Source organism: Cricetulus griseus (assembly GCF_003668045.3).
Source record: "Cricetulus griseus strain 17A/GY chromosome 1 unlocalized genomic scaffold, alternate assembly CriGri-PICRH-1.0 chr1_1, whole genome shotgun sequence".
NCBI lineage: Eukaryota > Metazoa > Chordata > Mammalia > Rodentia > Cricetidae > Cricetulus > Cricetulus griseus.
Genome location: NW_023276807.1, coordinates 22,778,778 through 22,850,866, shown reverse-complemented (window position 1 = coordinate 22,850,866; position 72,089 = coordinate 22,778,778). Strand labels below are relative to the sequence as shown.

The 72,089-nt window shown below is 40.4% G+C and overlaps 1 protein-coding gene across 4 annotated transcripts; it reads right to left on the bottom strand.

Moving 5' to 3' along the window:
* Nucleotides 1-29,159: 29,159 nt before the first annotated feature.
* Nucleotides 29,160-47,839, bottom strand: Ogfrl1 (opioid growth factor receptor like 1). 4 transcript variants are annotated; one of them, XM_027392803.2, is made up of 8 exons: nt 47,429-47,839; nt 43,120-43,206; nt 42,881-42,962; nt 39,983-40,061; nt 39,817-39,883; nt 39,559-39,704; nt 33,975-34,626; nt 29,160-29,804 (listed from the first exon to the last, which is right to left on the bottom strand). In XM_027392803.2, exons 1-8 carry the CDS (start codon nt 47,666-47,668, stop codon nt 29,748-29,750), a joined length of 1,410 nt encoding a protein of 469 aa, XP_027248604.1. In that variant the 5' UTR covers nt 47,669-47,839; the 3' UTR covers nt 29,160-29,747. The 4 variants fall into 4 exon arrangements, with proteins under 4 accessions (XP_027248604.1, XP_027248605.1, XP_027248606.1 ...); XM_027392804.2 differs by having other exon boundaries at nt 42,881-42,959; XM_027392805.2 differs by lacking the exon at nt 29,160-29,804 and having other exon boundaries at nt 33,073-34,626.
* Between the last annotated feature and the right edge of the window lie 24,250 nt (nt 47,840-72,089).

The window sequence follows — 72,089 nt, the reverse complement described above, 5'->3', positions numbered from 1 at the left end:
TCATGATCTGTTCACAGACACAGAATGTCTTAAACCCTTTGTTTTTAAGTGTGTACTTAATCTGTGAATTTCTACGCAGATCTTAACCTTTCATTTCATTCCCTTCATCTGCTAAATAATCAACGACGGTGGCTAACATGTCAGTTAACATGGTAGCTCTCTAATGACAGTAATGTGAATCTGAACAAAATAACATATTTTACACAATAATAATCACGGCTCATTTCCCACCCCAAACTCAGTAAATGCTAGTCACCTTTAAAGCTCTGCAAAAGAAGTCTGTGGTGTAAAGATCAGTAATAATGGCAGGTGTCAAGAGAACCCATGCCCCAAGAGAAGGACTCGCTAATGTGAGCGAATTAAGTAAAGTAATGGAGAAATCAGTAGGTAAAACTTTCAGACTAGAGAAGATGCTTCCCTTTTCAGCCTGGACAGTGCACTGAGCTAACCCAAGGGATTTGGCCAGAAGGCACCTCCACCAGCTGTTCTCAAGGAGAAGGCCTATGTCAGCATCATTTATATCAAGAACACTTAGAACAGTTGTGTCAGCAGCATAACTGCTGGCATGTCAGCATCTCTATTTTACACCCCCTAAAATATGTACACTTTAATTAGACTAAAGCCTGGGAATGGTTTGTTGATAGCTCAACCTGGAAGTAATGGCTTCCTAAGGGAGACATCCCTGCCCTACCCTGGGGAATCATCTAATATTTGTCTTTGAAAAGCCAATCCCACATGGTGTGTTCCCTCTAGGAGACTATTCTCAAAAAGCAATAACTTTACCCCCTGAATCTAGTGGAATATTTATGGTGAACTGGGATCAATAATTTGTCTGGACACCTGCAGACTTCTGTGCTCTGCTAGTACCAACTTCAGCCACATGCTCTGTGTTATTATTCAAGCAGGTTGTCTCTGAGGGAACAAGTTTCTCTGAAGACAGAGATCAGTGAGCCTCCAAAAGCTCACAAACATTTTCGGAACTCTCTCCTCTCCCCTATAAAGTCTTGAGTCTGTTTGGACCATTCCTTACTTAAATTTTTTTTTCCCTCCACTATCTCTCTATCTCAGTGCCCAGTTAGGCTGAATGATGGTTTAAAGAAAGAACAGCCCAAGTTAATTCTTGAAAACTTCAACCGATTTTGCTCAGTAGGGGTGAGACAACACAGTGTATATGTGGAAGAATTATGTTCAGTTAGATTTGGAAAATAATCCTTTGAAGCCCTTCCTGTGGGGAGCAGGATGCTAGGAAGAAACATCCGAGGAGAGTTAAAACTTTGCTAAGACTTTTGAAGTAGAAACCAGGGATTTCTTTATGATGATGACAACCAGATACTAACTTCTAACAAAACAATTGACACCTCCATGAAGTTCCTCTCTGACCACTGAGTTCCTTACATCTCAGTATCTCCTGGAACCTCCTTTCAGGATCTTCTGACAGGAGCATTGGTGATACCATGAATCGAAATGCAGGTTCTGGAATGCATGCATAGATGTGCAGGTATACACACAACACACACAGCAGGGGGAGACAGAGAGACTTTTAGAGCACACATTTTCTTCTTTTGTCTTATTATATCCTGATACAGGATCTCAGTGTGTATCCCAAACTGGCCCTGTGGGGGTTCCTTCTTTCTTCATGGTCTGTTGGCTACCTGGACACAAGGGCAGAGAGGGCAGAAACGACAAGCCCGGCCTTGTCCTGCTGGTACTAGGAAGGAAATTGCCTTCAAGAACAGTGTTTCAGTGTTACAGCTCAAATTTATTCAACAGTAAGGGCAGATATATAGGGTGAGGGGCAGTGTCTGGGGCACAACCTAATTTGCATTAAACAACACGCTCCTATCATAAGGCTCCCAGTACAAGTCTTAGTTATCATATGTGGAAGCATAGGCCTATCATAAAGCTCCTGGCACAATGTCTAATTACCATATGGGCAGCAGGGGAAAGCTTCTGCAGGGAACTGTGTGAGGGGTCATACTTGAGATAAGCCAGGCATCTGGGCCTAGAGGCATTCCGAATAAAGAGCAGGAAGCCTCTGCTGTAGGGGAGCGAGTCCTCCATATTGCATCAAGTTCAGACAGAGCTGCCAGGCCACTGTAGACTGCAACCTCTGACCAGCAGAGCCTCCCAACAGCCCTACCTTGATATTCTTCTGCCTCAGCTTACCCAGAACCAGAATTACAGGTTTACACCAGGATGTCTTCTTGAAGCACTCTTGTTTGTTGCAGTAACTTTATGGTGTAGTGTACATGTGTAAAACAGTTACTATAATGATTTATGCCAAATAAGAGTTCTCAGCTGTTAACTGCAAAGTCTTCACACTAGGTTCTTGACAGAGACACGAAAAGAATAATGTAATGCTTCACATGAGACCAATATTCCCAACCAATAGCTCTCATAATCCCACTAGCTCTTACAAAAAGGATAAAAGATCTTTTCTTTAGTGCTACCAGTATTTCTTCCACATTTTAAAGAGACCCTTTCAGAGACAATTTTCTGGAACAGCCAGAGTTCTGGATAGGAGGACCTGGGCAGGATATATTGGGTGTCATGTGTTACTTTGTTAACACAGAAAAATAAATTGGACTTGAACTGCATCTTTTTGAAGGCTCACAAATTGCTTTACTGCTGTCAATGAGGAGCCACTCTTCAATCACTTTGAAGAATTATAAAGGACACACACAAAAAAATCTCTGAAGATGAAATAAGGAAAATGCTTCTTCTTCCTAATAAAAAGGAAAAAAGGAGTGTCGCAGGAAGTTATAGACTGCTGGTTGAATATGAGCTCCAGAGCAAAGGATCAAACAAGCCATTGCAATGCCTCATGAGCAATAGGGAGCATGCCTTTTTGGAGTGCATCGTATTAACTAGAATGATAAAGAGACTTTTTACACTTTGAAACAATTTTTAACGCCAATAGGGTTATAAATCCATTGCATTGAATAAGTGTCATGGTGCTATAGATGTGGGTCTAGCCTCTTCTCTTCCAGAAACTCTCCGTGCAATTCTGAGTAATCACACTTTCATTTGTTGCATTCTTAGACTTCTTACTACTTGTCAATGTCCCTTGAAATCTGAAAAACTCAAAACTGGGGTCCAAAATCCCAAGGATATTTGTACCTATATATATAGTCAATACCACTTAAGAGTAGCTGTTGATGAATATGAGTCCCTACCTGTTGTGATCTGTTCTTTAATGCAGGCTGTTGAAATGGAAATGCTTGTATCTATATCAAAAAATCCTATTCTCTTATCTTCCTTGTCCATTACAGATTACTATAGATCTATATAATTCATTCAAATTTAGTTGACCAAATTCTCTCCAGGGCAGCAAATGAAAAGATGGAAGGCTCTTCTCTGATTGTTGTGGCTTGAGCAGCCATGAACAGCAAAGTCTCTCATAACACCCTTACTACACAGTTCTGGAAGGCCTGCACAGGAACCAGAGCAAGTGCTGCAAGTTTCTGGAAATGGTGGCATTGCAGATCAGCCTGAAGAACTGTGATTAACAGAATAACAAACATTTCTGGAGTGCCATCAGGTTAAAGTACACTCCTTGCCCCAAGTTCTCTGTGTTCTGGGGACCACCAGCACTGTGATGAAGCCAAGGCTTCTCCCGACATGGACACTGATATGCTGAAGAAACTTAATAAGAACAACAATTTAGTCAAAAAGCTGGCAAAGAATTATGATGCCTTTTTGGCCTTTGAGTCTAGTCTTATTGCAACTTGTTACACTGCGTTTGACTGATATCCTTGGGAGGCCTGCTCTTTTCTGAAGGGAAACGGAGAAGAAATGGATCTGGGGGAGACAGAAGCTGGGGGAGGTAGGTCCTGGGAGGAGTGGAGAGAGGATAAACTATGATCAGTATTTAGTAATGCGAGAACAACAACAAAAGAATACTTCCTTCAATAAACTGCTACCTATACCTAAAAACAGGCAAATAAACATCAAAACCAGTATCAGAAAATGGCCGCAGCAACATCAATTCCTCATTCAACATTAAAGTTGTGTTACTTCAATGAGAGCTATAATGTCAAACTTGCAGGACGCAAGGCAAACACATCTATAACAAAAATGTCTCTTTGCAATTCCATTTTTGCTGTTTTAGGGATCCAAACACAAGACAGCAGAACTGGGCAGAATCAGAAACTCTCAGCTTGAAGTCATACTGAGGACAGGTGTGCCACATTTCTCAAGCCCAGCCAACCACATTGTCATGTTGGGCTCACCTCAGCTGTCTGAGTATAAATGATGCTGCATCTCAAAGTGTTACCTTCATATTTCACCATTTCTCCCTCATCTACAATTTTGCATTGGCTTTCTTATGTTGTTAGATGTGAATAAACAATAATTAGTCCTATAGTTTTAGAACTCAAACAAAGGCTGTCGCCCCATTAGGAAGAGCAAGATTAGTCAAGAAAAAAAAAAAAACTAAAACATTGCAAACAGATTTTATGTATGCAAGACTCGTGGACATGCCAAGTATATTTTCAAATCTTCTTTAATCCACTCCGTCAATCGTGTTAAATCAACACATTAGTCCTGTCAGTGCCTGCCTGGTCAAGCCCGAAGAATCAAACTCTGTGATTCAAACTAAAAGGAAAGTTTTCATGCTGGAAAAAGTGTCAACTATCTCATGATTTTTTTCTCCCAGTTTATGGGAGCTCATTAAAGCAGCATTCATTCCCTTTAAGCACCCACCTACAATTTACTGTCAAATATATCATCCTCAATTAAAGGTTATTCTTCCTAATACTGTTTCCCAACATACACTCCTTTTTTTTTCCTTTTAAAAGAGCGAAGTGACGAGCAACTGTGAGAAAATAAGCTTGTTCATCACATTTTATCACTTTCCCTGCTATTTTTTTTCTTGGAGACACCACAGTCTTTTTATGTCCATGCTGGCTGTGCATGTTTGTGACATCTATCACTGAGAGCCGTACCTGCCAGGACAAAAACACAGTGCAGAGGAGGGAGAGTCACTGCTGGCCAAATCCCTTTAGACTTTGTCAGAATGAGTGATGGTGGTGGGAGCTTGCAGAAAAACCCCAGAACCTGTGGGATTCTAAGACACTTTATCTAGATCAGAATTTGTGCAAATCTCCCATATTGGGTATTTTCTTTAAACAGTTTTCATATTTAACATAAGCCACAGTTCCATTTTTTAAAGGCTAAATCATTCAACATCCCAAGCTCCTCATCTAAGGACATTTTTTGGTGTTTTGTTATCTGGTTTGATGGGCAAACAATGATTTGGTGTTTACTTCTAAGGTCACTCGATGCCTTGAGACAGGAGAACAGCCTTGCATGAAAATAGTATAAAGAATAGAAAACTGAAAGCACTGTCTGGCCATTGCCAGTTGCTTTTCTAAGAAAGGAGAATTGTGGGGTTCTCAGTTATATTTATTTTAAAATTCTGTGAGGTCCTCTTGCATGATTTTTAAAAAACTTTCCACTGTTGTTGTTGTAGTTCTCTAAAAACACACACACACACACACACACACACACACACACACACACACACACACACACACCACACACAAGATAGGATTTTATCATCCATCCTGGTTACTGATGCTTTTCATCCATCCTAATGCATTCTATCCAGGTGCTTCTGAGTAGGGAGGCACATTTGGAGGAAAACCATTAGGCCACCATTTAGCATTTAGAACTACTTCAGTGTTGGGATGCTGGCATTCTCTCCAAACAATATGAACAAATAGAGTCACATAAATATTCTCACAGGGTATTCATCATTCATGCAATTTTCCATGAGCCCTATGGCTTTTGAAAATAAGGCCCTTGGTGGGCCTTATTTATAGCCCACCCAATAGCATTGGGTGTGTATGAATGGTTTTGATGTAAACATTTATAGAAATTTTCAAGAACTTTGTGTTATTTCCTCTGTCTTTAATAATCTGGAACCCTGGACAACTGGAAGCTGCTCAGGATCTGAAATATCCTTTTACCAGAACCTTCCACCCTTTGCTGTCCTAAGCATCAGCTCCAATTCAGCTTTCTCCTCTGCCCCTGTATCTTTACCAAAGCCCACCACACTGTGGGATAAGTTCTTACATGGGGAAGTCTGCTCTTCTCCTTGTTTGTTTTCTTATACAGCCTGGAGCCACCTGCCCAGAGATAGCAACATCCACAATGGCCTGAGTCTTCCCAAATCAACAATAAATTAAAAGAAAACACCACACAACCATGCCCACAGGCTGATCTGATGGAGGAAATTCCTGAACTGGGGTTCTTTCTTCTCATATGCCTCCAGTTTGTGTTAAGTTGACAAGAGCTAACCAACAAAGTCACTAAGATCAGTTTAAAGAGATCCCCCAAACCAAAGAAGGGAAGTGACTCATCTTGAAGCCAAAGAACTGATAAGAGCTAAGAGCTACCTATTGTCATGATTCACCAAATAAAAGACACTGAGTGGTGAAGACAAGATCTATGAATCTGGGTCTCTCAATGTCACTCCTAAGGCCAGGCACACAATTCCATTCTAGGGTTGACCACACCAACAGCTTTCTTTTTGCTTGAATACTTACAAGTTGAGTTTGTAACACATTTAACAAAAATATAAATATTTATATATACTGATATACTAAATTTTTTAACACCTCCTTGTGTTAGGCTCCAAGGACAGAAGAGTGTGAACAAAATGAAACCATAACCCACATCCTTGTAAACTTACAGCCTAGTTCCCCAGTGACTGGAAGGGACTGCAAATGGGAATTTTATATTTGCATCACAGTAACATTTGTATTATAATTCATTTATGATGCATTAGAATGTCTGACAGAACCAACATGGGCATCAAAGGTTAGAGTCCATCCAAACCATAATTGTTCAATGAAGTGCTAGAGAAAATATGCCCTCCAAGTGATACTCCTGTATCAGCATCAAAGTCAGAATTTGAGAGATGAAGTACTAGTCTCACTAAGCAAAGCCATTTCTTGTGATAGCTGCTGACTCATGCCAGGTGTTTACCTTGTAGGTCACAGTGCTTAGACATGTCTCACAAGTGGTGCACTCCCAATAATGACATAGTAACAGGTGAAAAGGATCTCTTTATTCATAAGCTAGACCAGAAGTTTGCTTTATCCCTAAAACCTGATGCTCATTTGCATTCCAGAATTCATTCTGAAGCAGGAGAAAACAGGGTGAATTTTTTTCCCTGCTAATGATTCAGGAACACAGTGCTCCCTGGGAAGCCCCTGGGAAAGGTCTTGGACAAATCAATATTGCCAGTCAAGTGTTTCTTTCACTGGGGATGTCAAGGCTGAAACTCATTGGGCAGGAAAATTCAGGACTGGACCCATGTATCTTTAGTTTTGTTGAAGGTTCTGTTTGAAATCATATACAATAGAAGGCAAGATGAATTCTTAATCTTTAAGCAAAAAAAAAGAGAAAAAATTTTAAAGATGTAGTTATTAAATGGCCCAGGAGAAATAAACTCATATCAAACGAAGCTGAGTCTGTTATTTCTGTAAAGCCTTTTCTTCCTCTGTTCCTAAAAGAGCAATTCCACTGATCTAGAGGGAATTTTATTTTTATCCTTTCTAGCTTAACTTCTGTTTATTGCAAAGGAGGTTAATATCGTCCCTAAACTTGGGTTTCGTAACTCGGCATTAGGACCTGCCAACTAAGATCTTATTGAAATACCTGGAATGAAACAAAACATCATTGGCTTGGCCTTGCTCCTACAAACCTCCGTTTTTCAAAAGCTTTCCATGTCAATTACCTTCCATAACAAAGCAGGGCACCCTGGCCTCCTGATGACGCTGAGAGGGTCATATCATCAGTTAAGGCCTTCCTTAGACTTCACAGTCGAATCTAATTTCTTGTAGTTACTCCTGAGAGTTAGGCTGCCTTAATCAATTGAATTCCTAAAGAAAATGAGGACCTCAGAAGTAAACCTGAATTTATTAAGAAAAAAAAAAAGACCTTGCAATCAAAATTTCAGGGAGCTATGGGATTTGCTAATGCAATTCACTCAATACATGCTACTCAGCAGTTTTAAGGATGTATTTTCTAGACTATACTGAAGTCTCTTCCCGTTAAGGGAAAAATATTGAATGGAATGCAATTCATACAATATTAATCCCTTGCTCTACTTTACAGCTTAGTCATAAAGTGATTTATGCTGCCAGAGGCATTTCATGACATTAATGGTGGGAAGATAGCATTAGACAGGTGGACCAAGTCTGTGATAGTGATGAAGGGCAGAATAACAGCATCTCTCTGCAAGGCTACATAACAGGACCATGGCCAAGAGGAATGACCCTAGAATAAATTCTTTATATGACACACGGAAGAATAATTGATGTCTAAATCAATCTCTGTCCATCTTCTGGAACAAATGAATAGCAGAAATTGTCAATTAGATGAACATAGTCTAGATGTAGGTCAACTAGCTGCCAATCACAAATATATCTCTTTCCTAGATCAAATATGGCCTTTCAGATCTAATTATGTATTCTGTATCTAACTCTCCACATATTAGTACAAGCTATACTATGTTTATTCACATGGACATGTTTTTATCTGATTATGCAATTTTATAACCCTTTATCTCTTCTATTTTTATTTTTTCCTACATCCAATACCAACTAGAATACAGTAATGCCATCTTGCCCAGGGTTCCGCTGTCTCCCACAGCACTTGCAGCAATGATAAACATGAGACAGACACACACAAAATATCTGTAAATAAAGGAATACAGAGCGAACATTTTGCCTGATAGAAGGTTATAATACTGTCATTTTCCATGATCAGATTTGGACTGTTCAAAAAGAAGGAACTCATACCATAAATAATTCAGAACAGAAGACCTGAAAGTCATTTATATTTTCCTTTGAAATGCATTAAGGCTGGCTGCATCTTTATAGAATGGTGCAAATATAAAAACAGTCAACGAACAATGAGCGTGTGCTGTGGTAAGCGAAAAGATGAAAAGGGCACAAGAGCATTTGTGGCTGTGTCTGCTCAGTTTTCATCCCAGTCCTTATAGCCTCTTAATGTCTTCCAGTGTAATTTTCTTCCCTATCTGGTGCATTCCAATGGGAAAGCAAGCCCAGACATTACTCCAGGTGCCTCTGATTGATTTCTCTGTTACTGCCTGACACCAAAAGGCTGACACCTCAATACCTCTTAGATGACCTGCCCCCTTTCCTGCAGCTTTGAATTTCATTCCATGTTATGAAAAAAAAAATAAAAGACAGAAACAGAACATTGCAGAGTTGGTACACACATAGTATGCTCCTAAGAATTTTTAGATACCCACATTCTCTGATCATGAAATATGTGTCTTGTGGGCTACCGATAGTTTCTAATCAATTCACTTATAATAGTTACCTAATTTTTCTGTTGTGCCCTAGCTACTGATAGAGATGACCCAAAAGTGTGAATGCTTTGTTCAGTTGTCATGGAACTGAGTGGAAATGTCCAGCCCTACTTCTCAAAAACAGCCCACTGTATATTTTTCCTGGAATTGTATTACTTTACTAAGCTTACTAAACCAGTGGTTCTCAACCTATAAGTCTTGACCCCTTTGGGGTTTGAAATGATGCTTTTACAGAGATTGCTTAAGACCATCAGAAAATATAGATATTTACATTATGATTCATAACAGTAGCAAAATTACAGTTATGAAGTATCAACAAAATGTAGTTTGAGGTCACCACAATGTTAGGAGCTATATTAAAGAGTCACGCCATTAGGAAAGATGAGAACCATTGCTGGAAACTCTCTAAGAGTCTTCAAAATCAGGTCCAACGGCTTCCATAAACATCTCAGTCTACTCCTTATTTTAATTTTCATACCTCTAAACCTGAGAGTCATAATCTAATCGATATCTCACAGGATTCTGATGAAGTTGTATTATAACAATCCTATCATAGCACTCAGCAGAATGTCATTGGAACATAAATCTCGTCTGCCTCCTTGGATTGCCTCAACCTCTCTTACCTCCCAGACAGCCCTCCTGACTCCTAGGAGGCCTCCTCGGCCACTCCAGGCGGCGTAACTAAACAGTCTCAGCAAACACTGAAGGTGTAGGAGAGTGAACCAGAGGTAACACCCTATGAACAAGCTACGATCCACGATAAAGCGATAGGAGGGAACCAGACAGATGAAGCACCTTCTATTCTGACCCTCGGAATTGCTCCCTGTGACCAGAGCCGGCTGACTGGCCAGCTGTGTCGCCATCATCGCTCCCGGGGTATTTCATATCCCGTTGATGCTCACCAGCCTCCATATGCCTTCTTCCCTTTCTCATTTGCCTCTTGCCGTTTGTACCTCCCAAATAAAAGAATGGGTTGAGAATTCCTGTTTGCTTTATTTTCTACATTCCACGTAACCCAGGCCAACCAAAGATCAGTGCTGTTATTTCTTGAACTAGCTTGATTTGGACTTCTGGTACTTAAAACCCAGAAGCCAGAGTGGAGCAAAGAGGCAAAACGTCACGCAACATCAAAAGACGTGGGCTGCTCAGACACTGGAGACTTTTAGAAGGTAATGAGGGTGCGACAGTGATAGTAGTGGGGCTTCTTTTCCTTGTCCTTATTAGCGCCAGGCAGTAGTGGCACATGCCTTTGATTCCAGTACTCGGGAGGCAGAGGCAGGTGGATCTCTGTGAGTTCAAGGCCAGCCTGGTCTAGAAAGCTACACAGAGAAACCCTGTCTCAAAAAACCAAAAGGAGGAGGACAGGGAGGAGGACGAGGAGGAGGAGGAGGAGGAAGTGGAGGAGGAGGAGGAGGAGAGGACGAGGAGGGGGATGAAGAAAGAATTGAATTAGCTTTGAACATAATAAGCACTCTACATCAGAACTACATTCACAGCTCACAAAGGTTAACTTTGAACAATAAAACTAAATGCCTCTTAAAGTAATTTGCTAACAAATGGAATTATGGGCTTCTCAAATATGTACATGAAGATTTTTTTCAGATGAAAACTGCAAAGAATCAACTATTTTTAAAAACCAAACATTTATTTTTTTTCTGTTCTCTTGAGCCAACCAAGGAACTTTGAGAGCTGTTCACCTGTCTTCACCTCATACATTGATGTTGAAATTCTTGTTCTGTTAACAATTCTTGAAAGGTTAATTGTTTACATGAAAGGTACTTATATCTTTTATTAGCTAAATGGAGTTGACAAAATTATTTAACCTTCCTATGACCTTGTTTTCTCTTCTTTAAAACAGAATATCATCTACTTCAAAGATGAAGGAAATGAATATAAAGATGTCTTTGAGGATCATTCAACTGAAAACAATTTCTATGTAGGACTTGCATTGTTAACCAATAACAGCGTGTTAGGCCTGTAGCCCTGATCTCCTCTTTTGTATCATTTCTCTCCCCCTCAATCAGTTATGTTTTGTTCAGTGGCAAGCATGATGAGAACATTTTAAAATGTTCTCTGCTCATCTAGATTCTTAAAAACCAAAGTCATTACCGCAAACTGTCATTAGAGCCCTAAAACAAAAGAAGCGACCCAATCCATTCAGGCTTCTGGTGCAGATGGGTTACAACATGTCTTCTTGGTGAATGTGTGCCTCCCTGCTGGGACCATGTAGTTTTCTTAAATAAAGAAGTTCCACTAATTTGGTACACTGTATGTATGCCAGCCACTAAACTTGTCACTTATAAAACAATCTCATATAATATCTGCATTGCTATAAGAAAAATATCTGATGCTGATATTTTTTTAGAAAAGCAATTCTGTTTCCCAATAGTCTTCAACTAATGGTATTTTTTATTTCTTTCTACCAGGGCTTTCAGTGTCAGTACTCAGTATTTGCATGAGAGAATTGTAGTCTTATAAAAAAAAAAAAAACAAGTATATTTGACAGCATTACTTAGTTGCCTGTAGTACTCTGTCTAGGGTTGAGGCCTTGTGAGATTTCCCCATCTCATGTCTATTAGCCCCAATCGTTCTTGGAACTTCACAGTTGAAGTTTCTCTCACATTTCTAGAAGGCAAAATTTCTCAGCAAACTGCTTGTTCCTCCTGTTCTTACAGTATTTCTGTCCGCTTCTGAAACTGGAACAAAATGGCTTTCTTCAGTTGGTTACCTAAATTCATATACATTGGACATAACATTGCACAGACTGGGAATATTGTACATATATTTAGAAACACACACACACACATCAACAATTAAAGAAAAAGAAGGCATGAATTTGAGAGTCAGAAAGAATGTAGGTACATGAAAGGGGTTGGTGGGAGAAAAAAGGGAAGGGAGAATTATTTAATTATTACTTTATTATTTTTATTATTTTAAAAGCCAGTACAAAAGATAATATATACAGTATAGCAAAAACCTAAACTTGCTGGGTGATGATAGCACTTGCCTTTAATCCCAGCACTTGAGAAGCAGAGGCAGGTGGATCTCTGAGTTTGAGGCCAGCTACTCAACTACTTAGTGAGTTTCAGGACAGTAAGTGCTACCCAGAAAAACCCTCTCAAAAAAAACAAAACAAAAACCCAAACTTATTCTCAGACTTTAATTTTTGTTTTAGTGTGATATTCCTGCCACAAATGCACATACAACTACATAGCTAGTTGTATTCCTTGTCATTTTTCAAACAGTAGCATGCTTATTATGTCATTCAGCAGAGGTTGCAAATGCAAAACCATTTCCTGACTTCAGAAGACCATGGAAACATTAGGCAATTCCTAAACTACAAATACAATCTCCAGCTATGGAAAATTAAGCCATTCAGTCATTTTGGCCATTTGGGCCCGCTGGCTGGTTTTGTCTTGTCTTATCTACACAGAGTATAGTGGTTGTAGTATTCCTAGACAATTACAAAGTCCAATATTTCCCCAAGCAAGTATCAAGAATACCAGCTTCCAAATGCCTTTCACAGCAGGAACTTCAGCCCAAATAGCTAATCCAGTATTCCTTTTCTTCTTAGGGCACTGCATAAGATTTGAAGATTGCTTTATTGTCCTTAACTCCAACCACTAACTCCATCAGTGCCATAGAGTAGCTCCTAGTGCCTCAGTAGACTACATAATAGTATACCACCAAGTCCAGGACATGTCTTTCCATATGATGTGGACTGTTTGGCCAATTCAGTATATGGTGCTCCACCTCCAGTTCTAGAATACTTTCATCTTGTGAGAACGTCAAAAATGTTAACAGCATCATTACTGAGTGTTCTATAGTATCCTTCTGATTATGTGGGACTTTGATGCACTGCAGTAGAAACAACTTCTTTTTTCTTGCTTGGAAATAATCACTTGCATGTCTCCAACACCTGTGAAATCAGCATTCTTTCAATGTCCTATTTCTTCAAGGACATGAGGAATCAATTTAGGAAGAGCCACAGCACCAGCTGTTCTGGGCACCAGGGATCTGAACTGCCACTAGTGCATCAAGGCTTTGTCCACTAAGTCATTTCTCTAGCCTCAGGACTATCATTTTAACTGGTGTGCTTTTCTCCTAACCCATCGTTGTTTGATTAGAGCATCTCTGAAATTACCATTGAGAGCTTGTCCCTCATGATACCACCCTTTTAGTTTTGACCTCTTCTCAGAGGTTTGAACTAGTCTACGTAGTCTCCCCGCCACCAACACATTCACTAAGTGATGAGCACCCTGAGAACAATCCTTCTAAAGATGCTCTCAGATCAAAGCACTCTTCTTCTCAGAAACTTTCAGTTACCATGCTTACTACAGAGACATGAGACTTGCTCATTTCCCATGTCTGATTCCATACTTGCCCGGCTGAAATGCCCTGTACTCCAGAAAATGACACTTAAGGTGCTCCCTTTCTTATCTCCACCTCTTTTTTCTCTTGCATTCCAGATTCCACCTTCCAAGCTACTTCCTTTGTACTTCCTCTACTATGGAAAACAATTCGCTTTTTGTTCTCTTGCAGCAACTTCTCTGTTAATTTATAACTTTCAGAGGGACTTGGGCTTAGCCTCAGATATTCATTTTTTCCCACAGAGTGTGCTTGACCACAGAAGGGAAGTCGAGACACACTGTGCATAGGTGTGTGGAAGGAATGCATGTTCAGGTAACAGGATGTGGATGAGAAGACTAGACAATCTGACTCCTCATTGCTCACTGGATTACATTTTATGACACAAGTGTTGGGAAATCTCTCATGGGACTATGAACCACCTGTCGCAGAGGGATGAGGAGTGTACATTGCCTTGGGCTCTTAAAATGGAATCAAAGGAGGAATTAAAACTGGCTGTAGGGAACTATCTAGTAGAAAAGATCAGCTTAGATACCTTTTCAACGTCTAATCTTATGTAATAGTGGAGTAAATAGACTGCAAAATCTCCTTTGGAAATTGTGACTGTCCATTAAATCTTTGACTATACATACCTTTCTTCTTCCTTTTGCTGTGGAACCTAGTTGGAAGCATCAGGTATACTTTGTATGTCATCAATACTTTGTAAATAGGGCTTTTCAAACTGTTTTGTGTGTTGGTTTTGTCATTGTGCAGTTTGGTTAAAAAAAGGGTGGGGGTGGGGTGGGGCTTTCTTTGGATTGTCTCAATATTCATTAGAGTGCTTAATGTGCCCTCTCCTACAAAACTGTACCCAGGGTTCTAACAGGCAAATGCTAGAAAGTGTGTTTGTCTCTGTTGTAGCAAGACAATATGCAATATGTAGCTCTATGTGCAATAAAAGGTGACCATTTGCCTATGACATGACATGAATGATCAAAGTTGGAGCAAATAGACAAAACAAATCTATTGTGCAGTGGAGATTGCTAACTGTCTTCAGATCCTTGTGTTTTGTTTCATCATGGTTGAGGGGTGCCTCGTAGCTGTGTTGCCAAGAACACCATTCCCAGCATCTTCAACTACATGAAAGCATTGCAGCCTGTTGGAGGACAATGTGTAGGAACTGGTGTGCTGGTTGACAGGGTAAGTTTTGAAATGCTGACAATATGTTCTTCTCCACTCACAGCCCAGCCTCTGCTGCTCAGAAAATCCAATGCAAATGTTTTCTGTGAAGATCCCAACAGCTTTGTGACCTTCCAGTCTCCATCTGCAGTGTACAAATAGTTGACAATGACAAACAGCCATGGATGTATTATAATAAAATGCATTTATAAGAACAGGTAGCAGACTGGGTACAGGGGTATGTCGTTTTTTTCATCCCTTCCCATATAAATTATGGATGAAAGTAGTGTCTGAATGGCTACATGAAGCAGAGCTACCCACAAACCAAACCACTTGCCTTAAATCTACTTATGAAAAAGAAAGGCAAATTTTGTTTCCTTTTGGTCATTGTATTTTGTGGACACTTTTCAAAGGTGACTTTCTGCCAAGTCAGTACACATGAGCAGACATTGTTTACCCCTCTTGAGTTCATGGTTGAGAACAGGAAGCATCAGGCTTCAACCATTTGAGGTTAACGCTTCACTGAATCTTCACTCCAAAAGGCCCTCTTCTGATAAAGGAAGATAGATCTATTTTCTAGGTAGCCATCTGTCATTTGTCCTTTATTGAATCCTTCGCTGTAGCTCAGAGATACATCTTGAGTCACCTGGATACAGAATAGCATCTAGATGTACTCTGAAAAGGGGGTAGAATTTAGTGAGGGCTGAACTTTTCTGTCTTCTATCACTTTCCCCTCCCTTTCTGTGTTCTAGTCTTGAAATATTTTTAGCAGCAAATGAAAGTGTTCATTTGCCATAATGTCATAATATGTTCTCCCACATTTTTGCTCTGTTTGTTCCAACCATTAATTATGTGACCTTTAAAGAATTGGACAATATAGAAATTGAAGAATTATGCATGCTGCAATTACTGAGGCTACTACTTCTGGTACATCCGGGACCAAACTTAGCTTGTTTTTGGACAGAGGCTAAGTAGACCACTCAAAATTCTAAGAATGGGATTCAGAAACTGCAAAATGAGAGATGGCTCCAATAATTCATTTTGCTTGAAGTGGGGGGGTCATGAAAAAAAGCAATTTTCTAGTTTGATATGATAGTATTAGAAATGTTTCGAGGTATGGAAAATAAGACGAAGGCATTCTATGATGAAAGAAAATTTTGGAGCCATCAAAGTGTGCTTGGCTAGAATGTTATGGAATCACATACACTTTTGAGCTTCAGTGTCCTTGTTTAGGAATTTGAAAGATTTTTCAAAATTCTAGAAAAAGGAGCATGTGGAAGAGAATCCATTTTTACATGCTTGAATTCTTTGAAGGAAATGGTACTAAAATCTATAGCACATAACACACCAAAATTTTGTCATTTTTTTACAATGCATTTGATTTTAATTATTACAATATGACAGCATTTCTTCTAGAACTTTCCTAGAAGAGTTACAGGATATTAGGCATGACACTTTCTAAATTAATATTTTTCTACCTGACCTTCTCTATTCACAAGGAAACATTTTTTGAAAACATCATATTTATTCTAGATTAAAAGATGATACAACTAATTTAATTTTTCTTAGTTGTTTTTGGATGTTTCTGACTTTGATTTTTTAAATTTTTATTTCCCTCAATGAGTTACAAAGTTAACTTTCAATTTATGTCAAGGATAACTTGGTCATCTCAAAGTCAGACAAAATAATATTCAAGTATCTGTCTGTGCTGTTATTAAATGAAGAACTATTGAACGTTAATCAACATCTCTCTTGCAGACACAAGAAGCTCAGAGATTCTGTTAATATAAAAGCCACAGCGTCTCATGTATTGTGGCTTCTTATGCTGAAAATGCAGCAGAACAAGGATAAAATAGTTACAAGAAATCTGCTTACACAGCCGCATGGACATGCCAAACCATTACTAATAATTCTGGGTGCCTGGCATTTCATATGGTGAGTGTTGTAACTTCTTGTTAATGATCTTGTTGATCAAAATGTACAGGATTAAAGTCAAGGTTCAGATTGTATTCTGATGTTCATTCTTATGGAGTAAATGAAAATATACCTACATGAGCATAGTCAGGAATGAATCCATCATCATTTTGAAGGTTGTGTTTGGAGGCTTATTTCTCAAGAGTAACTATAATTCTATAATTCAGGAATGGCAAGTATAGCAGGTAAACTCATTATAAGAAACATCTTTGTTCTTACTGACTTTAAATCAAACAAAACAGATTCTGGTTTTCACCCCTCAAGGCTGCCAGGGAATGAAACATTATCAGTAAGTGAAGTTATTGGTTCTCTCTGAATCATGTCAATACTTAAAAATTGGGATCAGGAGAAAGGTTTCTCATCGGTAGGTCATCAAAATCCCAGCTGAAATATAACATGGTTCCTCAAAATCTGTGATTCTTTAGTGCTCCAGGTTCTCTGCTCCATAGTAACATGGAGATAGGAGCTTGTTGCTAAAGATACTTCAGATGTGTCTCTGGTATGTATACTGAGGAGTCATCCCTCAGAGGTCTTGCTACACATTCCCTGGGAGTTATATGATGGTATACTTACATACTGGACACAAAGCTAGTTTCAGAGGATGGGGTAACTTAAGCCATTCCACACTCTGCCCTGTTCCCTGGCATGGACTGACCGATTTTTCTCCTGGACAAAGTACTGTCTAATCAAGTTACATGTACTGGGATGGATCAGCCCAGAGGAGTGCCCTTTAGCTGGCTTCAGATACAGATTGGCTGCCCAGAGGCATTGCTGCCAAACATTTCGATCTCATACCCTTTGCTCATGATTTGAGAAGGGCATCTCTCTCTCTCTCTCTCTCTCTCTCTCTCTCTCTCTCTCTCTCTCTCTCTCTCTCTCTCTCGTGTGTGTGTGTGTGTGTGTGTGTGTGTGTGTGTCTGCTTCTTCAAGATGTTCTTATTCTCCTTTACTATGACTCCCAGAAAAGAGTCATCTTGAATTTTAGGACCCTACAACAGAGTGCCAAGTGCTTTGGCTGTGAGTTATTTTGCTTTGCTTGGCCAAGATAATACTCATTGAAATAATTGCTAGGACCTAGCCACCAGCTTGGATGAGTAGATAAATAACAAACACAAACTAGACAAGACCAGTCAGTATGCCTTCCTTCTTAAGATCCTGGGGATGGATGAACATTTTGTTTTTGCCCAAGACTCTTGGTTTGCAGTTTATTTGGTGTTGGGGGCAGGCGGATATTAACTAGTTGCACACTGAGAACACTCTGCTAGTCTCAACTTGGCACACAGGCTACAATGACTCCTGATGGGCTGAATTCTTGCCAGAATTTTCCATATTCAGGTCCTTCAATGCACTGAGCATAGCAGTCCCTCACAGGCTGCTCCTGCCAGCTGAGCCTGTACACCCCCCAGCTGGATGGCTCAGTACCAAAAGTGCTGCCCTGCCAGTGCAGGCGTCTGCATAAGAAATGTTCGAGTAGTTGCTGAGCTCCCAACAAGGGTAACTGGTGCTTTGAGACAGTGTAGAATACAGTGGGAACACAAACAAACGACATGATGTGGTAGGGGCTGCAGGGCTATGGACACTGTGTGATCCTGGGTGCTCTGGCCATATGTCACCTGTCTCTATTGCAGCCTCCTAGCACACACTCACACCCAATTGGTCTTAGTTCTCTCTTCTCAGAGGTTAGGCTACAGTTCCCCAATATGAGCTCTCTCTACTTCTGTAGCATGGCCATACTTGCCACCAGAGAGACCTATATCCCTGCTTCTGCATTAAAACTATAAACAGATCCTTGGGGTGATTTCTCTCTTAACAAGTGAGAAGGGGAAGCCTTTGGGGTTGGGAGATATAAAAAGGCAGAACTTTTTTTTTTTTCTGTCTACCCCAAAGCCACCAGAAGCAAAGGGATTTGCTGAAGATCTCTCAAGATGGTTCTAGCATAGCGGTGAGTAGGGGAGGATGTGTGCAGCTCCTTCTCTCGCCTCGGATTGCAGAGCGTCCGTTCTAAATTATAATTTTCAGAGTACCACACTCTATCTATGGCACTCATTGTGAAGCATGCATTCTTTCTCTCCCTTGAAGGCCAGTTGCGGGAAATTCTTACCCTTCCCAACCATGATACCTAGTAAGCAATGGTAGGGTCTGTTATTTCTTCTCTAAATCCAAGCCAGTATTTCTGGACTCCATCTAGTCTCTGTGTACAGCACTGTTGTGCTCTCATGCATTCCCATGGGAGTGATTTTGTAACCTCACTATACTTGGCTAATTTGATTTCATTATTATAGGACAGAGTCTGAAGGCTTCCATGGCTCTCTGCAGCCACACATCAGATGTTTCATTTACAACTTGTGCAGATACAAGAAGGTGTTCAGTATTTGAACTGCTATCTTCCATTCCTTTCTACAAAGTTCCAAAACAACTTTTGGCGTTATCTATGTACAGATCACGTACATACATGTCTATCTGATTATTTTAGCCATCTGGCCTATTATGACTGTTATGGGAGGTAATGTCATTCAGAATTTACCAGTTTTGCTTGTTTTGTTCTAACAATAAGTCCTTCCCATTGATAGCAGTGGAGGACAGGTGATAATGGGAGATACACTTCGCAACTGGAAGCATTTCCAATTTAAAGTTAATTTCCTGCCACAGTAGGGGGAAAATCTACATGAAACCTCCTCAGCTACAGATGATAGAAATGCCAGGAAGCACACAGACAAGGGCGACTATAAGGTGCCCAGATTTCCCTCATGTCAGTAGCAAAGCTGCTGACCAAGATAATTATGTCTCTGAGGCAGAACGCAGCTGTTTTATGGATGACCCGGTCTACAGTTATACATAGTCACCACTTAAAAATCTATCTGATTTATCACAGTAATAGACACTATGAAAATGTTTCCCTGCAGGTATTTCTTTTAGCAGAATCCCCATACTTCAGTTTGAATCAGCAATGGCCTTGATGCAATTATAAATACTTGAAGGAAGCCTAGAGATTGAATGCGGATAGCAATGTCTTATCAGCAGAGTTTTACCTACATGGACAAAATTGTCTTTAAAACACTTTTGGGAATCTAATGAGCCCGTTGATCTTTAGGCTTTGCACACAAAAATATTGATGATGAAGAGGAAAGTAACTTTCGGAAACATTAAAATCATATTATTTCTCTTGCTAAGTCCCCTGATGGGCATTTTATAGGCTTCCTTAATTGAAAAAGAAAAAAAAATACAAGATTCCTGGGATAATTAAATAATACATATAACATGAATACTTATATAACATTTCTATTTATGGCCAATTTATTGCATATCAATCATATTATCTAATTGGAAAATAAATTCAAACAGAAATCAAAGTGGGATCTAAGCTAGTATATGGAGAACTGGTTCTGTCTTTTCCTTCTCTTTTTCCTTACCATCCTCCTCTTCCCTTTTTGACTCCGGTCTTGTGGAAAATGCTCATCAGTAACAAATATCAAATAACTGCCAGTCAACAACAGTAGCTGTCTGCTCTGCCTCAGGAAAGATATGCTAATTCTCTAACCTTCAGTCTGTGCAAGGCAAGTATTATTTCTACCTTATAAATAAACCAGCGCTTACAATGAGTGAGTAACCTTTCCCAAGGTCACACAGACTAATTGGGAAAAGATGAGATTAAAGATTTCAGAACCAAATTTCTCTCCATCATCCACATCCTTTCTATACTGCCCAGGATGCCACAGGCTTGGGACCTCAAGGATATGGCTACTACATGAGACAACTTTAAGACTAAGGCTTATGGCTCTATCATGAATACCACTGGGGTTATGTCTAAGTAGCCAGAGAAAGCGTATTGAACCCTAGCAGTTTCCAGTCTGAAAGCAGCCTAGATCAGCCATTCCAGAAGCCAGTGTAGATCTCTTTAACTGTTTGTGCTGTCACAGATAGTTGAGGAGAACCCCTTAGAACCAACTTCCCCAGAGCTGTCTCGATAAAGACAAGAAAGTGGAGTGCAAAACCCAAATGGCTAGCAATTTGCTGAAAGGAGTTAGGTTGTTCCAAAGAGGCATTTTACTGGCTCTATTTGAGTTTTGAATATTCTGGATACTTAAACCAGAAAAAGAAATGCAAGCCTGTAATAATAGAAATGATAGGAATGCAAGCTTCCGCTGTCCAATCTACAGTGCCCCAGACAATCAGTAGGGCGGGGCTCCTGGTGATCAGAGGAGGTGCTAGAACCTGTGCCTATGCTTTACATTCATTTACGTCTCTAAATTGGGAGCAAGTGATTCTGTGAGCTCGTCAAACTTTTTTAATTTGATTTTTATCACTATGAGCTACAGAAGGACAAACAAAATCAAGAATCACCCTCTTCACAAAGTCACATTCAACTCAAGTGTTCTCTGAGTCTATGAAACACCCAAACCATTCTTAGGGCTCCTAACAATGTTAACGTAGGTTAGAAGAATTTGCGTGATCAATTGCTTCCATATACTGAACCTCGTGTTCCTACTCAAAGGGAACCTTTCATTCAATGTGTTGTTTTGATTTGGTTGTCAAGATTCCGGGGCTGGGGGCTGGGGGGTGTGTGAAGCTCAAATGAAAGATACAATACAACCTGAAAATTAAAGGTTACAAGAAAAAATGTATTCCTACTCAAGTGGTCTTTGCTGATAATCAGCATTTCCAACTTGTAAAAACAGAGAGGGCAAACCATCTTCGCTGTGAACTGCCAAGGGAATCACCTTTATCCTGCCAAATGGTCCAGATGTTTTTCTTCCAGAGAAATTTCTATGCTAACCCTGATTTGCATGCACATAACTCAGCCAGGCAGAGTCAGGTATTCCTCTGATTTACAGAACATGGCGTTAAAATTACTTGACTTGATTTAAAATTAAGCTAAGCAAGCGGTAAAAGTGGAACCACGGATTTCCCTTTCCCTTTTCTAACCTTGAACATGAAACTGCCACTAAATCACATTAAAAACAATTATTGCTAAGTGACCTGAGAAAGCCATGACCTAGGTAACAGAGCAAATCATTAAACACTTATGCAATGTTGCAATATAAAAATTAGTAATGCCATATAAATAATCCTTCTAGAATTTTTAAATTTTTTTTATTTGAATAAGAAACAAGATTGTTTTATATGTCAATTCCAGTTCCCTCTCCCTGCCCCTCCTCCCCTACCACTCCTCCCAACTAAAACCCTACCTATCACATATCCTTTCTGTTCCCCAGGGAGGGTAAGGCCTTCCATAGGGTGTCATCACAGTCTACCGTATCCTTTGGGATAGGGCCTAGGCTCACCCCATGTGTCTTGGCTCAGGGAGTATCCCTCTATGTGGAATGGGCTCCCAAAGTCCACACCTATGCTAGGGATAAGTACTGAACTATTACAGGAGGTCCGGTAGATTTCCGAAGTCTCCTCACTGAAACCCATATTCCTGGGATCTGGATCAGTCCCATGCTCGTTTCCCAGCTATCAGTCTGGGGAGCAAGAGCTCCCCGATGTTCAGATCAGCTGTTTCTGTGGGTTTCACCAGCCAAAAATTTATTTTCTGTGTCTGGGTGTTTGCCTGCATACGTGCCTGTGCACCATGTGTGTCCACAGAGGCCAGAAGAAGATGCTGGATTCCCCAAGACTGGAGTTACAGATAGTTGTGAGCTGGCACGTGGGTACTGAAAATCTTTCAGCACCTGAGCCATCTCTCCAGCACCCAAATAACTCATTCTTAAAGTTATCTATCTTGAGGAAGAGATCTTATTTCCAAAAAACACAAGTGGTTGTTTACCACATACACATCTTGCCTCTCAAGATGCCATTGTCTTATGTTTGGAATTCTGTGAGTGAGAACTCAGTATTTACTGTAGACTTCATGTTAGGCACTCAAAATATAAAGAGACACCATGGCATTTTATGAAGACTCCAGTCTCCATTGGAAGCACATGAATCTGGCGTCTATAAAAGCTGTCTACTGGAGGTCTGTGGAGGTGGTGATGGTGATGGTGAATGGATGAGTTGAAGACAAAATAAGTAGTCAATAGAATCTGTTACCACACTGGTGTATTGGTGAACAGGAAGTATGGTTTCAAGTTTGGGGTTCAGGCAATGCCTCTGGATGAGATGAAGAAATGTCAAGTGTGTGGAGGCCCGTTGGGAACAGGATTTCCAAAAGGCTGGAAGGCTGTGGTACAAGGCCATTTTTTCTGGCTATAAGCAAGGTCACTGGATCCAAAGAGAACACACAGCTCTTCTTAAAATTGAAGGTGTTTTTGCCTGGAGATGAAACTGAATTCTACTTCAGCAAGAGTTTTGTGCTTATGTGTAGAAAGCAAAAAGCAACACAATGACTCCTGGAGGCAAAAGAAATAAAACCAGAGTGATGGGGGGGGGGGCAGGGTGAGTAACTCGGGCCCATTGAAACAGTGGTGTGGCTCATGGTCTGTATCAAATTCTGAAGCAACCTTCCTGCAAAGGCCATTGGACACAGAATCTGTATGATGATGTAGTTTCCCTGGATTTAAACTAATGAAAAGTAGGTAAATAAAAGGGTGTGTGTGAGGAAATGTCTGGTTTAGAGCAGTACCACAGGCTCCATCAGCCTACCGCTGAGTGCAGAGAACTAACTGCAGTATGGCATGCTGTCAGACATGACTGCATTGCATGACCAGTTTTAGAGGACTTGGTTTGTTTCCCAAGAGATATGAAACTCGGCTAACTGGGGGACAAATGGCTCAAGTGGTGAAGCCTCTTTCAGTTCAGTGCTCTGGTTTTGAATACATCCACAGCATAGGCCAGCTTACTGTCTGGCTGATCTCTTACATCTGTCTATTCTAATTATTGAAAACGTAGACCAAGTTAAAGGAGCCATACAGCACACCCACTGAGCAGACCCCCCCCCACCCTCCTCCGTGCTTGGGTTCTACATTAGGTTCCTGCATTTGCACCCTTGGGTGTGGAGGGAATGTACACATCCTTACCTCAGTGTCATTACCTGGAAAATTATAAAACATTCTGCCAACGATGGAAATCTGTGGTTTCTCTTCATGTTTCTGATTACTGGAACAATAAAATTACGGCAAATGCCTGAAATGAATCTAGATTTTTGTTTTCTAGAGGAAATGAAAACATTAGATTTCTATCCAAGTCCATGTGAATTTATTTCCTGTGATGTTGATAAGGGGGAAAAGGCTTCAGAAGACCCGTTTTAATGCACAGCATGTCAGTGCCTACAGTTTAGAATTTCAAAGTGTGAAGATCAGCAAGATTATTCAACCTTCTAATTTTATGAAAATAATGGCCGTTAAGCCATCGTGCTCAGAGAATTAATTAAACGCATATTTTTAAACTTAACTTTTAAGTGGCCTCCCATTAAGACATGAAGTGAATACCCACTTGGAGGGTTACAAATTAAAACATCCTGCTTTCAATAGGAATCAAACGGTGTCCCAAAAGAAGCACAAACCATCCTGTGGTTATGAGCCATTCCAAACAGTTACTGATGAAGCAATCAGGAGCTGTTTCATATATTTACAACAGAAAAAGTTTCTGCCTGTCTATATCAATATGTCTGATACAAACCATCAATTTCTAAACCCCATGGAGTTTGTTCTAAGAAGTACATTAGAATTACAAGTAAACTTTACAGTAATTGTTTTGATTTCTATATCTGATTAGCATAGATGAGATTACATTGATATCCATTGAGACAAACATTCTACAATTCCTGCTGTGCATTTCATTTTCTCTGAACACCAGCAGCTAGTCCTTTAAGGGACTACCTGGAATATATCCCCAGACTTTGACACTGTCTCTAATCTAAAATCGCACACACACACACTAGATCCCAGAGTCTGAGCAAACACGGTCAAGGTCACACAGCCAATTGTAAGTGATGATGCAGCCCTACTCATGTACTCATGTCCATCTGGCTTCAGAGGCTGTCAGCGTTGCTTTGTCTTTCCTTCTCCCTCTTCAAGGACTTTTCTGGAGCTTCTCTTTCCTAACAGTTACACCATCCCTTTCTAGGTTCTCAGGGCCCGTCATTGTGACCTCATGTGACTCACTTTTTCTGTCACTTCCCTTCTGCTCACAGACCTCTTCCTTTTCCAAAGCTGAGGGTGGGTTAAATCAATCAGCTCAACCCCAACAACAAACACCTAATAAACACACCTTTTAAGCAACTGTGTATTTCTGGGAAGTGTTGAATACACAGCGTTATCCTAGTAGACCATGCTAATTGTTATAGCAACATTAATAAACCTCATGCTCCCATGCCATCAAATCAAAGTTTTGTGGCTCTAATCTTTCTATTCAGTGTCCTATTTTAAAATGTTGTTCCAATTAATCCTACATATTCATGAGGATAATCTGAGGGGCAAGATAATCCTTATGTTTCCTCTGTCATAGTCTGATGATTGTCACAATTCAAGACCTAAAATTATCATCAATACCCCCCAGCCACCCCCCACAAAACCCAAACGGCTCTCAGCACTTGTATCCAGGTAGGGATGTCCTTTTATTTCTAAAATACACATATGCCTGTGTGGTGTGCACTGGAAGCTTAAAATGAAGAAAATGTTGCGACTAGTTTTTACAAGGCCTCTCTTTTGTTAAGTATTACACTCTGAGGGAGAGGTGGGCTCCATCCTACACCCCTGCCTAGGTTGAGAATGTCCATTTTCACTAGATTTTACATTGCCTTCCATCTGGGGGCAAAAGGAAACCCTTCTGAGTTCTTACTAGAATTGTGCATCCTCTCTGCTGGTTCATCTAAGAGACGGTGGTCAACAATGTGTTCAACCACCCCTGTGACTGTTACACTTTTCTGTCCTCTTCTCCGTGATATACAAGGTGACCTCATTCTCTTAGCACAAGTTGTTCTTAGTTCATTAATCCCATATTTTCCCACCCAAACAGGTCAACGAAGCCAAGTCCAAATATTCTGCCTTCTCCCACCTTTACCTATCCACATTGCCTTGTGACTCTAGAGCAGTGGTTCTCAACCTGTGAGTCTTGAGTCCTTGGGTTCCATCAATCCTTTCATAGGGGCTGAATATCATATATCCTGCATCTCAGATATTTGAATTACTATTCATATGTAGCAAAATTGCAGTTGTGAAGTAACAATGAAATAACTTTATGGTTGGGGTCACCACTACATGAGGGATGAATATTAGAGGGTCAGAGCATTAGGGAGGTTGAGAACCGCTAGAGTTTCCTCCATACCTGAATCTCAGAACCACATTTTTCTTATACAAAAATTTGATTTCTTACAAATTTTATCCTGCTTATGGAAAATGTTATCATATTCATTAACCTGCACAGATACATCTTTAAATGTGCATTGAAAAAAATGAAAAAGAAAGCAAAATATATAGCCAAGTATGTGCATAATGCTCCCGTCACATATAAAATCTCACAATAAAAATTTCGTATCAGTAAGATTTTACCCTTCGGAAACAAAATATTTATTTCAGAAGATCAAAGGAGAGATCTGAGATGTTAAGCATTAAAAAATTACTCTTAATCATTGGAAAACAGCAAGTCTTTTTTTTTCTAACTCTTTAAAAATATTTTAATCATGCAAAATCAACACAGTGTACTCTAGCACAATACTAAATTGTTCCCTCAGGTTAACTGTCTTTCATTAAGTTCCAGGGTGCAATAGTTATTAAACACAATAGTTATTAAAAATAACAATTCTAAAGGAAGTCTAAATATAGTCTTTAAGAAACAATATACAGCAGTTAGCAACAGAAACTATTGCACTGTAGACTTGCGTGGCATAACTCTGCTATGCAGTTACAAAAGAATCTTAAACCATACAGATCCAGAAACTGGTTACAGCTTCTGCCATATACACATGGTATCTGCAGTGACAAACATGCAAAGCATTGGGTAATTCACAGTAGAGCTGAGTAGAGTGCAGAGAAGGCCCAGTGATGCCTAGAAGATCGGAGCTGGGTGACAAGAAAACCCACATCTTTCTAAGAATCACAGCCATTTCCCTAAAATATTTGAAATACAAGAGACCCAGTAAGTACCCTTTTTATCTCCTTAGGCAACACAAAGGATGGACCAGTATGCCAATTAGGAAGCAAATAAAAGCTTTTTTTAAAAAGCCTAATTGAAAACTTTTCCAAGGACATAACATTCTGCTCAGTTGTTTCTCACTCTGGAATTTCTCTCATCGCATTCATTTATTCTCTCTGTGTGTGCATATGCACCTGAGGGCATGGGCGAGAGTACCAGGGTGCATCTGTAGAGGCTGAAGGGAAACTGGCAAAAGTCAGGTCTCTCCTGGCATCCTGTGGTTTACTGCAATCAAACTCTTGGGTTGTCAGGATTAGCAGCAAGCACCATTACCCACTGAGCTATCTCTCTGGCCCTCACTAGATTCTTAGTTGTAATGCCATACAATTACTACGCAGACAACTAGATAGTGGGGGAGACAGAAACTCCATCTGCTACCTATCACCCAGTCATCTTAACAACCCTGACTGTCTGCACATAAAGAGAATTTAATTTGGTACTGATCATTTGATTAATTCCATTAGCCTAATTGAAGATGTCAATGTGGAACTCACAGTTCATGGAGATTATTAATGGGTCTACTTCTCCACCAATTGCTGAGCACCTCGGCACAGAGCACCCAGCCAATCCTTACAACATCCCCACAATATCTCTAACCCACTCTGACCTGCTTCAAATAATTCTGGCATTTGCAGATTCAGGTATGTCTCTGAGGTTCCTAATATTTGTTCTCAATTGCTTTCCTTTTCTTCACATAAAACTATGTCAGCATTGAAAATATGCTCACTTGGCCAATGAGCCTAGTAGTTGAGCATTCCTTAGGATAAAAGCATCTTATATAACTGGTTAATATAAGCTCCATATTTTTTTTGAAAATTTCTTTTAAGAAAATAGTTACACCATTTCCAGTTTTCGTTTCTGCCTTCCAAACCCTCCCACATACCCATCCCCCTTGCTCTCCCTCCTTCAAATTCATGGCCTCTTTTCCTGTTGTTATATATATATGTATGTGTACACCCACCCACCCACACACATTCCTAAATACTATTGATACAATCTTCTCAGTCCATATACTACTTGTATGCATATGTTCTCAGTGCTGACCATACTGGATTATCAATTTGTATGCTCTTCTCTAGGGAAAACTATTTCTCCCTCACAGCATTCCTTGTGGCGCACAAACTTCTTAATTAAAAAAATAAATTTAAACATCATTTAAAATGTTTCATTAAGACGCTATGATTTAACATATTTTAGAATAACAAATAGTGGACATTCAAGCTTCCTTTCACAATCACTTTACAAGAAGGGATTTTGTTGTTGTTATGATGTTATTGTTTAAAATATAAGTAGGATGGCTATCCTTGGTTGTGAACCTGACTACATCTGAACGTAACTAAAACCCAAACAGCCAGGCACACCTGTGAGGGATTTTTTTTTCTAAAAAAAAAAAAACAAAAACAACAACAACAAAAAACTTGTGAGGTGGGAAGATACATCGATACATCTTTAATCCAGATCTTTTGAGAGGGAGTCATCTTTAATCTGGGCCACACTTTCTGCCAACAAGGACATAGAAGGAGGAAAACCACCTGCTTGCTCATGTCCTTGCTGCCAAGTCCCTTCCTTCACGGCACTACAGATTCCAGCGTGTACTGAAGACCAGCTGAGTAACCAGTCTCATAGACTGGATGACTACAGGATTCTTAGACCTTCTGTGGCTAGACAAACATTGGCTATCAACAGAATGTATGTATTCTAAAAGTTGTTGTAAGAATATATACATGTATTCATAAATATACACATATATATATTCTATAAGATCTGTTATAATGTATACATATGCATGCATGCATGCATGAGCACACACACACACACACACACACACACACACAAAGCAAATAAGCTCTGTCCCTATAGAGAACCCTGGCTAATACAGTAAGCCTATGGGAGAACAGCTCAAAAGAAATTTGATTGAAGAATCAAGGTGAAGAGGGATATTTTAGTGTCTCCCAGGATAGATACAGTGATAGGACTAATTTACATAGCAGATGTCCATTTGCTCACAAGTTGCTAAACTGCTGTGAAAATATTCTGTGAAAAACAACATACATTGAAATTGGGTATGGGATCCAAGAAGGCCTATCATTTCTGGGCAGCAGAGGTCACAGGTCCAACAGCTTCATGAACCAGATCCATGTAAAGAACCCCTCCCCACCATGGCCATGAACGGGGCTTGTTCTGCCTCCCAAGATGCTCACATGATTTTTAACCCCCTCTCCTCTGAACTCCATTTCCAGCCAGCCAGCCAGGGTTAGGAGCACAACACAAGTCCATCACAAGATTTTCCACATGAAAACTTTAATTCAAGAAAACATAAACCAGGAAGTTATTTTCCACAAATAACCAAAACAATAAATTTCACAACAGAATTAATTGGCAAAAGCAGATGACACCGAATATGTTCTCTATTCTAGGGCAATTCAGGAACAAGCCTTTAAAACATGCCTACTAAGAATGTAACATGAAGATTTTTCGAACTGATTTCAGATTCCTCGAAATAACTACTAGAATGGAGACTTGAATAATTTCTATAACAACATTCCATTTGATGTAGCCATCTGAATGCAAGAACAGAATGTAAAACAGATCACTATGACTTGCGATAACCAAAGGATGTGTCACTGAGCCAGCATATAAAAGAACAGAGAAACCCAAAAGTAACACAGTAACACAGATAAATCTTTGCTCCTCGGAACTCTTTGGACGAAGGTGACAAATGGTTGAAAACTGTGGTGAGTATACTTTAGGAATTGGTGCTCTTGTCATTAAATAGTAATTTCTCCAATATGATAAAGCATCGACTCAAGTTTTATTAACATGACTTCTACTCCTGGGAAGTTCCACATGACAAGAGTTTACGATGGGATAGTGATGTGAACTTCTGGAAGAAAACCATTTACATTCATTAAGGCACATCTGAAACCTCTAGGCCTTCATATTAGAACTATATTACTCATTTTAATAGTGAGATTTCTAAAAGCAGACTGTCTCTGAAACAATCTGCTGGGTGGGTGAGCTCACTAGAACAATGGGGGAGGCAGGGTGGTACTTACTGTCACCCTAGAGCTTTCCCACACAAATATGTTCCTGCAATAAACCAATAAACGCTACAAGCCCCAATGCTCAAAGAGGTGAGTTAGATGTGTATTGCTAGATTCCTAGGTCCGAAATTCACTCCAGCCATCTTCCTCTAAAACTACCTCTATCTTGAATGATCTTAGCAAGTCAAATTTCAGCTCATAGTGTGTATGTGTGTACACACACACACACACACACACACACAGAGAGAGAGAGAGAGAGAGAGAGAGAGAGAGAGAGAGAGAGAGAGAGAGAGAGAGGCAAATTTTTCTAAGTGGGAAAACAACAGACTAGTCCCCGATACTCCTGTGAAAAGGGATCTTACTCCAAATAGTCATTAAAGTCCTGTGGACATATTAAAATTAAGATTTTAAGTTCTTGTGTTACAAACCCCAGACTTTAGAGGTGCCTAGACGGTAGTTTTACATTTGCTTGGCTCAATCACTTTATCATAAATGGGAGACTTTGACTTTAAAACAATTAACCAAATATTCTTTGTTCATTTAACTTTCTTTTTCTTTTTACCATTTGACATGTAGGTTTATTTACTAAAATGTCTTTTAAGGACTACCTCACTGTATATTTTTTTTCCTTGTTAAGCCATCCTACCTTCGTTCCTAGTAAATTGTGAAAACCAGGAGGGTGTGGTACAAAGCATCATTTCTGTGACAGATTTTTATTACATGTTCATGTATTTATATATGTAACATCAAAAAAAAAATAAAAAAGAGTAAGAAAAAAACCCTTAGAACTTTCTTAGTAACTCCTGAGTTATACACCTTCTCTGCTAAAAATTGAAAAATATAGTCTCAAAGCCTAAAACAAAATAAAGCTATACACCATAATTTTAGAACTGACAACTAGTCTTAATTTAGAGGAAGCACAGATTTTTTTTTTATGTCCACCATGGATTATTTAGATTTTCTCATGAAAATGAGCTCAAAAAATGCAGAATGATACAATAATCTTAATATCAGAAACATCTCCACCATACAGAAATATATAACTATTTATCACTTTACAGTATTTCAAAATATCTTCACATATATTTTCTCCTCTGAAATATGAAAGCGAAAAAATATTAGAAATGCACTAAATCAAGCAATATGACATCTATTTGTTGTGAAATGTAATTTTATCAATAGCCAATACTTAGTGTCCTTACAGTCCATGGCACAACAAAGACCAAATGAGAACACCTATGGATGCTCAGCAATGCGTCTAGCTACTTGGCCATGCTATACAGCATTTTCTGGAATAGCTTTTTAGCAAATTTCTGCAAGCATATGATAGTTTGCAAAAACATAAAACACAGAAGCCAAATTCAGAGGGCTGTTTGATATCTAACACACATGTAAATACATCGCCTATACATCTTATATTTAAAAACTATGAAATGTACAAAGTGCTCTTAATAGAAAAAAATTGAGATGTTCAATTTTTATCAGCAAAAGGAAGGACTTCCTTTAACTTGTTCTTCACTGAGTTATTCTCTCTCCTCTTTTTACAGATTAAATGTAGGAAACATTGCCACCTTATGAATATGCAGTATAAATGACCATCATGAAAAAAGGCCACTCTTTTAGATGGAAGCCAGGGAGCAGTCCTCTTGAGACTAAATATTCTCAAGTTAAATAGTACAAGCTACCAAAACCATTAATAGGGAATAACAGTCTAAGATCTAAATTGTTAAGTGTTTTTGTTTCTAAGGGTTCTAGTACAGCATAATTTCTAAGTGATTCAGATTGTATAAATTTTAGTTTCTGGTATCATATTTTTAAAAAATATTTTTAGCATCTGACCCATGTTTATTTTTTTAAAAACTTATTTATATGTATTGTGCATGTGAATCTGCATGTATGTATGTGCTCGACACGCACACAGTTCCCCTGGAAGGCAGACCCCTTGGTACTCCAGGCAGTTGTGAACCACCTAGTATAGGTGCTGGGAACTAAACCCTGGTCTTTTAGAAGAGCGGTGAGTGTTCTTAACCTCTGAGCCATCTCTCCAACCCCCTTGATCCCATGGTTTTTATATTAAATACCCTTACAGTGGTCTGAATGCTTCACTGTGTGTTCAAAATGAAGACATTCTGAATTAAATTGATCATATCGCTACAATTCAGATTAACTTAGTAGTCCTCTTTCATCCCTGAACCATGTGTAAATTGGAACAAACTAAAGCTGTTGAATTACAGTAACTAAATGATGAAGTGTTTCATGTCTTACCTACTGGGATATGATACACAACATTGCCCCCAACCTCCCACCCCCGAGCCACTCTCATGCACAAAAAAAGAAAAGAAAGAAAATCAGGGATAAGCAACAGGGCTGTGTTGTGTAAATTTAAAAACAGTAAATCTTATTTCTAAAAGCATGAGACTGGTGGGAGTAGTCTGTAGGAATCAGCACTGAACGTGAGGGTGGGAAAGACCCAACTAGGTGATTATGAGATCGATGTGCTATGAAAGAGGAAACTGTAGAAGCTCCCTGGGGCAGGAGGGTTGCAGTGAAAGCATACAGGACCTTTCTTAAAAGCCGAGGAGAGGTTTTAGTCAATTCCTTGCTAAATAAAAAAACGTGAGAAATTCTCTGTCCATTGCTTTGTCTGTGTTTGTATGAATGTTCTCAAGTTCCCATCACAGTGTTTCTGATTGTCTTCGGATATGTAATAATAACTAGCTACAACTATACAAAATAAAACTTTTAGCCAATGTGATGCAATATATCTAGTACTTACTAAAAGTGAGTCTAGGTAACTGCAAACTGTTCTCAGTTCCAAAGTGACAAACTAAAGGGGAACATACACACGTACATGTAGACACTGTGGACTAGTGACATCAGTAATCCCATAATGCTCACGGTATCAATATACTAATGGCTCAAAGGACAAATGTGTTTGCTGACAGTGTGGGGAGACATCTTTTTAAAAATGAGTAACTCTTGTGATTTTTTTTTTTTAAAGCACTCCTAGCCGGGCGTTGGTGGCGCACACCTTTAATCCCAGCACTCGGGAGGCAGAGGCAGGCGGATCTCAGTGAGTTCCATACCAGCCTGGTCTACAAGAGCTAGTTCCAGGACAGCCTCAAAAGCCACAGAGAAACCCTGTCTTGAAAAAACAAAACAACAACAACAAAAAAAACAAAAAAACAAAAACCAAAAAAACAAAACAAAACAGAAAAAAGCACTCCTAAGTGATTTGCATCCATAATCAATCACCAATTTTGTATAGAACAGACGCAAAAAAAAAAAAAAAAAAAATCAGTCTTTTTTTTTCTGGATTTTTTCTCGTACATACACACAAATCCTTTATAAGCACTTATTACTGAAAATACCTTCATTATTCTAAACATTTTAAAAAGTTGTGAAATCAGACTATTAAAATTTCCCCTCTTCCACCTGGACAGGAGAGGGTCCTAACGTACTAGGAAACTCATCTGGAAGCTGACAAAGACAGGAAAAAGCAGGACTGCAGACAAGTGGGAAAGACAGCCACTGCAGAGTCAAAGCTAAGAACACTGAGGTGCTGCTATCAAAGAGTCCAGATTACTTTCTGGCTACATTTGAGAACACCTCATCCTTCCAGTTTCAAAATGAATACAAGCCAGGTGTAACTGCATCATGAGAGGCTCTCATTTCTGCATGAATCTCCCAGGAGAATGTGTTGAATACCAAATGCTACTCCATTAGTTCCAGATAACTTGAAAATATTTTTAAAGTGACTGTTATATACAGAATTTGGAAATACATCCTAAATATATTCTTTTATTGGAACCGGTTTTAAAAATTGCTTATTAAATATCCAAATTCATTGTGATCCAAAGGCAAGAACCAAGGGATTAACAACAAAAGTCACAGATGGCTAACGTCTTAAACATGACCTCATCTCTGTTCTTCAGGATAAGTTAGACTACTTTTTTATTCCCTTGACAGGAACTGGTTTGTGGGTTTGTGACAATTCACTGTGACATTACCTCATCATGGCAACTGGTGTTTTCAGGATTTTCCAAGTCTTTGCTCTGGGTTTCCCCCTCTCTAATGTTTTCAGAAGTTGGACACACCCCTTTCCCTGTGGTCTCAGTAACTGTTTTCTCCTCCGGTGGGGAATTCGATTCGTCAGCAGCACTGTCTTTCTCTGTGTTTCTTGGCTTGGTATCTTCACTGCAGGGCTCTGGGCTCGGCTTGTCTGTCTCCTCCCCAGTCTCCCTGGAGGCTCCCTTCTTTTCTTCCATAGTTTTGCTATTTAGGTGAATAGCTACTGAAGAATTTTTGGAGTCCTTGGATTTCTTGTGCATGGAAGTTTGACTGTTCGAACCCGAAGTGGGCAGAGTAGGAGTTTTCTGGGCTTTGCTTCGCTCTGGCTGTTCTTTTCTAGGTGGTCCCCAGATGAAATTCTCCGACGGTGTGTAATGTTTCTGGGCAAACCGCAGGAGCTTTCTCCTCTCTCTTCTGTCTCTAATTGTATACACAAAATACTCCAGAGCACTCTGCCTAATATTGGGAATAGTGTTTTCCACTAGAGCCTCGTGGAGAATGAATTTTACAAGAGGAGACTTAAAACTCTCGTACCCAAGCTCACCAAGGCTTTTCAGAATTCGTGTAATTCTTAAATAGTTGTGCTGGGACCTGAAAGAAAGAATTGAATAAAATGAGAGAGAACGGAATGTATTTAACTCTGAGGCCTCGGTGTAATATAACCAATGTGAAACCCAAACGTAAAAACAAACTCTCCTCTTTAAAAGACTCTTCATATAAAGAACAATTAGGATTGAACGGATCCTCGCCTGTGTTACCTTGCTTATTAATGTATCTGGGGACCAGTGATCTAGGAGAGCAGCTTGCACAAACAGCCAAGCATCAGGTTAGCTGATATCGCCATAAGAAGTAAGGATGGTACAAAAACAGATGGGAGAATAAATGATGTGTGCACATAACTCTTACTACAGGAATATTAGAACCTCCCCACATTATTATTAATTACTGTGGTCTCTTCCCATGTCTAACTTAGAAACCTCATCACGGATGCGTATCTACAGGAACAAAACAGAGTACGTATAGGGTTCTGTACAATCTGTGAATTACGGCATCTACAGGAATCTTCCGAGCTTGCAACATCATCAATGTATGCTACTTATCACAGGTAGCCAGGGCTAACCAGAGACACTCTACCTAACAGCCAAATGGTGATTAACAGCACCAACTGACCAGCAAAATCTGCTGCTAGGTAAGATAAGTCACAGGAACACGGTGCTCAGTCTTATTATCTGGCTAGAACAATTGTGGCAAAAGAAACAGTACTGACTTGACAGAGTCTGCCTTAGCTGTTGTGGACCTCAGAGCCAGTCAGGCCCTAGCTTTGTTACTCAGCCGCAATGAGAAATGACGATGCCCATCTAAGCCTCTGTGTTTTCATCTGTAAAATGGGGAAGAGGACCCACACTCTAACTGCACTGTTGTAAAAATCCAATGAGATGATACAAATGAAAGACATGGACAAACTCAGGAACTTTTGCATGTTGTTTAGAACTATTTTGTGTGTGCATGTATGTGTGATGTGTGTGTGTGTGTGTGTGTGTGTGTGTGTGTGTGTGTGTGTGTGTGTGTGTGTGTGTGCAAACATGTCCTCTGGCATCGTTTCTCTACCACCACTCACCCCATTATTTGAGACTGGGTATCTCATTGGCCTCCAGGAGGCTAGGCTAGTTGGCCACCATTGCCAGGGATCTGCTTGTCTTCACTTCCCCAGTGCTGGGATTATAAGCATGTATCACCCACCACCCTCAGCTCTTAGCACTGTTGGTACTATGATTATCTACTAAAACAGAATTTGGCATTGAGTAACACTGTATCTGCACTCCGCTTAACCTATTTCTTCCATCTTTGCCATTCTCACTTCCCCTTCCCTCATTAAAAAGCGTTAAATCTTACTCATCACAATCCTGATTCCAAACATGCACCTCTCCCACATGACATTGCTAGCTTTCTCTTTCAAAAACTGAGGCCATTCTTGGATTAGTGTTCTCCCCTTTGTCACAAGCCATCACCTCCCTCCCCAGCCCTGTTCAGCTGAATGCACTTGCCTTACACCTGGCCAAACCCTTCAGATCCCCCATTACAGAAGCATGTCTGACAGTAACATGTCAGGTGCACGTTAACCCAGAATTGCTACACAACAGAACGAGCCATTGCTTCTCACTCCACAAACCCTGTTTTAAATCAGATACTGGACTTTCTTGAAAGAACTACACATATCTGCCCCAGCTTCCAAACATGCTTGAGTTTTCAATTAGGTGCAGTTACCAAATCATCTGGGAAAGTTGGAGAAAGATGTCAAAATTATTTGAGAAACCAAAGTATGTAGCCCCATGGTCTTATACTTCCGGAAGAGAATACAGACAAAACAAAAATCTTAATTATTTGAGCTAACCAACTACTGGGATAGATAAGCCCACGCAAATTTTATTATCTCCATCCTCTTGGATGTTTCATCCCCAAAGTATTATTTTAAATTTTAATGTTTTCAACCTGAAAGTTGACACTTAGACATCTATCTGAGCATTATGAATCTGTAATATCTGAATTTTTAAAGCTTATTTATGTGTCTGTGTTCATAGTTGTGTGAATTTATATGCATTATGTGTGTGCAGGAGTTGAGGAAGGTGAGAGAGTCACAGGAACTGGACTTACAGGCAGTGAGACGCCACGTGGGTGCTGGGACCTACACCCTGGTCCTTTGCAAGAGCAGTAACTGCTCTAGCTGCTGAGCCATCTTTCCAGCCTCAAGTCTATATTTTAAAATGTGTTTGAGACAATGTGACTGGAGTAACATTAAGAAACCATACCACAAACAACAGGATTGATTTAGCTGCCACATTAATGTAGAGTTCTTATACTGGAGGAATTGACAAAACCCAAAACATGATGAAGCAGATACCAGACTTGCAATAAAACCACTCTAAGATGAACAGGAAAGTTGGTATTTGCACACACATTCTTTAGTATCTATATATTCATACGTGAAAGTATTTATGCAACAGAAAAAAAACATAAAAACCCCGAGCTGCAGAAAATTATGATCAGGGTTCTAGAATGAAATTATCTGTAAAACAAAGACATTGGGGGTTTAAGAATGATTTGATATCAATGTTGCAATCAAAGGCAAAGTGGTGAAAGAGAAGTTAAATCTTGCTGAACCTGAACATGGCCTTGGGCTTGCACACCAGGGAATGGAGGAAGGGTGGCGGCCATACAGACAAAAGGGTAGGGTTGATTTTGCCAGAAGACTACATAGGCAAAGAGAGAACATGGGAGGGAAATAAAACCTAAGATAAGACTAGTATGGTTCATTGAAAACATGACCTGAACAGCATCTTTCGTGGTCGATCTGCATATCTGTACTTGCATGCCTGAACATATTTCACCACTGTATTTTATCACGTCACCTGTTCACTCAATGTTACTTAGTGTTACTCTGATTAAACAGTTTGCTTCCACTGAGCTAGAAATAGAACCAGATCCCAGACTATTCTAAAAAGTTCAAGATGTCACAGGGCTTCAATCACATATAAAGCAATGACATTTAAGGATAAGACACAGAAGAATCCAAATGAAAACAGAGGAGATATGTTTCCATCATTCCACATCATTTGCTCAAATACCATCAATAAAAACTTTTGGCAATGAGGAAGTTGCAGTGGCATCCCAGGATTTGGAAGACAGTGCTGGGAGGATGGCAAATTTGAAGTTAGCCTGGATTCAGAGATCTTGTCTCAAAAAAAGAGAAAGTCTTGCAGAGAATATAAATTTGGTTCCCAGCATCTGCATTAGGCAAATCACAACTGCCTGGGAACACCAGTTCCACTGGATCTTCTGACTTCTTCAGGCATCTGCACATATGTGGGCACATGCACAGACAAGCAGGCACACACATATACATGTAAAATATTTTGTTCAAATTTATTTATTTATTTATTTATTTTGCCTAGGAGAGTTCATTCAGAGCTGCAAAAGCAGAGAGACACTGGATGACAGGAGGAGAGGTTGCTAGGTGGGACAGAGTAGAAAGGCTGTGGACTCAAGCCATTTTTACGACTGAGACTAAGAGACAACCTAATTAAATAAAGCCTTCAGAAAGGGCTCTGTTTTTGGCTCTAAATGAAAAGACCTGACCATGACACCCTGGGGAGGATTTCAGCCTTTGATCACATTCTGCCCAGGATTTATAACTTCAATGCTCCAAACTACACTGTCATTCCAAGCAGAAAGTACAAAACGATAGTGGTGTGTACACAAAAAGTGAGGTCTGATCACTTTTGCTAATGGCTGACTTGCATACAGCTTTTCAACAGTCTGACAAAGTTGCTTAGAAACCATCCAGATGTGGCTGTCTGCACGACACAGGCAGATGCATATACACTCGCCTTTAAACAGCTGACCTATCAAACTTAAACCCAGTTAGCAGTTAGTTAGCCAGTCTCAGGATTGGAATGCTTTATGCCCATATTTTCAAGGCTTTAGCAGAGCCTACTGTTTTCACAGTGTTACTTACAACACAGGAAAAAGATACCCAACACTAGTATTTCTGCTCCTTTTACTAAAGCCAGGGTAAATTCTAGGAAGATGCAAAAAATTTAAAGAGCTGATGCCAAGACTCTGATTGTTTTTGCCAAAGAGAAATCACTTACGTTGGTTTTTTTTCCTTAATACTTGCCCAGTTCAGCTAATTACAAGGTGCTAAAAAAAGTTTCTTAAAAAATTGTTGGTTTTATAGTCCAGTACTTATAAGTCACTCTATAATTAAAAATGGGGGAAAAAACCCAGTGTGCATATGAAGAAAATATTTTTAAAACTAAACTTTGGTTATAAGTATTAATTACCATTATACATATTCAAGCAAAAGAATACAGATAAACCCATCCAAGAAAGCTGTTAGATCTTCCTTTATAGATTTTGGAATTAACCAGAAATAGGTATTTGTCTTTTACCTAACTCATGAAGATAACTTTTCCTCTATTTTAGTTAGAAGTATAGCCACATTGAATGAAACAATTTTTATAAATCATAGACCTCAGTCATGAATTTAATCTAAGACATTTGCATGCATAAAGATATTAGAAACCATTTGTACTGCAAGCAGCCTATAGCCTAGGAGAGAATACATGAAAAAAATACAAGCAAGCAATAGCTATAAACTCCATGAAATATGGCGCACAGAGGGAGAGAAGCCACGTTTGGCTGCAGGCAGAGGATTCAGGAAGAAACCGCTCTGAAGCAGAACAGCCAATGCTCTATGTAGAATTTGTCCTTTGGAGTTTCTGTGCTTTGCTTTAAGATGTACAAGAAGGAATAAATGCATTTCTGCATGGATTTTGATTCCTATTTCTATGTCCAACATCTAGCTAGTCCTATGTCCAACAGCTAGCTAGTCCTATGCCCCAAATCTAGTAGTCCTATGTCTGATATCTAGCTATTCCTATGCCCAATGGCTACCTAGTCCTACTTTCCAGAGAATGGTGCCACAGGAAAAGGCCACTGGCTTAGCACTGGGGCTTCACTTACTCATTCAGATGTTGAAATCTTTCCTGCCAATTCACAGCCCGAGCCACATTTCCTGTTTTATCAATCAGCTTTATTCCGAAAAATTCTAGCATCATTTTATAGGCCAAGAGGAATCTTCTGATTGCTTCTTTTGTCTTCTTGAATTCCTAATATAAGAAGGAAAAAGAACGTCACTTGAAATGATTCAGTAGCTTTCAGGACAATAAAGTCAGAATATTATTTGGCTGTCTCATGGAAGATGAGTTGAGCTTGCATTACCTCAATTTCATATGTAGTTAATTCTTTAGCATAAAAGTTCAAGCCTTGTTCTCTCAGGGGGAAAAGCCTAGTTTGTGATAAATAAAATAAAAATTTTCAATTAACATTGTCTTGAGAACACATGATTAAACAGGACACGGTTCAAGGTAGAGAACATTTAACTGACCATTGAATGTAAGTGTGGTTGTGCTCCAGCTTCTCATAGTCTCCTTTCCATTTATTTAGAACCTCTTCAATGTAAACACCTAAACAGTAAATATTTAGAAAATGAGCCAATCGCTGAAAACATGGTGATGGCATTTTAATATACAAGTCACCTGAGTTTTATATTAAAACATTTATTTTAAAGACAACACACAAGAACACCCCTAAAAGAGGAATACTCTATGCCACATACTCTGTAATAAGCCTAATTTAAACAAAAAATTAGCAGCACCTCAAATTACAAACTCTCTTGGCAGCGGTGGTGCACACCTTTAATCCTAGCTCGTGGGAAGGAGAGGCAGGCAGAAACCCTGTCTCAAAAAACAAACAAACAAAAAGTACAAACTCTCAACTGGGTGATGTACTGTAAAGCAGAGGATGGCAAATATGGGCTAATGATCATTTTGTAAATAAAGTTTTATTGTAATATAGACACGTACACCATTTATATACTGCCCACAGAGGCTTTTCCATACAACACAGACTTGAGTGTTACAATGGACTATTCTGCAAAGCCTAACATATTTGCTGTCTGACTCTGTGCAGAAAAACTATTCCAAATAGCATTATCATCTCTATGAGACTAACAAAACAAATTACTCGTAGAAACAATGCTCTTAAGTTTTATATTTGTTCAAAGCCACATACTAGCAAATTAGTAATAGTAATAATAGTAATAGCAATTTCTTCAGAGTCGCACACAAGTAACAAAGCAGCCTAGGAGAGACCATTGGTCTTTGTACCTATAGAAATTAAGCCCTTTTATTATGGCCCATGTTGTCCTGTAAGAACTTAATAAAATGCTATTAATTCTCAAGTCTGTCAAGGTCCTTATAATTGGCCAGTAAGCTAATCTTACAGAAAACCAAACCAAACCAAACCAAACAAACAAACCCACAACTCATCTCATTCTTGTTTTCTCAAAGATCAGCAGCTTTTGTCACCTAGGCCCCTCCCAGAAAATGTGAAAATTTATATTGAATCACACTACAGGTTTAACATGCTGGAGTCATTTTTCCCCTGCATGTTTTTTTAAATCCGTGGTAAATACAACTGCATCTATATCCACAGGTTTCCCTCCAGACTTCTGGGACTCCCAAAAGTTCAAGCTAATTGGATTTGGCCATTCTGGCTATGCTCCTCAGGGCATTGAATCAAGACTCTCTCTCCCAAAAACCAAGATCCCAACACTCTGAAAGGCTTATATTTTAGAGTTCCTATTGCTGTGACAAACGCCATGACCAGAAGCAACACAGGGAGGAAAAGGCTTATTTCGCTCACACTTCCACATCACAGCCCATAACTGAGTAAGTCAAGATAGGAACTCAAGGCAGGAACTGAATGAAGCAGAGGCCATGGAGGATGCTGTTTACTGGTTTGTTTCTCATGACTCACATGCCTGCCATCTTATACCATCCAGAGCCACCAGCCCAGGGATGGCACTGTCTCCAGTGACATTAGGTCCTCACTCATCAGTCATCAATCAGGAAAATCCCCTAGGCTTTTCCACAGACCAACCTGATGTATTGTTCCAATCAAGGTTCCCTCTTCATAAATAACTAGAGCTTGTATCAGGTAACATAAAGTCATCAAGAACATCTTACAGTCTAGGGCACTGATTCTCAACCTTCCTAATGCTGTGACCCTTTAATACAGTCCCACCCTGTTGTGGTGAACCCCAGCCATAAAATTATTTTCATTGCTACTTTATAATTGTAACTTTGCTACTGTTGTGAATCATATTGTAAATATCTGTGTTTTTGGATGGTCTTAGGCAACCCTATGGAAGGGTCGTTGGACCACCAAAGTGGCCATAACCTACAGGTTGAGAATGGCTGATCTAGGACCTTCACTAGTCAACTCATGAATGTCACTTGGTTTTCACTGAGAGCAAGTGACAAGAATCAGGACAATCTGGTCAGCTCACACTAAACCTCTAAGGACACTATGGCTTCTGCTTTGCCTATACACAATGCCGATACCCATTGAGAGGCACAGTGTGACGCCTTGTTCTTTTCTTACAAGTTTGTAATCAAATTACCATAGCAACTGTGAATTTTCATTACGGGTTTGGGAAAGCTCCTATGCTATGAGGGAGATTGGACAATTGTGAAGGAGGCACATTGATTTGGCAGGGTTTGGACTGGGTTGCTGTAGTTTCCCAACCCTCGATTTTGAAAAGTGGCAAAGGTAATTCTAGATACAAGCAATATCTTTATTAATATTCTAAGTAATTTTTAGGTATAGCATAGCAGAAAGAACAATGGACCCTGGAATTTAGCCCCACTCTAAAATCATTTCAGTGACCCAGCAAGTCAGTCATTTAGGCTTCATATCCTAGTTACCTCATCTTCAAAATGAAACAGCTGAATTCAACCCCTTCAAAATCTAATCATTTGAATTTCTGCCACTCTACAAATCTCTCCTCTTTCTGCGCTCTCTCTCTCTCTCTCTCTCTCTCTCTCTCTCTCCTCTCTCTCTCTCTCATAGACACACACACACACACACACACACACACACACACACACACACACACACACACACAGCCTAAAAAACAACAAAAAGCCAAAACAAGTAAACTAAACCAACCAACCCCAAAAAACTGCCTTTTCAGTAACCACCATGACACACAGATGAGAAAGTATGGTAATCAATATCTATTTCTCCACAGTTTTACTAAATGGATAACCACAACTCTAAAACCCTGGACTCTAGGAACACATCAGCCTGCATGGCAAGGCAAAACAAAGCTGACCAACCAACAAATGCAGCAAGAATACACAAATTCCAGAATAAGAAAAGAACACCCAGTTATCTGTTAGGATTTAAAATTTGCTTTTTACCAAGGTGGCTTACTCACCATCTGGCTTAAACGGAATTTTATTCTTATAAAAGCGAAGGTTGCTCAAGTCATTTTGATATCGGATATCTTTGAAGTTCTGCTAAAAGAAAAGTTATATTAATCTCCAGGATATGGAAACACACACACAAAAAGGCACAAGGATTCCTCTGACATGTTTTCTTACTAGCAGAGTAAAATCAGAAAAACAGAAAGACAAGAGTTTACATGTAAGGGGGGAAAGCATTCCGTTGTCTTACTGGGTACTGATGTCGGTATTTGTACAAATCCCTCGCGGCATAGAAGCTCCTCTTTGGTTTAGCAGTTGCTTCTGTGGGATCACCACCCTAAGACACAGAGTGAAACTCCATTTACACAGAGAAGGTTCCCAAGAAAGTTCCAGAACAAACTCTAAAATACTCAACATCCATAAAGAGCCCTGAACATTGACAACATGTCCAGATAAAGGAAACTATAATGTTGCCCCCCATCTTTTGTTGTTGGTTTTTGTTGTTGTTGCTGTTGTTGTTTCAAGGCAGGGTTTCTCTGTGGCTTTGGAGGCTGTCCTGGAACTAGCTCTTGTAGACCAGGCTGGTCTTGAACTCACAGAGATCCACCTGCCTCTGCCTCCCGAGTGCTGGGATTAAAGGCGTGCGCCACCACCTTCCAGCTGTGTTGCTTTCTCTTTAATGATGCTCCCGAACAGTGCTTTCAGACATGACTTCCTCCTTTGCATTACAAACTCGTGTGCCACTAAATAATAAACTTTCAATTCACTAAATAGTAAACTGTTTCACGCCTTCGGAGGGTAAATGCTAAGGATCAGTATTGATCCAGAACAGCACTCAGAATGAATTGAAAACATGTTTCACCAGATGTGAAATGAACCTATACCAAAGTTTATTTTATATAGTACAATGAAAGGGTTAAGATGGTAAATCAATTCTACACAGAAGATTCTCATTAAATTTGCATCTCCAAGCAGCACTTGAAATTCAAGTAATATTTATGAAAGGGAGGGGGGATTTTAAACTAAATCAGCTTGCTAAACTCTTTCAAAGTACCATAACAAACATACAAGGCATGAGTAATCATCTGTCCATTCAACAATCGATAGGATATAAATCAGCAAACTTGAGATAAATACACAAAGCAAGACAGAGCTCTGGGGTGGAGTCAATGTTAACTGAAGTACTTTCTATGTGGTAGTTCTCTCAGGCTGCTTACAGAGTGCAACCCCTGTGAAATCACTGTCAACCTATAAGATGCAAGTCTGGCTTCCTTTAGCTCTCCAGACCATATCATGTATTGTCCAGTGATGTGCAGGACAATGAGAGGGAGCACAGTGAAGACTGCAGTGTTAAAATATGAATATTCATTAACAAAGCTGCCCCCAGTCCTGTCTCTCCCATCATCTCCCACCCTCTATGTGTGTTGACAGACTGGCATCCTTCTAAGCAATTTTCACACGTTTCTGAAGTGGTGTGATTCTCACTCTTACTACAAAGCACTGAGCCACTTTAACACCAAATCCTCTGATGTCTAACGGTAGTTACACTGTCATGTTACATAAGCAAGGAAAAGCTTCAATTCTTGTTCTTGCCACACTTTTCAAAATAGCTCTGCCTGGCAAGTTTCAGAATCTACTTAGCCTGAGCTACAACCACATGAATCATCACCCGCATTTGCAGAGAGCACTTTGCCATTTACAAAACACTTACATGTACATTACTTCACTCGCATCTTACAACATACCTGACTGGCAGTCATTAGTGTGTGAGTCTTAAAAACAAGGTTGCTGGAGCTTAGAAGAATGGAACAAGGCTCAGAGCAACAGTGCGTGAAGCAGCTGCTTCCATGTCTGCCTAATTAGGTCTGCACCAGTTTCATGCCTGCTAAAAAGTGATAGAAGTGGTGGATATTTGAAAAGCCTGTTATAAAGATCAATGACCCACGATCTGGAGCCAAGAGATTAAGGTGAGTCTTGGTTCTGCTACTTGGTATCTGTGAGGCCTTCAGCAAATCACTCAGCTGAATCTTAGTTTTAGCATCTGTGAAAGGAAGATATACTCATGTTTTGCTTGTATCCTAAGACTGCCATGTAAATGATTGCATCCTTTACCCTTTGCCAGCATCTGTCCTGTATCTGGGCCTCTTTTTACCTACACAGCCAGGATTCTGTACCTTAACATACCATTCCCTTCCCCCTGGATCACCAAAACTTTCCTTTTCCAAACCATTGCCAGAAACCAGCAAGCATGCTCTAGTCTCTCTACACTTAGGCAAAATACCTCACTGGACCCAAGTCTACCCAAGTACAGACCATGTCTCTGCTCCCCTTTGAAATAAATCATCACCAAAGAATTCCCAATACTCTCTATCCTTCTAGAGCCCACCCCATGACCTAAATAAGGCTCTGACCACAGCATCAAATTAAAATGGGAGTATCAGGAACTTTACAAATAAATCTCTGTCTGGTCAAAATACGTCTCAGTGACCATCCCAGATGACTTCCCAGGAGCACTAGATCCCTTAAGGCCCTCCACCCTGAAGCAATGTTAGCACTGGGCTGTCAGAATACCACCTCTCCAGTCTTGTTTCCTATGTCACTGGTCCCCTCTTTTTTTTTTTTTTTTTGTTCTTCCTCTTAATCACACCCTCTGTATAGAGCAGTGGTTCTCCACCTGTAGGTCATGACCCATTGGATCTCAGATATCCTGCATTATCAGATATTTACATTACAATTCATAACAGTGGCAAAATTACAGTTATGAAGTAGCAATGAAGTAATTTTATGGTTGGGGATCACCACAACATGAGGAACTGTGTTAAAGAGTCCCAGCATTAGGAAGCTTGAGAACCACTGGACTAGAGTGAGAAGCTTTGTCCCCATCTCTCATGACTCCTTAATGACCTTTTTTTTTTTTATCTTGTACTGTTTTTTAATACAACTAATCCTAAATGCCTGCCTACAGCTCCAGTCCTAGCCTGAGCATCTATTTATAGATAACATTAACTACTCTACAATCCCACTTGGATGGTTAATAGGATGGGAAACTTAAGACTTAACCTCTATATAGCATCTTTCGCCCCAGGCTCCCTCATCTTGGTTAATGGTACCATCCTTTGTGTAATGTTTACAGAGAGATGGATGGCAGCAAAGACAGTGTGAGAAGCCAGTCAGCAACCTACTTTAAAGGGGGAACTGACTACTCCAGATAGGAACAAATAGGGTGAAGAATCAAAACAAAAAGCCAAAAGGTTATTTAAGAAGTTTGGTTGTTCTTACAGAAAAAAAAAAAGTAGCTATTAAGGGTCTACTATTTACTCGAGTGTCGGGGCATTGGCTTAAATGTTACCACTTTATTTTACATAGACTGACCTAGTTGATTAGACTATTACCGGTTTCTTTTTCAATAGTCCAAATTTCTGTTGATGGCTACTTATTTGAGAGACAAAGGGAAAAATAAAACACAGAAATATGACATATAATACTGTTTTAGGGTTGAGCACACAATGATAAGGTGCAAACCAGAGCACAAGGGAAGGATGGCCAGATCCCACCCATCAGGGCCAATGTGCTCACTTTGACGACAGACACACACTCAGGTTTGCATCTTTCTTTCCCTTTATGCTTTGGGCAAGATTCTCTCTGGAAGGTTCACAATTCTCAAAAATGGGGAATTAAAACAACATGCATACCCCGAAATTGCATTCCATCTCAATAACATGCTCAATTAGCTCCCATAGAAAGGCTTCTTCCTGGCAAGGCGATGCTTCCCCTGAAGTCACATTGGACTTGGAGCTCCATTTTCCCTTAAGTGGTAAAGGGGAGACCTAATACAGAACCACCAACCTTAAACACACTACAGACTTCTTTTAAAAATACAGCTTCTCCATTTAAAAGTTTCTGAAGCTAGGAGAGGTAAAGGGACACCGTCTCTCTCGCTCTCTCTTTGTAACCTCACTGCCTAACTGTATTGGTCAACTGATGTAAGCTTGGTTGGATCAACAAGTCTTCTGGGTTAAACAAGGTGTTTAAGGAATGTCTTGAAGTCGTTGAAAGGTCTGTCTTAGGGGAAAGAACGGAGGCATATTAAGTTTGCACAGGAACCTTTCTGCAACACTTTTAATGGCCGTGGACCCCCCGCTGAGGGGGAGCCTGCGGGCCGCTCGGAAATTGCAGTTCCGTCCTGTTCTGATTTTTTTTTTTTTTTAAATAAACAGTAACACGCACCGGCTGGGTCCTCACAATCCTCTATTTTTAGATTGGTTCATCCCAACCCACCTTCCTTCGTATTACCCAGCTGCGCCGCAGAGGGAAAGATAACACCTAGTGGAGTAGGGGTTTGCCTTGGGGGACTTCCCTGCGGTGCTCACAGCAAGGCCCCTGGCCAGCAGCTAGCCATCCAGGCGATCCTGGACACCTCGGGCTCGCCCAGGTCGGGCGCCCGGGTCACGTATGCCTAGCATCCCGCCCTGCACCCCCAGGGGGCCGCGCTCTGCCCCCTCCCCGGTGCCTGGGCGCTCAGCTCCGCCGGGCCCACCACGGGTCCGGGGACCACGTACCTGCTCGGCTCCCGCCGCCTCGGCGTGGTCCTCGGGCACGGGGCTGGCGCGGGGCCGCCCTCCGGCTCTCTCGGGAGGCTGCTCGGGCTGCTCCGGTTCGTCGTGCTCCTGGCCCTCCTCGCCACCGCCTGCCGGCCCCGGCTGCTCGGGCTCGGGCTCCGAGTCGGTCTGCCAGGTGGAGTCGCAGTCCTCCACGGTGGTGGGCTCGCGGAAGCTGACCCCGCCGAGCAGGTTGCCCATTGAAGAGGCTGCGGCAGCGCGCTAGTGCTAGGGCCCGGGCATGGCCGCGCTCCTCTCGGGGCGCAGGCGGCAGCTCGCACGGCCCGCGCCGCACAGCTCAGAGCGGCCACCGGCGCTCCAGCGCACAGGCGGGGAGGAGCCGGGCGCCCCGGGGCCGCCGCCGCACGCGTCCCAGCCCGCCCATCCCGCCGCTGCCCCGCCCCCGAGGTGCCAACCCACTCCCGAGCGCCGTCGACCAGCCCCTCCGGGACGCCCCCTCCACCCCTCCGCCTGCTCCACGGTCCCCAGGAGTGGACAGGGGTCAGCTGCTGCCCCGCCCTCTCTGGCCCGGGAGCCGCCCCCTTGGGGCTCCTCCCAGCTAAGCGGGAAGACTGATCCCGCCCAGGTCAGAGAGTGGGAAGGAGGTGTCTCCATCAGCTGTCGGGTCCTGCCCACACCCCTGCCCCCACCGGCTGGTCCAAGAGGAAGACAAATTAGCTGCAGCAGCAGAAGACAAAAGCTAACGGTGACAGTGCACCCTCTAAACAGGAAATCCAAGCTTCAGGAACAGTACTCAGGGCCACCTCGAGTCCCTGAGGTCTATATAAGAGTCAGAGCTATCTGTCACCCCAGCCAAAGAGCAAACTTCTCTTGAAACAAAGAACTAGACCAGCATGGTTTCATCTATGAGTAGTTTTAACACTACCCACTTCACGTGTGTGCTCTATGCAAGAAAATCTCAGAATCTGTACCACAGAGAGGCTGTTTCTAAGTGGATTCAGACTCGTGGTTCTAAGGGGGAACCATTCGGCAAGAGTACTTCAAGGCAAAATAACAGCCTAAGAATCCGAAAATGATAGAGTATGAAACAAATCTCACGAAGCTGGGGCGTTCTTCCTGCACACGAATCTGGACGGGACGTTTTCTGCTGTGGAACACTACCTGGGCTCATGCAGGGAGATTGGTGATCAGAAAATATTGTCGAATAGGGCCAAGAAAATGGATTAGTTTTTGGGGGGGTTGTTTTTTTTTTTAATAAATCGATTGTACTCAAAACTAGCAATTAAAAAATACAAATCAAGGTAGGGGAGTATGCCCTCCCCATAGATAAACCAGGGTTGCTTATTTTCAAACATTGCGACAAGGGGTGCTTCTGTCACTAGTTTCTGACTCTGGATAGGTCACATAGCTTCTTGAGACCCCAATTCCTCATCTTCAAAATGAAACCAGGTTTTTCTCTAGAGTGGTATCTAGCCTTGACCTTTAATGACTTTATGACTGCCAGAGGCTCTAAAACTAATAATGGACCCATAACACACACAAAAAGAGCTTTCTGGTCAGGATATCATAAAAACTGATGTTATTAAGACAAAATCCTTGTCAGACCCAGACAAAATTAGAGCCAGACAGTATTATTGGGGGAGGGTGTGTTCATGCCTATCTGAGGTAAATAACTTTTGGGCTCTCAAGATCTGTTTGTTCTAAAAGACCATCATGCTTTGCATGCCTCTCGAAGTGGAGGGGGAAAAATTATCCTTAACATTAAGATTGCAGCAGTCCAAATAAATGTTCCTGCAGAACATTTTTCCTAGCAATCCTACCTGCTATACAAGGGAAGTCATCTCAACTCCCTCCTCCCACCTCCCAAACCTAGAGTCTTGACATCCAAGAAACTTATGTAAATCCTTCCCTTTTTGACTTTAGAATTGTATCCTTGCCTCAAACCTTCTTGACAATATCCGCAGTTGACTGTTGCTTGCCCACTCTCTCCACAATGCTCTGTTCTTCCCAAATAAACATTATTGCAGGGAACCTCCAATTGTCCTTTCTGTTGACAATGACTTGGTGAGAAAAATTATGGGGTAGCTGCAAAAAAAATCCAACACTGTTAAAATCCAGGGATTCCATTCATCTTCCATTAGTACTGGACTGGAACATAATGCAAAAGTGAATGTTTAGCTAGCCCAGGGTCAGTCGATGATGCTGAAAGTCTGGGGATATTATGCCCAGGTGCTCCACCAGCTGGCCTAGTTATGTGTAGAATAAAGTCAATTGCATTGTCTTTGCTTTCCTGTAACTAAGAGATGGTTTCCCCTGCTCCCAGATGCCTTGGTTGCATGTGGGTTTTTGCCTAGGGTTGAGGCCCCATGAGATCCCCCCCCCCCCGTTTTGTGTTAGCGTGTCTATTGGTGTCATCCCTATTCAGGTCTTGTTTAGGCAGTCAAGTTCAGGAGACTTCATGGGCATAGCTTCTCTGACAGTTCTAAAAGAGGAAATCCCTTCCTCTGTCTCTTATAAGCTCTCCCTCCTTCTTCCACTATATGCACCAACAATTAAAACAAAACAAAGCAAAAGTCTATGAATTTGAGAAAGAACAAGGTGGTGGGGGTGCCTGGGAAGGGCTGGAGGGAGGAAAGAGAAGGGCAAAAATGATACAATCATATTTTAATTTCAAAAATTAAAAAAAATAAAAAGACAGTTTCAAACTCTCACTCTTGAATTGGTTCTAGTCTAGCTACTTGGAAACCTAGAATCACAGAGCCTAGGATGAGACACATTCTGAGGTTTTCAAAGTTAAGCCATAAAGAAGCTTGCATTTCCAGCGTTTGGAAATTATTTTGGGTTATTCCCTCTGATAGTTCTCTGCAGACACAAATTCAACTCCATTGATAGTGCCTTGCTGGAAAGGCTCCTGGAATAGGACTCTGACCAGGACTGCCAGCTAATCCCTGCCTCTCAGTATCTCCTGACAATGTGAATTGCTTCATGTTGAATCCATTCACCCAATGGATCTCATTCAATAGGATTCATCGATCCTACTCGGAACAAAATAAACACACAATAGAGCACTGCTTGAATTTCTGAGTCATGAAATTTAATAAAATGACTATTGTTTTTAGGTCATTAAATTTTGAACTGCTCTATTATACAGTGGGAAGTATGTACACACACACACACACATACACACACACACACACACACACACACACACACACATATATATATCATAAGTTACTGCTCCATTTAAGTGCTTACATTTTCCTTTACCTTTTGGCATTTTTATCAGCTTCTATGGGATTATAGATCACCTGCCAAGGTGTGAAATGTGTTTATTAGTGAGTGCTGTTTTATATGAAATATAAAAACATAACATAGAAAATCACTTAAAGTAATTTTAAAGCAATAACTTGCCTGCATTGTATCCAATGTATGCTTTTAATAATTAATTCTGAATGTCTCTTAGGTGGTGTAAAAAAAGGAATTATCCTTGATGAATAACTAATTAAAAATTCTTTCCTACCTTTGAGAGTATATAATGGTTTTGAATTAACAGCTAAGCATATTTTTAAAAATTTTTCATTTTGCTGGATATGGTACCACACCCCCTTCTTAGTTAGGGTTACTATTGCCATGATGAAACACCATGAACAAAAGCAAACTTGAGGATGGAAGGGTTTCTTTGGTTTATACTTCTGCATGATATCACAGTTCATCATCAAAAGAAATCAGGACAGGATCTCAAACAGGGTAGGAACCCAGTAGCAGCAATCAACATGGCCATGGAGGAGTGCTACTTATGGCTTGTTCCCCACAGCTTTCTCAGCCTACTTTTTTATAGAACCCAGAACCACCAGCCCAGGGATGGTACTATACAAAGGGGGCTTGGCCCTCCCATGTCAATCACTAATTAAGGAAATGCCCTACAGGCTGGACTATAGCCCAAGCTTATTCAGACATTTTCTTTCTTTATTTATTTAAATTTAGTTTACATTCCAACCACAGTTCTCCCTCCCACCCTTCTACCGCTCCCCAACCTTCCCAGCCCCCCCCATCCACTCCTCCCAATGGGTAAGGGCTCCCATGAGAAGTCAACAAAGGCTGGCACATTAAGTTGGGGCAGGCCCAAGCCCCTCCTCTCTGCATGAAGGCTGAGCATGGCATCCCACCATAGGGAATGGGCTCCAACAAGCTAGCTCATGCACCAGGGATAAATCCTGCTCCTACTACCAGGGGACTCTCAGAATGTCCAAGCCTCACAGCTGTCTCCCACATGTGGAGGGTCTAGTTCAGTCCCATGGAGTCTCCACAGCTGTCGGTCAAGAGTTCATGAGGTTCCAGATAGAACTAGAAAAAAAAAATCATCTGAGTGAGGTAACCCAGACTCAGAAAGACCAACATGGTAGGGACTCACATATACACGGATATTAGAAGTAAAGCAAAGGAAACAGGCATTTTTCAATTGAGGCTCCTTCTTAGGTGACTTTAGCTTGTGTCCATTTGATATAAAGCTAACCAGCACAACCCCCACAGTGCTGGCTACTCAGAACACTAAGTAAAGTAGGAGGCTTAATTAAGCCTGGGGTTCAAAATCAACCCAAGCAACACATAGAGAAATTGTCTCAAAACAAAACAAATTTCATCACTTAATCCTGTGCCAGGAAACATCTTAACTTGTTGTGTTAGTTCTAGTCATCATTCCACTAATACAGCCCTCAAGAATATCAGATTGAGCTCTCATGTGGAATGAAGAGAAAGTACTGTCAGAATGAACAACAATGAAGCCTGGCTTCTGCTTCCCTGTGTCCAGATTCACCCTAGAGTCACACAGGCATTACTGTCGTTCTCCACTTTTGACTTTTTGGGAAGTATTGAATGGTATTAAAGAGGAATGGACACTTCCGAAACTAAACCGTTGGGTAGATTCTCAAGTGCATCTGGCATAACTTGCATTTGATATTTATAGGGAGTTGTGTTTGAAGAATTAACAAAGGAGGTCTTGTTGCATATGTCCTTTGAGAATCTAACAAATAAACGTAGAGGTCAGATGAAGGACCACTTTGCCCACCCTCAGGAGTTAACTCTTCAGCAACTTCCAGAATTCTAGAAGGGCAAAGAAAAAAGACATCTCAGAGAAACAGCTGTGTGCTATGCTAGTCCCTTGCATTCACCACAGTAACCATCTCTGCTAACACTTGCCACTTACAGAGCCACCATGGCCCTAAAAAGGAGAGGATTTTGCCCCACTGGACTGGAGGCCCCGCCCCAGGACTCCAGGAGATACCTTCACATAGGACACCTACACAACTGCTTCCGGAGTCTTTGACTAAACCAGGGCTTACTAGAAATTTCCCCAAATTGTCTCTCTTTTCAAAAAAGGCATTTGTAAATGTTTTAGTTTATGAAGACAAAATTAGAGGTGGTTTTTCACTAGCTACCACCTCTTAGTTCTGTCTCTCCTGCGTGTGCAGCTTCACCATCACTGCTGCAATGCTTGCTAAAAAAATCTGCTGTCTCACTGCACACCACACTTGGACAGACATTTTTATCCAGCCTGTTATTTCTTATTTTTATAGTATTTCATTGCCAATGTGTTTTCTATCCATTAACTCTTTGCTAAAATGTCACCTCCCGATAGTATTCAATTCAAGCAAGTTTTCTAGATCAGAACTGGAGTTCTCAAAGTTGTTCTAAATGAGATAAAAAACATAAAAGGACATATACCTTCCTTCAACTGAATCAAATTTGATGTAAGTTTTATGTAAGATATTTCTACATTTTTAATAATTAATAGACGATGCCAAATATTATGCTATCAAGTGTTGGTAACAAATGAATTAGATTCTCTCATCGGCAGTCAAACTGCTGCCAAGATCCTGATGCATGCCTGGGGTGCTTTAAATATTAGCACATCTAATCTATCAAAATGACAAACTATAATAAGTGTGTGACTCTAGTTAGTTTTGATTGGTACCCCCAAACTTAATTTGTTTCACTAACACTCATTAGACAGGCTGAGAGTTTGAGAGAGCATTGGGGAAGACAGCATTACAACAAACAAAAGTAACCATACAAATTGGAAGTGCAATAGAGGCAAGATGAGATTGCAGAGTAATTGGCTCTTTTTTACTCTTTTGTTTTGTTTTGTTTTGTTTTTTTGTTTTTTTTTTTTTTGTTTCTCGAGACAGGGTTTCTCTGTCGCTTTGGAGGCTGTCCTGGAACTAGCTCTTGTAGACCAGGCTGGTCTCGAACTCACAGAGATCCACCTGCTTCTGCCTCCCGAGTGCTGGGATTAAAGGCGTGTGCCACCAATGCCCGGCCTTTTTTTACTCTTTTGGCTCTTTGTCCTTTGCCTTTGTGAGGGGCCCTGCCACCCAACTCCCAAATAAATCACACACAGAGTCTTATTCTTACTTATAAATGCCTAGCCTTAATTTGGCTTGTTTCTTGTCACCTTTCCTTAACTTAAATTATTCCATTTACTTTTTGCCTCTGGGCTTTTTCTTTTCTTACTTTTGTATACATCTTATTTCACTCTTACTCCATGACTGGCTGTGTAGCTGAGTGGTTGGTCTCCTCTTTTCTTGCTCCTTGATCTGTCTTGCTTCCTGATCCCTCTTTTTTCTATTTATTCTCTCTGCCTGCTAGCCCCTCCTATCCTTTCTCCTGCCTTGCTATTGGCCATTCATCTCTTTATGAAACCAATCAGGTGTTTTAGACAGGCACAGCAACACAGCTTCACAGAGTTAAACAAATGCAACATAAAAGAATGCAACTCATCTTTGCATCATTAAAACAAATGTTCCACAGCATAAACAAATGTAACACATCTTAAAATAATATTCCCAACAGTGGTGTGTGTAGCTTTAGGAGGTTCTCTAAGGGAGGTGACATACAAGTGAAGAATGGAAGAATTGAAGGAGACGTTAACGGAACAAGGAGCAGTGAGAAGAGAGTTTCTAGTCAGGATACTGGTGTTGACAAAGACATCAATCAAAACCAAGGCTGGGCCCCAGCCGGTGTGACCAGAGTACAGACTTCAGAGGGAACAGACTGACCAGGGCAACTGGATTCAGAGCAACCAGCTTAAAGCTGTTTGTTTTCCTTCCTCAAAAACGAGTGGCTAGTCAATTTCTTCAAGAACAACCCTATTTCTATAACTTCTGTAAGCCTCTAATGTTCATTCCTTCATCTCAAAGTGGAAGGAGGGGACCACCCCCACTACCACCACTGATGAGTTCTTGAAGACACTTGCAGTACTGACTGATGCAGCGAGGCCATAGCACACTGTGTTTTGTGGGATCCAAGAAACATTGATTCTCACACATATCTTGTTCCACTTAAATTCGAAAAACTATATATTTGAAAATCCTCACAGTGGGGAAGGTGCCTAAGAGGGAAGACAGCATTGTTAAAATACTGGTTTATTTTTAAGGACTAGTTTTTGAATCAAAAGCCAAGACCACAGTTGCTGTCAGTATTGAGTATTTTCATAGTAGGAAGCCCTCAGTTCCCCTACCAATCACACCAAAGTTCTTACTAAGATCAAGGTTAAAGACTTATAGTGTGAGTGTGTGTGTGTGTGTGTGTGTGTGTGTGTGTGTGTGTGTGTGTGTTGTGTTAGGACATAGTAAGGTGTTGCTAGACATGCTGATGGTGAAATTAAGCTGAAACTAATATGCTAAGAACTAGGTAAGAGATCATCATTTGCATAACTAAACAAGGGAAGTCAGCCTATGAACTAAAAGTAGACGAGTCTTCAAAGGTAAAAATAACACTTGTTCAACACTATACTTTATAGTTCTCATTTGTATAATTCAGCTGCATATTGTTTTAAAATAAATACTACAAATCTTATGAAACAAGAATACTTGATCTCAAAGTTACTTTTAACTACTTACTTGGTTTCATGAATTAAAAGGTTATCTGTATCATATAATCTTTTCAAAAATTATTCCATTATTTTTTTTTACATAATGCTTGTTCTTGGTCCTTGAAATTTTTCTAACCACTTAAAAGCATTGGGGTAACTGAACCAACGGGGAAGAAAAAGTTATGTGAACACATCCTGGACTTTTTCCCCCAGATCTGAAGGACAGTGGCTATAAAACCAACAACCAAGTAACACATGGTTTGTGTGGATGTGCACCAGGCTTTCAGGGAGTGCTGTTCTCCTTGTCTTTTGAAAAAATGCCAAATAAATGCATTTCCTCGAGGCTACTGTGAGCACAGATGCCACTATGAGAACACATCAGAAGAAGTGGCTCTGCTGTCTTGGAGCCCTGAGATTAGCCCAGGGATCCAAGACTGGAAGACAAGCTTGTGTGACTTTGTCTGAGACTTGCTAGCAGCTTCAATACATACATGCACTGCCTAAGGGACAGCCCAGACAGCTTAAGATTAAACAGACCCAAACTCTTGTCTGGCCTTCAGTGAGATGGAGACCTAAAGAACTAACTCATCATAGGCGGCCATTGAGAATATGACACACAAGAAGTTCAATTTATTTTCCAATAACAATGGGTTTTTGTTGTTGTTGTTTGTTTTGTTTTTCAGGCTTTGTACTGAGTGGTTACCTTCTTAAGATGATATACACGTGACATATGAGACAAGGTTCTAAAGATATTGTTGATTCACCCTGGCACCCTGAATTGTTTGCTCTAAGGAAGACTAGCTTCCAAGCTGTGAGGACATGCAGTCAACCCTGTGGAGAGGAACAATGCCCCTCACACTCCCGCCACAGGAACTGAGCCACCTTGGAAATGGATTCTCTGATCCAAGGCATCCAGGTGGAAAGGTTCCCACCATTTCAGCTGACATCTTACTCTCTTTATTCTCATATAAGTCCCTCAGATATTTCAAGAGAAAAGTGACCAGTGCAGCCCTTCCTCAACTCCCGAGCAGCAGAAAACGGGAGAGGAAATAAGTGATCATTATTTCGATAATGATTTACTACAAAGTCACTAGAGTAATTGGAACATCATGAAGTCAATGCCTGTCACCAATGTCAATCATCCCTCATATTGCTACTGGTCACCTGTGATATGAACCATACCCCTCCCCCACCTCCGGGGAACATCCATGAGTAAATACAGACAAAAAAAAAAAAAAAAAAAAAAAAAAAAAAAAAAAAAAAAAAAAACTGAATCTTTGTAAAAATAATGTTGAAGCACAAAAATGATGGGATAATTTTACCTGTTAATGAGAAAAGGTTATTCATTCTTGCATTAAAAATGTATTTCTTATTTCCTAAGTAGTAATCATTGTGATTCATGACAAATACTGGTTAAAAAACACAACCAACAAGATAGATTTCTGCCTGCAGGATCACGATAGAAAGTTAAGGAGATGGCAGATTGGAGGAAAGTTAAAATGGGCCATCAGATCCGGCATACTGTGACCTTAGAGCATGGTAAAAATAGATAATAAATTGAAATACAAAGAGGACGGGGAAACTGCTGGTGTAGAACACAGGTATATTTTCAAGAATATTGGTGGTTGGGAGGAAAGAGAAAGGTCAAGAGCTTGTTTCCTCTCACTTGTATCAGCTGGTTTCATCACTGGCAGCTTGCTTCCCTCTTCCCTTCTCCACTGGCATAAGTCAAGGCAGCAAAGTTAACTTGGAGGAGGCTTGGGGGAACTAGTAGACCCCAAGGAATGGCCATTTCCTAAAAAACACCGTTCTAGGAATATATTCACAGCTCTGCAAGTAGGGATTGTTTTTTTGACATTAAAATGAGTTTTACGAAATAATGGAATGGCTGGCACAAATTTCATAGCTGCTTATAAACCATGTAGGAGAAACTGTGGCCAGCCTACCCAAGCCACAATCGCCCTGACCCTTCCCCTCAGGCCCTCCTGGATGAGCATGCTCATATGCAATATACACTTTCTCACTGAGCCACACCGCCACCAAGCCTGCCTCAAAGTTTAAAGACGCTGACAGAGAGTCGCCTGACCCAGAGACGCCAATGAGGGAAGGACAATGCAGCAGAGTCAAGCGTCTGGGCCAGTGGGACCTTGGGAGGGGATATAGAGGCAGGCCTAACTTCCTTAATAAAAGAATATGTAGCTTGCTCGCCTACTCATTGACTCCCAGTGCCTGAGTCAGTCGTTGGTGCTGCTTCTTCTCATCCCCTCCCCACAGGGGGTGTCCAACAGGGGTAACCCACAACAGTTACAAAATGCACGGAGGTAGAAAATGAATGGTCAGTAACTAGAAGGGTTTCCAGGCATTAGCCTAAGTAAAGACAGGAGAGTCTTCAGGAGCCCAGCTGGCTTCTTCTGCTGATCACTGGGTGGCACTCTCCAGGACAAGCTCACTGAGGTCAGCTGCACAGGCTCGGAGTCTTAAAGAGCCAGTGTGTGGAGTTCACCTAACCTGTTGATCATGCCAGTCCTTTAGGAAGCTCTCAAGAAACCAGTCCAAGAAACCATTCTACATGTGGTAGAATGTCATTTTAAAGTGTGTGACTTTTGCTTATGCTGCATTTGTTTAACTCAGTGAAGCTGTGATTCTTTGCTTGTCTAAAACACCTGAAGGTCTAATAAAGAGCTAAACGGCCAACAGCGAGGCAGGAGCAACGGCATCCAGGGCTGGCAGCCAGAGAGTATAAATAGAAGAATTGAGGGCAAAAAAGCAAGGAGAAAATAAAGAGAGGAGGACATCAGAGGCCAGCCAGCCAGCTGAAGAATAAGAAGGAAAGTAAGATATGCAGAAGTAAGGAAGATAAAAGCCCAGAGGCAAAAGATAGATGAGATAATTTAAAGTTAAGAAAAGCTAGCAAGAAACAAGCCAAGCTAAGGCCGGACATTTATAACTAATAATAAACCTCCGTGTGTTGTATTTGTGAGCTGGGTACAGGCCCCTAAAGAGCCAAACGAGTAAAAGCATCACTATAAATCACATCCCACTCGTTAATTTACAATGAGAACCCTGACAAGCCTGCTGTCCTCCAGTGTCCTCCTCACTCAGCTTGGTGAGCTTGGAGTCAGAACAGGGGGACACTATAGGATCTGCATCTTCAAATTCCGAGCTCCCAGAATCCACAACCTCTTTTCATATAGATTGGAGAGAAGAGGCAACGCGCCTTCTGACCCCTGGGAAATGTTCTTCTGGATTCAACAGACCACACACACAACACACTTGGGACTCGAGCTTACTGCCCACCAATGAGTCGACTGCTTGAATGGATCCCCCAGGCAGGATCATCTGAATCTATACAAAGCTGGTCCAGCAGAATGGCAGGAGGAAGGAGCACTGCTGGAGAGTCCCTGCTCCGCCTCCTGCTGGATTATGGGATGTTACAGGGCAGTTGAGAGAAAGAAAGAGCACAGGGGCACTGTGGGTTGTAACTGTTCAAAAACTCCCATCCAAATACTAACCAGGCCCGAGCCTGCTTAGCTTCCGAGAAACTCTGAGGCCAGTCTTTGTTGTGACTTGTGCTTTCATTCTGAATCCATCTAATGCTGAATCAAAACTTGGTATTCAGGGGAAACCTGGACTCCCTACTAATTAAAAGAATAATATTATTGTTTCACGTACTGTTTCTAAATAAACATTAACAGATTACAATGGAATTTGGATTTTCTTCCCAGAACTATTTACAATAGATGACATATTATAGTCATGTTTTCAATGCTTTAATAAGTGTGGGGAGGCGACATAGCTTAGCATATCAATAGACTCATAAACCTGGTATTTAGTACTTCCACCAAATAGCTTCAAATTCCCCGCCCAACATACACAATGTTTCCATTCTAAGATGGGAGCTCAGCTTTGCCTGTGTGTCTTTACCACCCACTCTAATCCCGTGGTTCTCAGCATATCTAACAATGTGGCCCTTTAATCCTCATGTTGTGGTGACCCCCAACCAACCATAAAATTACTTCATTGTCACTGCATAAGTGTGGTTTTGTTACTGTTATGAATCGTAATATAAATATCTATGTGCAGGAGATCTGATATGTGGACCTCAAAGGTGAGAACTGCTGCTCTAACATCATGTGTTAGGCCTGGATCTTTCCATGTGAAGCAGGAAGCACATCCATAAACTTTCTGCAAAGTCATAATTTTTTTCATTCAAATGCCAAACCTTTGTTCTGCAAATAATACAACTAAGAAAATGAACGATATCGGAAAATCATATATACACAAAAAGGCTTATGTCTGGAATATATGAAAAATTTCTAAAATCAACACTTTAAAATGTTTTAAATGACAAAAGATTACAATAGAGACTTCACCAGAAGAAATACACTCGTGGTCAAAGGGCAAATCAACCAAGATGATAAAAAAGATGCTTTAAATCATTAGCGATTTGTGGATTTGCATCTTTAGCTTTTTTGCAATTGTAAAGCATGAAAAGGGGCGGTTTTGTTTTGCATTTCGAAAGTGCAACAAAATTTAGTACTTCCTTAAGGGACAGGGAGGCAAGTTTTGAATTGTTGAACAGTAAAAAAAAAAATAGATGACAAATTAGAATAGAAGGAGGAAGTAGAGACTGCTGGTGTAAATACACACTTATTCTTTAAGAATCTTAGTGGGAGGGAACAGAGAAAGAGAGTGAGAGAGAAAGAGCTTTCTTGTTTCTCTCTGCCCCTACCAGCTGCTTTCATAACCCTTGGATTGCTTCCTCTTTTCACTGGAGTTGATATGACCATTAAGACATATGAGACATAACAGACATAGTTCAGTCTGACCATCCACACACCAGCCACACCTGCCAAATAAAATCATTGTATTGTTTTAATTTGAGAATAAACATTAAGTCACCTGTCATTTTCTCCACTCCTCACAAGCAACTGCATGAATTCCAAGTTATGGTCAGCCTTTAAATTCACTGAGTAACCCATTTGGGAATAAACTTCTCTCCATTATCTTCTCTTATTTTTGGATTTTTATAAAGAGAAAAATCTTAAGAGTGCAAGAGATTTCTAGACTTGCATTTGAGAGTTATAGCAATCTGAATGAAATAATTCTCAATAAAATACTTTCAAGCTTCTATTTTAATAATTAAGCTGTCACTTCTAGATATTTAGAGTAGAAGCCAATCAGTCTATCATGGGTGTAACACAAAGAACAGAGGGAAGTTTCACAGTGAATGTTTACTCATAGTGAATTGACCTGAGATTGTAACATGAGATGCTCTCAGGTAAGAAACAAAACTGAATAAATTCAATCGAAAAATTTGAGACAAACATAATAACATTTGTGAAAACATAAGGCATCCAAGAGCCATCCTTGGAAAGAGATCAGTGTTTTGGCACCCATTCTGGATTGCCTTCAGGACAGAGGTAGAAACAGAATACCTGGTTTCCAGGGTTCTGTACTTTGTCCAGGGAAATCCTACAGGCCCTTGCCTCAGCATCTACCCACTCTTTTGCATTGTCAATTTCTCCTTTATTGGTGATTATACCTTGTGATGAGACAGAGGCAGAGTGAAAGTGGGACCATCGGCCTTAGTTGAAAAAGCAATCCACTTGGCCAGAAGCACCTATAACCACAGTGCTATTTTTACCCTCTGCTGGCCACTGACTTACAAATGACAGGCACTCCGAGTGCATCCACTTCATTATGCATTTCCTTCCGTGCTGTCTGAATTCCACTTCTCTACCCCTCTGCTGCAACTGCTGAAGTCATTGAATAAGCTTCAGAGTGTCTGTGACATGTCAGTCTTCCTGCTAAATTTACCGCTTCGGTGGCTGGATGTGCCATTGCACCCCGTGCCTACCACTTTCAGGAACCCACACTGTCACCTCCCTACTTCCCCAATCCACCTGCTCTTCTCCCTGCACTGATTCTCTTGAGGGGTGCATCAAGTATTCCTCCATCAAATTTAAAATGTCAAGTCTCTTCTATGACAGACACAATTTGGTACCCATATCTTCATCCTTGGCAAAGAGCTTCTGCCATTGACCAGAACATCTGGAAATGGATTGTATTGTTTTTGTATTTCAGAAGTTGAACTATATTGAGTACTTTAGGAAATCAAAGATAGTTTTCCAAAGTTAAAATTAGGGCTGTGACTCTTCTGAGAAAATGCACAGCACCTTTTTTGGTGGTGGTGGTGATGTGTGTTCTGTACATGTAGGTATCAATGGAGAAGCTGCACCTACATCGTCTTCATAACACCTTTGCCATGGATAGACATTGCCATCAGGACAGCCACACTGATCATTGCATACAATATCACGGTGTGGATTCTAACATGACATCCTTAAGTCACATCTTACGTACATTTGTTTACACATCCTGACTTTAAGAGCATCTTTACTCTCTACACAGCACTTCTCCAATATTCCTGCCATCCTGGAGTCTCACTTCTACTTATTTAAAAATCATGTGTTGGATATTGGGTAAAATGCTAGGAGCTCTGATATAAAGATGGCAGGACCACAACTTTGGTCAAGCAGGCTATCCTAAGCTTACCCCACAATCTTTCTCCCTTCTGGAATCAGGAACTTTCTCAACTTGCTTGTCATTCACTTAGTTGTTTCCCTTCAAACCTTGGAATTACTCTAAATAAATTCTTCTTATTTGTGCCCTATGTAGAAAAATCTTCAGTGCTGGGGTTTCACTTGAGGTCATAGTATTTTTCCTATGTCCTTAATATATCCATTGTGAAATGTCACATGCTAGTTTATACCTTTGACATACAAAATTCAGTGACCCAGTTCCTAGTCTTTTATAGTTATATTTCCATAGTCTCTCAGCTATCCCATATAGGTAAAGTTCTCTCCATTCACTCTACTCCAATCTGTGTCAGATAACATTCCCAGATCATTCGTCAACAAATGTCTGTGTAAAATATCTCTTAATCCCTACCCAGCACCTACAATGGTTTCATTTTAAGATGGGGAGCTTAGTTTTGCCAGTGTGTCTTTATCATCCATGCTAATCTATCAACACCAGGGAATGCCAAGCGCTTGCATTGCTAGGGAAAATATGGAGGGTTAGTTTATTAGAAAGTTAGGCAGGTACTTCACCAGTTCCACAGCAGTTCTATTCACTTTTTATACATGAGACATGAATTGTCCCCTCAAAGGCTTGTGTATTGAATGCTTGGTTTTCAGCTAGGGTCTCTCTTGAGGAGCAAATGGATCATGAGGATGCTAACTGCATTAATGGACCCCCACCCCCCGCAAATATCTTTTCTCCTTTAAAGGTGTCCCTCTCAGGCATTTTTTAGCGGTGGTGAAAAGCTGACAACTGCAAACCTAGAGAAATAAAAACATAATAAATGTCAGCAGATGGGTATAGCAGCTTTATTCATCATCATCAATTCTCAATGGCCACCAATAGAAGAGATTAACCAGCTGAATGCACTCACCCAGCCAATACCACCCAGGAATACATGAGAACAAACAAATTGACAGCATCATAACGAAGATGGGATTCAAAAAAAGTACACTGAATGACAAAAGTCAGTCTTAGAATGTCTCGGCCTCCAGGACTCCACTGACAACCTCTTGAAGAAAAGGAAAATGAAAGCAAGGAAGAAGAGAGTAGATGGCAGTGCTTAGGAAAGGGAGTGGGGAATTAGGAAACATTATGAAGGCAGCCCTGGTGGGAAGGGAGCTCGTGTACACTGTATTAGTGCTTACATGAGTCTGTATATGTATTGCATTCTCTAGAATTCAGATCCAAAACATTATTTTATAATATGTTAACTCAAGAAACATATGGTGTTTATTTTTTGTTTGTCTTCCTACATAACCCAGGTTGTTCCTGAACTTGTAACTATCTTTCCTGGATCTGATATTACAGGAATGAGCCACCATGTTTAGCTGAACCAAATTTTTTTAAAAATATTTTATTTATTTATTATGTATACAACATTCTGCTTCCATGTATATCTGCACACCAGAAGAGGGCACCAGGTCTCATAACAGATGGTTGTGAGCCACCATGTGGTTGCTGGGAACTGAACTCAGGACCTCCAGAAGAGCAGCCAGTTCTCTTAACCTCTGAGCCATCTCCCCAGCCCCTGTGAACCAAATTTTAATAGGGGTTAAGCAATAAGATCTGAATTAAGTTGTTACACAGAAATCTTCCAGAAGCATCCTTATATTTACTTAGATTGCTTGTAATGCTTTGGTATCCAAAGCAACCATGAAATTAGTGTGTGTGAACATTATTTAATAAAAATACAAGTTAGAGGTGAGATTGTATATTTTTTTGAACATCAAAACTGATAGTTTTATTTCCACTAATTTCTAGCTGACTTTAGATTTCCGTCAATTTTGAATTAAGGGCAGCAAATCATAACTCATGCCACTTTAATGGTATATTACTGTCACAGTTACCTCAAAATATTGTATGTGCTAAGCACAGTTTAGAAATTGCATTAAGCAGGCCTGCTGCTAGATCCTATGTAAGGTCACTCATGAAGAAGCACTTGCACTATGTCACAAAGCTGGTTCCAGTCTGTTTTTTTTTTCCATTCATTTGTTTAGCTCATAAATAAAGTCATGCACAATTATGATACAGAATACAGTGTGTTCACAATGGCATGGCTAAATTAAACCAATTAACATGTTGTATCACACATATTCATCATTTTTGTTTTGAGAACACTTAAAGTATACTATCTCACAACTTTTAAAGTATAGCATATTGTTATCAACCATATTTATCATGCTCTCAGTAGACCTCAAGACATCACAGAGTCCATGCTTCTTGTCCAACTGCAGTTTTATATCCTTAAACCAATCGTTTCCCCATTGTTAAAAGACCCACATTGAAGCCTAATAGCCACAATTCTGCTCTCTGCTCCCATAAGTTCATCATTTCTAGGTTACACATAAAATTGAAATTGTGTGACATTTGTCTTCCAGTGTGTCACTTATTATTTTTTTTGGCAAGCATATAACTTTACTACTTACTAAAGATGAAATCAAATTTGCATGCACAGGTGAGCACTCACTGAAACACCTTGGATTTATCACATATTTGAGTTTCAATATATATATTATATATATATATATATATAAATATATATATAAATATTTATATGTTTATATATATATATATATTTAAATATATATATATATTTATATTTCAAATATATATATATAGGCAATATGTTATGCAGCAATAGCAGCAATAGCTTTTCCAGGTTCTGCAGTCATTTGAACAAAATTGTAGAGACATCCAGCACACTCCATTTAAAAAAAAGCAAAAACAAAAAAACCAACAACAACAACAAAAAAGTAAAAAACAAAATCCCAGGAAACAGCACAGTTCTGTTACTCTTGTGGTACTTGGTGCCATTTTTTTTAATTAGCTTCTTAACCATCATCTGGGATGAAACCATTCTGAGCAATATCATTAAAAACAACTCTAATAAAGCATGGTCACTTTTATGTATCATAAAGCAGGTCCAGATATGAGTGAGTACATATCATGTTTGTCTTTTTGTGATTGGGTTACCTCGCTGAGAATGGTTTCTTTGAGTTCCATCCATTTTCCTGCAAATTTCAAGATTCCATTGTTTTTTTCTGATGAGTAGTACTCCATTGTGTAAATGCACCACAATTTCTCTATCCATTCTTCGGTTGAGGGGCATCTAAGCTGCTTCCAGTTTCTGGCTATTACAAATAATGCTGCTATGAACATGGTTGAGCATATGTCCTTGTTATATGACTGTGCTTCTTTTGGGTATATGCCTAGGAGTGGAATTGCTGGATCTTGTGTTATACTCATTCCCATTTTCTTGAGGAGTCGCCATACTGATTTCCACAGTGGCTGTACAAGTTGGCACTCCCACCAGCAGTGGAGAAGTGTTCCTCTTTCTCCACATCCTCTCCAGCATAAACTGTCATTGGTATTTTTGATTTTAGCCATTCTGACAGGAGTAAGATGGTATCTCAGAGTTGTTTTGATTTGCATTTCCCTGATGACTAAGGATGTTGAACAATTTCTCATGTTTCTTTCAGCCATTTTTAGATTCCTCTATTGAGAATTGTCTACTTAGTTCTGTACCCCACTTTTTAATTAGATTGTTTGGTGTTTTCCAGACTAGCTTCATGAGTTCTTTGTATATTTTGGAGATCAGCCCTCTGTCAGATGTGGGGTTGGTGACTATCTTTTCCCAGTCTGTGGGCTGTTGTTTTGTCTTGCTGACTATGTCCTTTGCCTTACAGAAGCTTCTCAGTTTCAGGAGGTCCCATTTATTAATTGTTGATCTCAGTGTCTGTGCTACTGGTGTTATGTTCAGGAATCGGTCTCCTGTACCAATTAATTCAAGGATATTTCCTACTTTATCTTCTAGTAGGTCAGTGTGTCTGGGTTTATGTTGAGGCCTTTGATCCATTTTGACTAAAGTTTTGTGCAGGGCAAAAGGCTTGCATCCAGTTATGCCAGCACCATTTGTTGAAGATGTTCTCTTTGTTCCATATGCCTGGATGTTTGATAAGGTATCTTTAGATACACATTTTTTGACTGACACAAAAACAACAAATCATATTTATAGTATTTGTAAGTCAAAGAAAATCCTCATCTAATATTAGGTAATCAAACAGACACTATTTACCATGGTGATATTATAATAGCTATAAATTGATAGATCAATTATAATGTTCATCACATTAGTTGACTTCAAATGTTATGCTAATGATATCTGAGGACATACCATGGTGGAGAAAAGCCAGCAAAGAGTTTCCATGGATCTGCTAACAAGACTTCACTGCACTAATACTTGTACTGCATTGTAAATATTCAGACATTAACTTACAACACACTTTTGAGTCACAAACTATTAAGATATGGGTACTTTCCATGAAAACTCAATATATCTTTTATATTGTTATGTCCAAATTGCCCTGCTGTCTACTTATTTATTGAATTAATCTATGGCAACAAACCCAAACTTACATATAATTATTTGGATCTGAAATTTATCTTGTAGACTTACAGGAGAAAGGCTTGTGGCCAGCTGAATAACTTTTGGGAAGTGATTGGTTCCTAAGGTCTGTGACCTAATCAATAGATTAATTTTTGCCAAGTACTTGTAACTTCATTAGAAAGGCAGTGTCAATGTGGTGGCCAATGTGCTTTAAGCCAATGAAACTTGGCTTAGGATGGCCAAGCACAGGATAGCCCAGTGCTGCATGAAAAAGAAACCTGTTTCTTCAGGCTAGTCCCTTAAAACTACAACTATCTCGGCTTGCTAGGGTGCTACTGGTGTTATGTTCCGCTTGCTAGGTCTCATTTGGACAGCCAATTATTGTTGGCCAATGAGCAGGATGCCAACATGTGGCAGGGATGAGCTCAGTGTGCTTGCAATTAAGATTATTTTTATTAGCACAAAACTACAAGACTCAAAGGAGATCTTGAAAGAATATTACTAACTGACAAACCTAAAATTTAAGGAGGGAGAAGCAGCTGCAGGGAGAGAAAGAAGGACCTATGCATGCACAGCCCTTATGTAGAGGATTCAACTTGATTAGTAGAGGTCAAATATGGGCTGACTGACAAGTGTGTGGCCCTTGTGAACTTTGAGTATAAGGAAGGGTGCACATTCCTGCAGGGTGCAATCCACCAGCTTCAACCCCACTGTTTAAGAGTGCTCCTAGTCATGTGCATAGAAAGAGCTGAATCGCCACCTCTGCCCAAGGAAAATCCTCAGCCAGGACCTTCCTCTGGAACAAAAGCCTTCTTCATCTATGCAGGTTACAATAGTCACAAACACAGCCATGATTAAGATACTTGGAAATCCACTGCAACCGAGCAACAGAAAATAATCATTCCTTTTCTAGAATGTTCAGCGCTAAAAATGATGCAATCCCTGATGAAATGAGAGAGGCTGGACACCCTAATCCTGATTGAGCCTTACCTACCACTATAGCTGCAGGTAAGTAGCATGATGAAGAGGGTCCCAAGCTCAGATCCAGTGCCCACGTAAGAAGGCTTACTACCAAGAGCTACCATCGCCTTTACCAGGCCCATGAGTGGGTCATAAGTAACAATGGGGTATTGCTGGAAGAAGAACAAGGTCACACATAAGTACAGAGAAGATGACATCCTGGAGCTTAAGGTGAAGCAGACATTGAGAAGTCACTGCAGGCAAAGAGCATCCAGCTGGAAAATAGTGTCACTCCATGGGAGAAAAGTGTGTGTGTGTGTGTGTGTGTGTGTGTGTGTGTGTGTGTGTGTGTGTGTGTGTGTGTGCACAATGCAGGGGAGGGGGATGATTTGATTATTTGAGACAGGATCTCCCTATTAGTTCAAGCTAGCTTCTAACTGGTCCTGTTCCCCAGGTTGGGATTACAGGCACACCCCATCCCACCTGAACTCTGCAAAGGAATTTGATCCCAGCAGAGTGCCAAGGAGAATCAAGGACAGCCAACTCCTAATCAAAGTCACTGTAGAATTCCAGCAGCAGGACTCATGTACCCATTTCCAGCATAAACTCTGTTATCTTGTCTCTGTATCCTAAACCAGGTGTGACTTTAAATGACTGATCACAGGTCATAAACAAATCACAAGTCACCAAACAGAAAAAAAAAAAACAAAACAAAACAAAACAAAACAAAACAAAAAACAAAACTCAGGTAGTCTAACAGGGTAGGACCTGTGATGGGGAATTTAAAATAACTCAGAAATGTGTAAACATTGGTAAGAACAGATGACAACAGATGGGAACAAACAAACAAAGAGTCAGCCAAATTGGCATGCAAGGAGTGAAAGCCACAAGCATGGAGCTGAAAGAAGAGTGTGAGCCTTTTGTGGCTCCCAAGCCCTGTGAAAGCATCAGATAGCTTTGAATCCCTGTCAATGGTAATTAACCAAACTAAAAATCAAAGAGTTGAAAAGATTCAACAGCTCCTAGGTGTCTTTACCCAAAAGAACTTAGAACATGCCGAGAGAAAAATCCTACACCTGAATGTCTACCATATCTCTATTTGTAAGACAGCCCAGATGTCTTTCAACCTGTCAGCAGATAAAACACAGTGTGGCCAATCAATCAAATACTGCTTGCCATTAAAAAAGAATGATCTATTGCTATTTGAAACCACACTAGTGAATCCCACATATACTTTGCTGAGTGAAAGCAGCCAGACTCAAAGGCCATTGTATTGCCCCATCTATACAAAGTTGAAATGAAACAGATAACAGTTTAGAGGTAGTGGGAGTGACTCTCTGCAGAAGTGCAAACACAAAGGACATTGAGGTGACAGGGACACTCTGTGCCATGACTGTGGTCGTAGGTACATAACTCTAAGCATTTGTCAAAGCCTGAAGAACAAAACACTATGAGGAGTACATTTTACTCTCTGTCAACTAAATAAAAGCACACAAGCAGAGGTACTGATAAATAGACTACAAACAAATGTTATTCATATAAACAAATGTTACCAAACCTACCCCTGAATAATTACCACAGCAAAAGAGATAGAGGACAAAATTAACTAAGGAATATTAGAAATCAGTATTTTTATAGGATACTATTACAAACTAAAGCCAAAAATATTCAGATATATTATAAATAGTGTTTCCAACAGGAGCATGAATTAGCAATTCTGAGATGCCTTGGGTATAGTAGAACAACACAATTAAGGAAATACATTGCAAACCATTAGGACTAAGTTTCTAGTTGTCAAAGAACAGATGAGTCTTTATTGAACTGGAATTGGGTTGGAACTATGCACTCAGAGAATAATATAGAGACTAATATAGATACAAAAATGAATAGGTGTGTATATGGGGCTAGCATATACACTATGTTTATATATAGGATTTTTAAAATTCATGCACCCCAAGTTCAGCTCAATGTCATACCCTCTGAGAAGCCTCACACACTGACTTCTACAGGTCTCCTTTTGACTTATAATTCTTTCATAGCATCATCACGACCATCTTGGACTTTTGCACATATTTTTAGAGACCCTTCAAGACAGAAAATTCTTAGAAATGTTGAAGAGGCTCTAGCCAGCATGAGCATGGCAAACACGACTCTGGCAGGCCTTGCCCTTCTCTCCCATTCCCCCTACCTTGCAAAAAAGAAAGAAAGAAAGAAAGAAAGAAAGAAAGAAAGAAAGAAAGAAAGAAAGAAAGAAAGAAGGAAGGAAGGAAGGAAAGAAATAGATTACATTCCTAAAGCTAGCCACCAAGGTCTGTTCCCTTATTTGGCCACTTCCTCCTCCTGAGGCTGACCACCAAGGTCCAGTTATCAAAGTATTGAAGTCCAGCAAGCAAAAGCCCCCTTTGGCTACCCTAATTAACATGCCCAATTAAAATTAAACACATCATCCTAATATGGGTTTCCTCTTTTCCCTTTGTAAACTGCTATTTTCCTATGGACCACATCTGTCTCTTCTCTGTCCAGAGGCAGTCCTTTGTCCCTCCAGAGGCAAATATTTCTTCCCCCTCTCCCCTGTTCCCTTCCCCTTCTCCCTTGTCCTCCTTTGTCTCTTATTCCCTGTCTTTGTCTCTCTGGGGCAAATAAACCTCCTTTGTGCTGAGACCTTGGTCTTGGGGTGTCTTGTGCCAATACTGGTCCCTTCAGATATGGGACCCTTATATATTTGACAACATCCTTCATGGACTCTTATGTAATAGGGAAAAAAGTAAATTTACTAAGAAGAATTTAATGTTAGGGACACAAGACACAAATGATCAGCATGCTTTCAAGGCAGTCAGTTCTCTTTATACTAGACTCTTACAGGGTCCCAAGTTACTCTGTAGGACCCAGTCCTCGGCTCTCAACTTCTCCCCCTTCTATGTTGTATTCAGTGTCATCTGGTCTCTGATGCTATGAGAACTTAGTAACTATGATCTCTAAATATCACACAGCCTTAAGTTTTCCTCAGAGGAAGCTGGCCATCTTCCTGTTCTAGTGTCCCATTTCTCCCAATTTGTCTCTGATACACCACTGAGACACGTGTGCCAGCTCATTCAGTTCTCCCAGTTAATTTCCTCCTGTCCATTGCTACTGCAGTCCACCCCCCCACCCCACCCCCCACTTTCTAACAGAGTTCTGAATGGCTCTGACCTGATCAACCTGTTTCACACTTTTTCTTTCACCATCCAATAAAAGTGCTCAATGGTTGTATAAAAAAAATCTATGCTGTGTCAGTTTGAGTCACTTAAAATTCTTTAGTGGACTCCACTGCTTGGACTGTGACCCAAACTCTTCCTCTTCAGAGCTCTGCATATAACACATGGCTTCACTCCCACTCATGAGCATCCTGTCAGTTCCTCCAACTCAACAGCCTCTTTCTTGGGGGCTTTTGCAGCTGTGACTGACTTGGGTTACAAAGAGCCTTTCAAACTAAGTGTAGGGAAGGATTGTTTTTTTTTTTTTCTCCAGAAGCTGCCATGTAATTACACCTTTGTAAAAGACAGACCGCCCCCCCCCAAAAAAAAAAAAACTATTAGAAAAAGATGAAAGAGTTTTGGTTTCAGATTAAACAGACGTAAATGTGGTCTTATCAAATTGCTTTATATGTTACAAATGTTTACTCTCAATGAACTAGTTGGGATCCAGGAACAGTTTGCTAACGGCATCTGATTCATGGGCTGCTGAGGACTCCGCACGGTGGATTCCATCTGCTTGTTTGGGTTCAGCCTTCTTCAAAGGGTGTGTCCTAACTGTCCTAGCTGTGTCTTTTCACTGGGCTGTTCCTTTAAACTTTCTATCACTTCACTCTCTTTCATTGAAAATGTATGTACATACCTGTGCAGGAACACACACACACACACACACACACACACACACACACACACACATATACACACACCACATACACACACATACATGTACACACCACACACACAAACACACATACACACACCGCACACATACACACACAAACACACATACACACACCACACACATACACACACAAAACATACCACACACCACACACACTTTATTCTATCTCTCCATCCTAAACTCCATCTCACTACAGCATACAACCGCAAAGTCAAAAAGTGTCAAATACACTTGGGAGTTGATGGATTTCTAGTATTCACATGCCAACCTAACGTGGGAAATTCCAAGAGGGATGTATAGAGTGAAGTTTCCAAAACTCATTTGACCTTGACCTGTTTTATTCCCGATGAGTGTTACAGAATATAGAACAGAAATACTGGCCTAAGGAAGTATCCAGAAATTTAAGATGCTACAACTTATTTTGCCAGGTTATGAACAATAAAGGATACTGATACTTGACTTCAACACGATACAGTCATTTCCAGGGCAGACAGGAAAGCACAGAATTGGAATTATGTTGAAGATTTGGCTGACTATGTGTGTGTGACGCTCACTTCTGTTGCCCCCAAGTCCCCCACTCCCACCCCACTGGCTTTCTTCCTGTCCTTTCATGCTCTGGGGCTGAAACACAGAAAATTGAATCCCCCAAATTTTCTAGCCTAATGATTTCTGAGTAAGATGTCTTCCACAAGGAGGTGACCACAGGATATGGGAAAGATATAGGAATAAAGAGACCCTCCCCCCTATTTTAAAGAAAAAACTCTGTGTCTTAGAGCAGTGAGTAGCCTGGTTGTGACACAGTTGAGGGTCCTGGCAGAAAAGCAATCTTAAGTCAACCAGTGGCACGCTCCCAGACTTTCAATGCCTCCTCAGGTCTGCAATGTTTTGCAGTGCTGGAGACTATACTGACAACTTTGTGCATGCTAGGCCAGTATTCAGTCACC

Bases quoted from the DNA above. Each gene is read 5' to 3' on its own strand.
- Ogfrl1 (XM_027392803.2), bottom strand. From the start codon at position 47,668: ATGGGCAACCTGCTCGGCGGGGTCAGCTTCCGCGAGCCCACCACCGTG. The intron at 43,207-47,428 runs GTACGTGGTCCC...TCTGTGTCTTAG, and splicing joins AGGCGGCGGGAGCCGAGCAG to GGTGGTGATCCCACAGAAGC. The intron at 40,062-42,880 runs GTGAGTAAGCCA...TTTACTGTTTAG, and splicing joins AATTCCGTTTAAGCCAGATG to GTGTTTACATTGAAGAGGTT.